General features: G+C 37.4%; 1 protein-coding gene across 1 annotated transcript; it reads left to right on the top strand.

The window, feature by feature from the left end:
• The first annotated feature begins 8,024 nt into the window (after positions 1-8,024).
• Positions 8,025-28,967, top strand: CUNH2orf73 (chromosome unknown C2orf73 homolog). The gene is made up of 5 exons (XM_011363979.1): positions 8,025-8,050; positions 11,651-11,861; positions 18,131-18,284; positions 27,699-27,814; positions 28,599-28,967. Exons 1-5 carry the CDS (start codon positions 8,025-8,027, stop codon positions 28,965-28,967), a joined length of 876 nt encoding a protein of 291 aa, XP_011362281.1.
• Positions 28,968-64,189: the final 35,222 nt, after the last annotated feature.

The raw sequence follows: 64,189 nt of genomic DNA, 5'->3' as shown, positions 1-64,189 counted from the left end.
ACAAGCCAATCACATCCTCCAGTGGAAACCAGGGGTGACCTCATCCTCTTGACACTATGGAGCCTGCTTCCCACAGTCTCTGGTTGTTTATTCTTTTCTTGAGTGCGACCCCCATGTGGCCCTGCATGGCATGTTGTCCTCCTCCCTTGGCTGTGAGTAAACATGGCAAATAAACTGCTGCCAGTCTCATCTGTCCAGTGTCAGGCGCCATGTGTTCATCCATTTCCATAACCCTAGGGCAGGAATCTCTCCCTCATCAAGGAGGTGATTAGAAGAGGCTATATCTCTTAACGCTATAAAAGGTCCAGTTCTAGAAAAATATCCTTACGGTGGCTGTCTAAAAAGGTTTTGTGAAGCAGGTTGGACTGGATGAAGAAAGGTGTTAGGGTTTCTGGGATTCTCTGCTGAAGTAGCATACAGACAAGAAATGATAGCCAAATAGCAAAGTACTGATTACATTAACCAGACAAGGACCCAGTTCAACAATAGAGAACTCAAGTAAAAGCTAGATTGCAAAAATTGGCTTAGGAGGTCAACTTCCTACGCCTTTTCCCTTAAATTGTAAACTCTCTTTCCAAATAACTGTATAATCATAGATGACTAATCCATCAGCTCCATCCAGCCGCAGGTAGAACTGAGAGGGTTGAGATGACCAGGTCAGCTCAGATAGACCCGATTGGGTTTGTCCACTCTTGCAGACCGGAAGTACAAGAGAAGGCAAGAGTGTGCACATCCTTGAGTCCTGGCCTTTAACACAATAAACCCACCCTCCACTATAATGGTCCCAATCAATGTCCAATTCTGACAGTCAGCTGAACAAGTTTGTTCTCCATTGCATTGAAACTGGGTGGACAGAGGGGTATCAGAAACGGAGCTGGTTTCCTTCTAACCCATGAACTAAGGCAAAAATAAGTTCTTTTCCCCAAACGGGAGAGAAATCAGTCTAGATAAGTATAACTAAATCCACAAACACAGTAAAGCAGAAATGAGAATGAAAAGACTGTTTGGACCAGAGGCCAATGGGCCAATGTTAAGACAGAGATTTATACTTTTTGAGAGTGTGACATCCAAACTAGAGAGGACAGAGAAACCACCTGAGAAAAAATATGCAGTCTGATGAAAAAGATGGAGTCTTTCTTGCCTAAACATTAAGGGCTCGAGAAACTCGTAAGTCCAATCTCTGGTATCCATAACTCTTAATGAAAAGTTCCAGAAGCAGGGAGAAACCAGTGGACTGTCAGAGAAAGAGCAGAGACTGTATAAAACTTACTGGATGTTTTTTGCAATTCATTCAGAAACATCTACTGAGAATCTGCCAGTTGCTAAGCACTGTACCTGGGGCATGGTGCACAGAGAGGAATGAATATAAGAGAATCTTAACTTTTAAGACACATTCTGATAGTAATGCTGATAGATAACAGGTGGCTAAGTACCTAGCACGTGCCATGGAGTATATTATGGACCATCTTATTTTAGCCTCACAAAAATACTCTGAGGAAGGCAGGCACGATCATTGCTACCACTTTATAGGTGAAAAAATTAGGGTTCAGAAAGATAAAATTTCCTCAAAGTCATGTTGCTTAGAAGCAGTTTCAACTCCAGGGCATAATTTGTGCCCTTATGCTATATTCTTTCAAATATAAATGAGAAGAAAAGAGAATATTAAAAATAGAAAGTAAAATTTCTTTTCTATCTATATAGTATTTAGTTCAGAAAGAAGACCATATTAGATCTAAGTAAAAATATGTAAAATTTTTTCTTAAGGTGAAAAAAAAGTTAAAGAGCAGTAATCACAAGGGAAAAAATCACGTCTGATATTACTAGATATGAATATAAAATTATGGAAAAAATAAGTTTAGGATATAACTCCATGAGGTATACCCAAGATAAAATTACATGCTTTCTATATATTTTATTTTAAGTAACTTCATTAGGGAAATAACATACTTAGAATCGCTATGTTTTCCCATTAGTGAGGTATTCTGTTCTCATCCAATCTAATCAAACTATATTCCAGTTAAAGGAAAAGCCTAAAGTTAATTATTTGGTGCTATTTTCTACACTATTCAGGCCTACTTTTAGAGAGGGAAATGAGTTTGGAGCAGATTATCTTGTGAATGAGCTTCTCAGCCTAATATTCTTATATGGATTAAAATAAGGATTAATAACAGGCTCAACAAACAAACAGAATGTAAATATATAAACAAAAAGCAAAAGCAATTAAAAGTTTTGCAGGAGAGGCTATTACCAAAGTAAATGCTGATGCAAACCATACTTTACACACAGAGAGTTGCCTTGCACTGTGAAACTACCCCAAGAGGGTGATGTTAGGACACTAGCATGGCCCAGCTGATGGATTTAATAAAGGGCAGTTTAAGAAAGCTCTTTCATGTGTAACTGCTCCTTTCACCTTGCTGAAGCAGGTAGGATCGATGTTAGTATCTCAATGTACAAAGACAGAGACTCAGAGAGGTCAGGCTTGCTCAATCTAGGTTTCCGACAGGGGAGCCTGGGCTCATGTTCATTGTGGTGACTCATTACCTGCAACAACCATGGCTCATAAGGCTTCCCCACAGTCCCCATGAGGTTGACTAGCCATGATCCAGATCAAGTAAGGACTGTGATATTTCCCATAATTATTCTCTACATGACAAAAAACAACAACGACAACAAACTGCAGAAGGGCCAGATTTCTTTCTAATGCTGCCCACCTTCTCTTCAAATATAGGAAAATCCTATAAGATTTCTTTCCTTGAATCTTGTAACCCACAGTTAAAGCCTCAAAAGTTGGCAGAGGAAGCAAGAAAAAAAAAAAGAAAACAAACCAAGTAAATAGTTTGCTCCCAGGCTTATGATAAGAGGATAAAAAACATGGCTAAGTTTCCAAACTCTTGATAAGCTTATAAATACCAACATAATTAACTATAACTTGAAGCAGATAATACCATTATAATTACATTAGGGAAAAAGGATAGGTTAGAATAATAGTTTAAAAGTGATGACTTGTTGAATGTTTATTTGTCATAACATTTTGAAAAGAATGACATACATCTAGGAGGTATTTGAGGTAAACTAAACGAACCCTTATTAATTAAAAGTGTTTCATTTTTCTCTCTAAAAGCATGACTGTGATTTCTTTTTAGGTATATCCTAACTTTTAGGCATATTTTAACTTTTAGGCCAAAACCTTCCCTTTTCTTTAAATGAAAGCCAAAATTATCTCCTAACTCTTTACTTTTGTTATAGAAAGAAGGCATTATTAAATTTATCATAAATTTACCCATTTATATCAAAAGAATTACCATTGATTACCAGTTCCTTGGTACAATGTCAAATTATGGCACCATGTAAGGTCATGAGTCTGAGCGGTGGTGATTTCTGAATGTATGCTTATTCTTGATTGCTATCATTTTTTACTGACCATGGAACCCAAACATCAGCTCTAATGGCTGCACATTTGTCAGAATACATCATGTATGGTGATATTTTATAAGCAGATGGTGGTGCAGACTTTCACTTTTCACACACTCCCCACCCCATCACTGAATGGTTATCATGTTCCCCACTACCACCACCATGCGTACCCCCCGCCCCCTCATAGCAATCTTCCTGTCTTGAAGACTTTTGTACCATGGACTCATAACTTGGGCCGATTTCCCTCTTTGTCATTTTCACCCACTCTCGTATCATAGTGTTCTTGATCTTTCCAGTCTAGTTGTCATTAGGAGGACCTTATTTAGAATTTTACATTCAATTTTTATTACGTGGTTTAAAGCAAGAGGTAGAGAAACTAGATGTAGAGTTAATGAGGTGTAAAAAAAAGAGAGACTGATCTAAAAACAAATCCTAGCTGTATCACATTCTAGCTGGGTGAACTTTGACAATGGGTAAGGGTGGGAGAGCATGATGGGAAATAATACTTACTGAGTGCCTACTTTGTCCAGGTACTTTATGCATATCTTCAAGATAAGATCTTTTATTTTTACAATTTGGGGTCTTATTTATCTTTTAATGATTAACAAGAGACATATTAAAAATTTAAAGCTCAAAGAATTTAAATAATTTGCCCAGAGTTTCAGGGTTTTAATAACAGAGCTAGGATTTAAACTCAGGTCTAACTTATAAATTCAATAACTATTAGTTCTCCTGCCTTAGGACAAGTACAGAAGTGGCAATTTGTACCACCAAAGGGATCAAAGGTAGATTTTATGGGCAGAAGATGAAAGACTTAATTGCTTAGCTTAAAAGAAAGTTTTAATTACCATTTTTAAAATGTGGAAATTCTCTAAAGAGTTTGTTGAACGATTATTATCTGTGTCCATAAAAAAAAAAAAAAGTTAAAATAGTAGTATGTATTTTGCAGGATATAGGAAGAATTTTTCTAGGTCAATCTCATTAATAGCACCTACTGTTTACAAGGTACTTTTCTAGGTGCTGAGGATCTCAAATGAATACACTAAAATCTCATGGTCCAGTGAGTGAGAATAGGCCAGCAAGGACAAGGTGCAATGTTTCTTCCTCAAGAAGCTATATGTCCATAGCTATTCATTGGACCAATCTTTACTACATGATTTTACTACTTTACTCTATTTAAGACTCCACTAGATTATCAAAATGTCCTTCACTGTTCTCACCACCTAAAACTTTTCATTCATCCTTTGGTTATACAGCTTCTATACAGATGATCATAACTGGATTATTTCAAAATGAACCTTGAATTATGAAATTACAGAAGTGGCTAGAGCCCCCCAAATTCATAAAGTATAGGCTTCTTCCATTATTCAGGTGAATTTCTAAACTAGAGATTTCTAACAATTTTGGAGTAACCCAGGCTGACTGTAATTGTATTAGTTATTTCAAGAGATTTCATAAAATATTAAAGATTTTTATTTATACATCTATGTGAATATATGTAAACATAGCCAGGCATATGTATCCAGAATCATTTCTATCAGAAGTGATCTATATGATTTGTGTCAGAGATTTTTACCTTTTAGGAAATGTAATACCTCATGCTTATTTGTTTTCTAATCTTTCTCTCTCTTAAAACTGTGATATAAATCAATCAGCTTTAAACCTATACCAGAAGAAAACTCAGGGTCACTTTCATACCTGTAATTCATTATAATCTATCCATCTTCAAAGATAGGTAAATCTAGCACTAACATGTCTCATTATCATTGCCCTCTAATATATATTTTAGTTTGATAAAACTTTTTGTAATCTAAGGTAATGAATCAAAGGCAATGTAATATATATACCTGATGAGCTTTCTACTATACTAACTATAATAGGAAGAATACAAACAACCAATTCTTAATGTTTACTATATGCCAGGGTAAATTTTCTGCTTATATTTTCTCATTTAATCCTTATAACACATGCATACCAGGCAAACAAACTATCTTTTTTTAAAATAGAAATTAGAGATAGCTTTGGTTTATGCCATATTCTTGAGATTGTCACCTATATCACAAGTACATCACTGAGAAGAACTAAAGAGAAGCTGGATCTTTCTGGGCCCCAGCTTTCCTGCCATACCACTCACTATTTTTGGCATTCTCCTGTGGTTCAAAAAAAAAGTATTCACAATTTTCTGTATCTATAACATTTTGAATGAGCAATTCCTATCCTGTTGTGTTTCCTCACATATGGTGTTCTAGCTCAAATAACACTCGTATTTTTAACTTGTACAATATTAGTAAAGTATTTTGAATTATTCTTTGCTGACAAGTATCCAAACTACCTAACACAAATGAAAAAAAATTACATGTATTATTTAGGCTAGTGTCTTTACTTTTCAGACATAAATTTTCCAATAGAATCACTGTATTTTACAGCTGGAAGAGATCATAAAGTTGATCTAATCTGGCTACATATTTCTACAAATGAGAATCTATAGCAGAAAGGTTTAAGTTGAGAGAAGTCCTCATTTCTTCTTATTAAGCAGTTGGGACTGTTCCTAATTGTTAGTGGTTTTAGGAGCTTGAAGAGATTGGTGAAGATTAGAATAGAAATTAGAGGGACTGATGACACTGTTGACTATGCCTCGAAATGCGGTAAAATGTGCTGATCAAATTGTTCAATAAAAATAGTAGCCAATAATGCCCAAGGAGTTACTACATGTCTGGCACTCCTCTCAACACTCTGCCTGTATTAAATCATCTACACAACCACCCTAGGTATTTTTCCCATTTTGTGGATGAAGAAATAGAGGCTCATAGCGGTGAGATTACTTGCCCAAGTAAACCAGAAACTAAGTGGTGGAGCCCGGATGCAAACACTGACTGCTCCTAAGGCATACGCCTCTGATCCTAGTATGATGGTTAGGATAAAACCAGGGAAGTAGAGTCAGCCTTTTGTATCCTTGGGTTTCTCATTTGAAATTCAACCAACTGCAGACCAAAAATATTTGAAAAAAAAATTACGTTTCTGCTGACATGTATTATGTAGTTAGGCCATGATGATTGCATCTGTACTAAACATGTTCAGACATTTTTTCCTTGATACAATTCCCTAAATAATATAGCATAACAACTATTTACATAGTATTTACATTTTATTAGGTATTATAAGTAATCTAGAGATGATTTAAAGTATCTGGGAGGATGTGTGAGGTTATGTGCAAATACTATGCCATTTTATATAAGAGACTGGAGCATCCTCAGATTATGGTATCTGCCAGCATCCTAGAACCAATCCCTCTGGGAAACTGAGAAGTGACTTATGTGGTATGTGGTGTTTAAGACAGTCCTCTTATGTATATACCCACCCACTCCCTACTCCCCAAACACATATACACTTGACCACATTCATACACGTTCCATTCTTTTTACTGACAAAGTCCACACTCGAGTGTCTAGGAAACTAGGTATCAAACTTCTATTCATACACTCTTCTTCCTCATAGGACTTAAACTCATATATGTACAATGAGTCCTAGGACCAACCTCAGGTCTCCCACATTTCTCCAAGGTAAACATAAACACAAACTAATAAGAACTCTGGGTTACAAAACACATGCACATACATAGCATGATACATAGCTGAATTCAACTCAATAAGGATTTTTCTTTTCCCATTATCCAGGAAAATGCACAAGTTACCATAACAGATGCCAAAGACATTTGGCTCTGGTAGTGGAAATTAAGAGGCAATGGTAAAATGAGGTAAGAAATTCCTGGGCCAGGTGGACGCAAGTCATCAACTGCTTTTCGCAGGAACTTGCTCTTTCGGATAAAGGCTACAGGTACAAGCTCCAATCCGCTGCCAGAGCCTACAGTCCCCTGGGCCAGATTCTGAAGCCCGCTCAGGCTGGAGCAGATGCACACACTGTGGGGAGCCTCATTTGCAGGGCTTGAGTGTTCCCTTGCTCTATTTCAACGCTTGCCTCACGGGTAAGGCGAAATTGTCAGAAATCATGAACAGCGAGAGCCAAGCTTTCTCATGCAAAGACTAGGCAGACCAGGAGCAGTGAATTATGACTTTGCAGTGTTTAATGGTTCACGGGAAAACAAGTTTCTCTCCTGCTGGCTCGCACTGTTAGAGCCAGCTCCAGCAGCTGCGGGCAGCGCCGGGGTGACATACTGCAGACTTTGGAGGGTGGGCGCTACTATGCGAAATAGGAGCAGCGCCGCCCCGGGCATAAGACCCGAGGGCCATGCGGGGAGGTTCTAGACCAACTCCTTCCTGATCTCCAAGGATGGGGTGGGCCCTGATCAATACTCCTCTCCGCCAGAGAGCGAAAATGCCAAGTTCAAACGCAGGGTGCTCGGGTTGAGGAAGGTCTAGAAAGGGCGCTGAGATCCCACCAGCTGCCTCCACCTACTACGCTGCACAGCACAGCGGTGCTTGCCACCCTTGGAGCCAAACCGGGTTACTGCGCATGCGCTTCCCGGAGGCCACCGTCGCTTAGCAACGTGCGAGTCACAGTCGTGGCTATCCACGCGCCCCTTTCTTGGCAGGGCTTAATCCCTGATCTTCCCGTGTGGCTCCTTGCTGCCTCCTGTCAAGCCTTAGGAATCCATGGAGGGAAAGGAGGATAAGCAGCAGTAAGTGGCGGGGTTTGGTTTTCTATTTCTCCTTCCAAAAAGTATTTTCCTCCTTGGGGGAAGGTTAAGTGATGCCCGAGGGGTCTTTTCCTCTTCCAATCCCCGTTCTCTCTCATTTCTAGTAGTTGAACGCTTACAGCGATACTTTTTTAAATGCATTGTTTACTAGGCACCTACTGTGTGTCCAGCATTTTACATGAATTGACTGGCTTAAAATTCTTGAAGCCATATGGAATCATCCACTCCTTCTAACATCCCTCATCTGATTTATTAGCAAATTCTGAAGGCTTAAATCCACCTCTACTATCATCCCCACCCTGGTCCAAATACCAGTGTATCTTGCCTAGGTTCTGTAATGGTCTTTGCTGCTCTTGTCCCTCTGCAGCCTCAATGCAACATTCGGAATGGTCTTTTTACAACTCAAGTTAGGTCACTATTCTACACTGGCCACTGCAGAGTAAAAAGCTAAGGCTCTAAGGATGGTGTATGAGGCCTGCAAAATGTGCTCTTTTCCCCTTACATGGCCTTATCTACTACTTGCCCTCTGACTCAACTCTGCTCCAGCACACAGGCATCTTTGCTGTCGTCTAGAGTGATTCTTCAAGTGTGGTCCTCAGACCAGCATTACCTGGGAACTTATTAGAAGTGCAATTGTCCAAGCTCCCCACCACAGACATACAGAATCAGAAACTTTGAGGCAAGGCAAAACTATTGAACCAAGGTGTTACAGCTTGTTATGACATGGAGCCATGAATATCTGCTTCTAAAGTCTGTATTTTGTCACTACAAAAGTGGTTCTCAAACTTCAACATATATAAGAATCATCTAGAGAGTTGGTTAAAACAGTTTCCTGGGAACCTGCCCCAGAGATTATGATTTAGTAGGGATGGGGTGTGTGATTTGTATTTCTAACAAGCTGACAATTGATGCCAGTGTTGCCACTCCAGGACCACACTTTGAGAAACACCATCCTAAGGACAGGTACACTTCTGCTGAAGCACTTTGGCAATTATGGTTCACTCTGCTACAATGCTCTTTCCCTCAGATATCCATTTAGCTCATTTACCTCCCTCTTCCATTTTTTTCAATTGCCATCTTCATGATGCAGCCTCTACCCTATCTAAAAATGGAACCTATCTCCCATAACATGCATTCCTTTTCCTCATTCCTGCTTTATTATTGTCCTCAGTACTTAATATCATCTAACAATACAGGCATGCCTCGTTTTATTGTACTTTGCTTTATTGCGCTCCTTAGATTACTGTATTTCTTACAAATTGAAGGTAAGACCTTCCACCAGCAAAAAGACTACACCGTTTTATTGTGATACTTGCTTTATTCTGGAACCGAACCCATAATATCTCTGAGGTATGCCTGTATATATTTAACTTATTATTTTATTTCTCATCTGCCTTACCTCTCTTGAATGTAAGCTCTGTGAGGACAAGAATTTTTGTTTTGTCTCTCCTGTATTTTCAGTGCCTCAAACAGCGCCAGGTACATAAAAATATTTGTTGAAGGAATGAACTATTCAGTGTTATTCTCATATCTCTGACAATAGGTATTATTGTCCTTATCCTGCAAATGAAGAAACCAAGGCTCAGAAGTAAATGGTAGAGCTGGGAATCCAACCCAAGTCTGATTTACTTGGAGCCCATTAGTGTTTTTTACCTGTGTTTTCCTTCTAGAAAGAGATTACTACTGAATCATGTTTCACATTCATGTATCAATCTATAGCCACTCATACCACAAGTACTTAATTGGATGAATGCTTAAGTATGCAAGCAAATAGCCAGAGTCCTTTCCTCAAAGGACCTGATTCCAGTATAAGCATATTGCTGGGTTACAACTATGAGAAACAGATGGAAAAAACTGATGTCGGAAGCCTGCAATGATAAACTAATCACAACCTTTAAATAAATATTTATATCTCTGGAAAGAATAGAAAAAGCCTTAGAAGGTATTTATACTTTACTAGTAATCAGTTTTTCCAAATCTTTTATAGAGATAAATTTTTGTTGGGATTCAGGGTACTAGAATCCATCCATGGGTACTGAATGTTGTTTGTGTATGTATTAGAGTAAGAGTTGGGAGCGTACAGCTAAAACAAAGCCAGAGTAAAACAATTCCAGCAGATTCACTGGAAGGAAATATGTAAATGTAATGGCTCTGGATATAAGTATATAATGGTCCAGATAGTGGGCACATAATGATGAATGCAACACAATCTTCACCTTCATGATTAATAATGGCTATTTACTTATTAATTAGTAAAGGGCATTTGTAGTGCTTAGCAAAAAACAAGTAAACAAAAAACTAGATACATAGGTTATAAATTGTGCTAAGTATTATGAAAGAAATGAACAAAGTACTAAAATAGAGACTACATGGGATAAGGAGGAGGAAATCTAGGAAAAGCTTCCAAGCTGACTTTTAAGCTCAGACGGAAATGATAATGAGCCGGCTCTGCAGGGAGTTAGTGAAGAGCCAATCCAGGCAGAGGGAAGACAGTGTGTGCAAATACCTGAGGGGAAAAGAGACTGCTCTGTTCCAGGAACTCAAAGAAGGCAGACTGGCTGGAGAAGTGAGGGGAGAGAGGCTTGAGTGCAACTGAAGAGGTTAGCTGGATCAGGGTCCCACAGGACCTCAGAGCTAGGATAAGGAGGCAGTACTTTATTGCAAATGCAACGGAAATTCATTTGAGGTTTTAATTGAAAAATGACATGATAAAGGAGATGCACCTGGCTTTGGTCTGAAGTAAGGTAAGGGTTATATTTTAAGGGCCATGTAAAAGGCTAAACAGAATTATTCACTTTCTCTATAAAATTGGACTCATTCACTCACCTTCCATGGGTCAGGGCTTTGATCTGTAAAAGCTATCTAAAAATATTCAAACTCATATATTTCGTTCTTACATTTATTTTTCAAGTCTATAACATTTAAAATAATACCTTTTATACTGTATTTTACTCCTTATTTAAAAGGAGAAAAATTCTATAAACTCTTTCTAAACATTCTTTTGTTTTAAAAAAAATTCAATAACTTATTTTTGTACCAGAGTAGTTACTAGAAACAGAAAATGATTTGAAACTGAATTATCTTTTCTGATGCCTGCACAGCGGTCTTTTCTTAAAGAGATAATTAGTAGTGGTCATTTGGTAGCTTTTGTAAGTTTGCTAGGTGAGCTTTTAAAATTAAATAGTTGTCCTTGTCCGGGTGGCTGAATTTACTAGGGAACTAACTTTTAAAAATGAATTAAAATTAGCATGTAATTTAGCCACACTAATAAAATACTGCAAACATAATTTCTAAGCATGATTAAATCACTACTTCTTTACTGCAAGCAAATGAGAGTCTGTACACTGCACTGTATATTATAATGAATAATTATTAACACAAATCCCTTTATCTCTTATATGATTTAGAGTGAGAAGATACCCTTCCAAAGATTAATAGCACAGGCCCCTTGTAACTATTAATAAAATATAAATTGTCTTGACTGATATTTGAAATATATTTAAATCTTATTTTATGTAATTATGATTCGGTACTAAAATACGCATTGGGCTAAATGATTCACTATTTAATTCTGTTTTTCAGACAGCATAAAATAGAAGATGCTGGTATAGTGTATGTAGCTGAAAAAAAAGAAGAACTGATACATGAAAAAGAACCTGGAAAAAGTATACAACATTCAAAACCATGTGTTGGGAGAGGACGTGTATATTATGCTAAATTCATTAACACAAATACAAGAACATGCAATGAACCAGTTCCCTACATAGATCCCAAAAAAGGGCCAGAGAAGCAGGTTGGACAGATGTTCATTATATGCAAATATAGATTTAGGTTCAGAAGCTGTTTTGCAGGAAAATTTGGTCACAGACTACTTAAAGGATGTGACATACTTCAGACTTATACTTTTTATAATCCAATAGTTAAAAGCAGTAACCTGGAACTATTCTTGGATACTGAAGATAACTTTTACATACAGACCACACACACACACACACACACACACACACACACACACACACACACACACACACACACACACTCTCTCTCTCTCTCTCTCTCTCTCTCTCTCTCTCTCTCTCTCTCTCTATATATATATATATATATATATATGGAAGGAATCCAAATAATCATTTTTCTAGATTGGATCAGATTATAGCCATTCAGTCATGCTTGAGGGTTACTAACGAAATCTCTTCTATTGTATTCGTGACATATTCTAACATAAAATTTCCCATGATACTCGGTAATTGAGATACTTTCTATAAAATAACAGCTACCATTTACTGAAAGTATATGAAGTGTTAGGAATGAGCTAAGTGTTTAATATAAGTTATGTCCTTCAATCTGCACAACAATTTCTAGGATGTATTATTGGAAATATTTTATAGATGATAACATACTCCAAAAAGTAAATTAACATATCTGAGATTTCATAGTAAGCAAATATTATAGTTATGTTCTGAACCAGGACTGTTGGTTTGGCCAAACCACCCTTTTATTCACTATCATACTAAATACATTCCATTATCTTTCTTTTTAAAGTCAGGTTTGTATAGGTATCATTTATTGTATTAGTTTCCTATTTATTATATTAGTTTCCTATTGCTGCTGTTACAAATTACCACAAACTCAAATGCTGGCTTAAAGCAACATAGATTTATTCTTTCAACAATTCTGGAACTTGGACGTCTAAAATCAGTCTCATTGGCTACTGGAAGGGCTGGTTCCTTCTGGAGGCTCTAAGGGAGAATCTGTTTCCAGCTTCTAGAGGCTGCCTGCATTCTTTGGCTCATGGCCTCTTTCTATTCAAAGCCAGCAGCATAGCATCTTCAAATCTCTAACTCTCCTGCCTCCCTCTTCTAAGGACCCTTGTGATATCTTGGGCCCATCCAGATAATCTGAGATCATCTCTCCTTCTCAAGAGCCTTAACTCAATCACAGACGCAAAGTCCCTTTTGCCATGTAAAGTTGGGTATAGTTGTGAGCTAGGCATAGTTGTGATTTAACATTTAAATGGAGATTACTTTTAGTGAGCTTTCTTTACCTAGATAACATCAAATATTCTTGTCAAAAAAACAAAAAACAAAAACAAAAAAAACCAGCACACAATGTGCTCTGTGTGGATGTGAGATCTTACTAGGGCAGGAATTCCTGTGTTCAAATTCAAATATGCTTTAACATCATGTAGTAAACTCCTACAAGGGCAGTTTTAAGGCTATTTTATTTCATAAACAAACAATTATTTTGGATTTAAAAGAAATTGATAGACCAGGCCTACAAGGGGGAAATACATCTGGTACAGAAATCCAGGTTAGTGAAGTTCTTAAGTCTTACAAAAGTTAAAAAATGATACTCCTGAGCTCTAGTTCAGGGATACATTTAAACCAGACTGTTAACCCATCCTTACCTTGAAGATGCTAAGGAAAAGAAGCTAGTTCGAGAATAAAAATATGAAATGTAAAAATTCTGAAATTTAATCCAACTACTTTTCTCTTACTCCTAATTTGTAGATGCCTTAAAAAAAATAAATGAACAAAAGTGTTAGGAGCTGCTATCAGTAAGACTCAGTGACAGAGTAGCAGTAGAATCTTTATTAGTTCTAAAAGCTAAATGAGTCAGAGACCTTTAAGAGATGGTGAAAGGAAGTTTGAAATGAAGAGGATAGGTAAGAGAAGTCAATAGTGGATATGAAGGAGGAGTTTTACAGAGACTGAAGATTCATTACAGAATGAAAAGCAAGTGTAATTTGGGTGTGAAGGGAATGTTCATATTTAAAAAACCAAACAACAAACCCTTAAATGTACTCATTTCCAAGTATCCGAGGAGTAATAAAGTACTCATTTCACATACTTGTAAACTTTGTTCTTTTATTTAAGATGACAGCTTTCTTTTTAAAAATTACCTTGCTTTAAAAAAATTAACTGGTTTACAAAAATGCTGGCTTTAAAATAAAAGTTAAAAAAGTAAAATTGCTTAAATATTTAAATTGAATATCTGTTATCTTATATATTTTCCTAAGGTAATATCTTTAGAACACCAAATTGATTTACAAGATTTTAAAGTGAAATAATCAGTTACTCAGTTCTACCTAGGGACATAAAATTGCGGGTGCTAGAAAAAGTTAAAAAGTGCTTTAGCTCAATCACTTCCAATCAAAACTAGTTTGGTTGTCTTGTATTTTTAAATATTGATATTTTAAAAGAGATTATACTATTTTCCAAAGTGTTTTCTTTTTCCAAAGTATATTTTTCAGAGAACAAGTCCTTGCCTTTGTGCTCAATAACAAAGTTCCAAAGTGAAGCTGTATTTCTATATACCCTTCTCAGCTTCACAGTTCACTTCAGTACATAAGGGTCCTTAGAAATCCTGTGATAAGCTTATTAAACTTCACTTATCTCAATATTTCCCAAATTTATTTAACTATGGCAACCTCTTTCATGTAACACCTATTAATATGCTGCAGAACTAGTGTTCCACAGAACACAATTTAGGAATAACTGTTAGTGGGGACATTATTAATTGCTTAAAAAGAGGTATTTTTCAGCACTCTTTCTGGCATCCACAGCAAAATAGAGATGAACTTTGATGCAATGTAACTCTAGTGTTTGTGATAGCACTTCAATTTGTAAAGCCACTGGGCTCTACTAGTAATATGTGATTGTCCATGTGTAAAGTATTGTCAAAGTCCGTATTTCCCTAAGAATCCCTGAAGTGATTTTATGCTCCACATGTCACCACTACCCCCACCAGGCATCTTGGCCAGGCCGCTGTGGCTGCTGCTGAAGAGATCAGCATAGCACTTCTTGTTTCTCTTAACCGGATTCTCCAAGATGCCCCACTTGCTTCTACTACTTCTCCCAGAAGGATTCTCCCTTAACTTCCTCCAAAATGAAAAATAATGTTTACTAATATATTTCTAAAGTCTTGGGGATAGATAATCCAAGCATAACATTGAGACTGCTTCACAATGGTTTCCAAGTGTGGCTAAGGGGTTATCAGTGCAATGGCCGTTAGTCCTCCCAGGGGCTAGGGTTAATGGGAGCCTCATCCTCAGGAATCTTGACCTCTCCCTACCATGGAGCCCCAAGGATGGTCATCCTGGGGCAGGAAAGGAGAAAGGCCTCGGGCTGGACAGGAGAACTTCCTCCTCTCTTTGGGTCCAAAGTTTTGAACTGGGAACAACTTATCTTTAGGTAAATCCCCCTCTACCATCTGCAAGATGTGGTCTAACCCCCAAAGCCTAGACAGAACAATCACATTGGATGACTTTTCCTAGTTGGATCTCTTTCATCATAAATAACTACACGTCGATCCCCTCACAATCCAATGTAAGTGATGGTAGACAGCAGTAAATTTAGTTTTTCCCTTTAGCGCAAGGAAAAAACAAGCCTCCACTATATCTTTAATCTTATAATCTCTTATGAGCAAATGCTTGGACCAAAAAGGCAAGCACGTGTGCATAGGTATATACACACTCTCACTCTTCCAGGAACAAACCAGACTTTTCAGGCAAAGGGCAGACTATACCGAAATAGAAAAGATAGAAACATTTTTTGAACTGTAGGATTTCATTCTGCTGAGGTAAAAATTCATCCAATTTACAACACTAATCAGAACACTTTCATCAACTATGGTGTTTTAAAGTCATCGATGACATTTTAGGAAAAATTGTTCATTATTCCCTTTATATTTGTGAAACTAAAGAGATCATTTTGGTAAAATTCTAAATTCAGAAGTCTTCTCGAAACATGATATCTCTGCTTTAAAGATTGTTTTTGCGTTATACTCTTGTTTAAGAAAAATATCGAAGTCTGCCAGTCACTTCCTAGTAGTTCATTTGTCCCAGAGTCACTCTTCCAGTAACTTGGGTTTTAGTAAAAGAAGTTTCTGATCAACAAAAGAAGATGATATAAAGTACATTACTTAAGATCTTATTATAGGAGATCTTTCTCAGGATACTTACTGAGTGCTCTTTTATTTTTACTTTTGAAGTAATTTGAATAACTTTGTCCTCATCTGGCTTTGCATTCCACAGCAGATTTGATACAGCAATATGATACAGAAATCAGAGGCGTGCACAGATGGGTGGGGGTTTGAATTGTGGCAGCTCTGCTGTCTGCTAGTGATCCACCTTGGGGAAGTTACTTAATCCCCCAGCAGTTTTCTGGGGTAAAGCGGGTGTACCTACGCTATAGAATTGTGGTGAGGGTGATAAGGCCTATACATATTAAACCTCGGGGCATAATAAACACTCTCATAATTGTGGAGTAGAGGAGAGCTGGAAGAACCAGGCATGCTAACAACAGTAAGATGTGACTATTTTCAGCCAGATAGTGAGAAGCCACCATCTGTTTAGTAATCTGTTCTAGAATTCCTAGGATCTACATCAAGTAGTTCTATTTTTTGTAATTCACCTTTTAGCCCATTCTGAAAAATAGGCAGCTGGTCTCTCCTATTCTCCAAAATTCCCTAATTCCTAAATTTCTTTGATCTCTGCAAACTTATTTATTACCCGATTACAATTTGTCATTGTCCTAAATAAAAGCTGGCACTCATTTAAATTTGCAAAGTGAATTCTAACTCTCTCTTCAACTATTCAGTTTCGTTTCCTCTTTAGTCCATGTTCATATCATTCATTTTTCAGTTTGAAGATAATTTCCTTTAACAAAGAACCTAAAATTGAGTAGCTCTGACTTTCAGCTCTGAACAGTGTACACTTCTCTAAATTCTTAGCCTTTCCTTGATTTCTTGCTACAACACAATTTTTTCCCCCAGAAAACCCTATTTTTGCTGTGTTTGGCATATTCATGAATTTCTTCTATCTAAGCTTCCTGACAATCTCCTGACAAGCTAACTGCATTAAATTATTTCTTTTGAATTTGATACATTGTGCTACTTTTATACATGCCTTTTTTTTTTTTTTAAGAAACTTATCTCATTTGAGAGCTGGCTCCCCATGCAGCCACATAGATTTCTTTAGATGCCTCTTACTTTTTATATCAATGTAGCTTCAATTGCACTGACATAATTTTACTTACTAGAATCTCATATTCATCCCCCTTGAAATATATTTTTAAAGTTTTTTTTTATTAGGGAACCATAGCTGATTTTTTAAAAGGCTGATCTCCTTCCTTAAAGCCCAAGGTAGGTGTTTGATTACACTCAGAGCTTCACTCTCTAATAATATCCAAGAACTCCTAGTGTCACAGTTGCCTTCTCCCAGGGTTCTCTTACTTCTACCTCATCAACCAGCTTCCAAAAATATTTTTAGTGAGAATTAAGTAATGATTCTCCTCACTGCTTTCTCAGCTTCTAAAAGATAAACTGTCATAAGTGCTAATGAAACTATCAGTTCTCCCCTTTCTGAATACTTAGGTCAGGTTTATTATCAAAAATTCTGTAACATCAGAGATCTTTCTGCTTAAAACGAAGTTTTTCAAACTGAGTCATTTTGCAATCAGCATTGTGAAATAAAGTAGAAAAGAAATAAAATATAAAAATAGCCAATTGCACTGCATATAGTAAGAATAAGTATTTTGTGAAACTATTTTAGTTTTATGTATATGTATGCAATGTGTGCTCTTGCATGACATAAAATGTATTCTATGGGGTGGGTAATGGACTAAAAAACTTTGAAAACCACCATCTCAGATGATAATGCATTATTTGTATTGCCATAATGAAAAATATAAAACATAATTTTTAGATTATATCATGTTTGATATATATGCATACATGTATAAATATATAATAAAATTATAGTATAAAGCATAGAAATATAAGTATTTCATTGATTTTTACTATTCCATCTGTTGATAGAAGGTAGTTTAAGAATTTGGCAGCTGTATTTTAACTAAAAATATATGATATTTAATTTTTAGGTGTCTTTTAAGAAATAGTCTTTGTGGAAATATATTTATTACTAGATTTCAGAACTGTTTTAGTACTAGACTATCCAGTAACTTGTTGAATCAAATTACTGAATAAAAACATCAAGCAGCACACAAAAATGTCCTACAATATCCAATTTTGTGTTTCCAATTTTTTTTTTTTTCCATAAAGGGTAGCTGGTGGTCACATGGTAAAGGACTGGAACATCCCATCCAACCACCTTATGATACTAAGAGCACCCAGAGGAGTGACTTCCAAAAACCAACTTGTCCACTGGTTTTGCCAGTCAAACACAGCAAGTTGCAAAAGGCTTCTTGTGGAATAGGTAAGGCTAGCAGTGGTAAAACCTCTTCTCCATTATCTCGGTTTACTCCAATTAAGATGTATTAGATGTGCTGGCACTTTCTGAGAAAATTTCTCCTCTACAGGAGTTGAAACTATACATATGGCCAGTGCAGCCCTTGACAAGTTTGTTCTTTATCCTTTTCTGGTGGACAGCTTATCTCTAAATACATTTAATACAACATAATAAAAACTGTACTGATCATTAATAACACCAGCCTCCAAGTAAGACACTTAGTAGCATTCTGCTCTTTATTGCCACCAAATTCTAAGAATTATAACTATTAAAATAGTAGACAACACTATATGGCAGTATTTCTCAAAGTACAATCTGAGGGACACTAGTTTTTTGGTGTTTATAGATGATAAAAAAAATGGGAAGTGGTCAAACAAGTTTTGCAAAAACTGAATTATAAAGTTAAATATGTATATGTGTGTGTATATACACACATACACACAAACTCTTAAAACCCTTATGCTAAGCATAAGCATAATGAATTTCCAAGAAGAGGAATAAAGAATGCTATATTTCCCCACTTACTGACAATTTTACCCCTTTTCAAGAAATCATCTCACATGCCTGGTATCCCACAAAATACAATTTAGGAAATACTGTTACATAGACTACTAAAATATTTTCAGATCTAAAATTTGTTTTACCTGACAATGCCATTATAATAAACTAAGTTTTTCACATTTCTTCAAGTTGTGTCTGTTTCTTAACCCATGTCCCAGCCATTTCTACTGATGAATTAGGATTTAGTAAATGTTAAAAAAGTACAGGAATAAGTCAAAACAAAAAGGTAGTTATTGAGTACCCACTCTGGTCCTCGCCCCATACAAAAGTACATAAATTAAACTTCAAATTTTCTGAATACAACAGAAGACGACTAAGGATTACTTTTAGAAGTCGACAGTTCCTCACTTAATTTTAGCTTTTGCACCTCTGTAATCTGGCCAGTGTAGTTAAGGATATAAAAGACACTTAGATTGAAAGTCAGGACATTTGAAAATGGTTGTATGCAGTATGAGTTCCACCTCAAGAGAAGTAGTTAATGAGGGCTGTTAGATAATCTGTCACAATGATCTCTCATCTAGAAAGGTAATAATGTTTCTACTTCTGATTCAAGATGGTAGACTGGACCATATTAATGTGGTCCAAAGACCATATTAAATGATAGCAAAGCAGCTGACCCATAAGAGTGAAGAGAATGGAAGGAAGAACTTTCTGGGATGTGAGAAGGATGAATAAGAGAAAGCGAAGAAGCAATATCCTAGAAGATATAGAAGGAAATTCAGTGAAGATGATCCAATCTGCCTAACAAAATCCAGAGTAGCTGTAGGCTCCATCAGCAGCAGAGCAGAAGGAAAACAGGGTGGGGAGAATCAGAGGGTTGCTTGAAAGTCCCTTAAATAACTGCCCCAGTCATGAGCGCTCTACCCTATCCCAACATTAAGACTACTAGAGCCCAGGGTCTTAGCTAGATGTCAACTACTACACCAGTTACTTTAGTAATTCAAGCTGGTCTCCTATCCTATGCTTAATTTATGAATGGATAACCACAGATTAGAATTAAGCCAAATTATACTTTTTGAAGGCTTGGAGAATAAAGTTAAGGAGATATTCCAGAGCTTAAAATAACAACAACAACAACAAAACCCTAGAAAACATGAGAGAATAAAAGCAAAATAGAGTCAGTCTGAGAAGTCTAACTTTTCTGAAGCTCCAGAAAAGAGTGAAATTGAAGGCAAGATAATTATCAAAACGTTATAGTCACTGAGAACACACTATTTGCCAGGACTTTATGGAACTTTCTGAATATTTACTCATTCGATTCTCACATCAACCCTATAGAAATTAATAGTATAGTAACACTATTAATATTCTCATTTTTCAGATAAGAAAGTGAGCACTCAGTTTAAATAGCTTGCCCAAAGCTACACAGCAAATAACTGGTATTTGAACTCAGTCTGACTCCAGTACCTATAAAAAAAACCAGTACTCTACACAGTACCTATAATAAAAACCAGTACTCTACACAGCCTCTAGAATAAGAAAGTTTCCCAATATAAAAGAGAGGCATTAGAAGGGTTTACTGAGTGCTTCAAAGTATGAAGGGGGGGAAAAAAATACACACCTATACATCATTATAAAGATTCTAAAAGTTTTCATAAATAGAAAAGTAAGTCACAATCTAATAAGAATCAGTATGGAATCGAGCAGCAATAATACAAAGAGCACAATGCAGTTGATGTCTTTGAAGTTCTCAAGGGATATAATTTTTTAACCTAGAAAGGAAGATTTATTTGACATGAACACTAGAATCTTTTTTTTTCCCCAAGTGGCACAGTAGTCCCAGCACAACATTTGGCCCTTAAGTGAACAAAATTCATGTAATTATATTGTAAACGCCAGTTAGCAGGTTTCAACTTTTAGCATGAATCTATAGACACAATACCAAAAATTTAAATATGGTTAGAGAACAGAATTATGTTATCAGCCTTAACAAGAAAAGTAAGTATACGGTTGACAGAAGATGGGAGGTAGAAGAGGGGAAGGGTGCTAATATCATTATTTGACTTTTGAATACTGAAGAGCTACTATTCAAAGTAGATGAAACAAGGAATAGAAGATTAAGGTTGAGGTTAAAGGAACTTATATAAGAACCAATTTATTTCTCCAGCCCTAGACTCTTCATTGAGTTACAAGACTACATATCTAACCACCTATAACTTCTCTTCTTGGATAGTTAATCTCTTTTTCAAACTTAACATGGCTAGAATAAAATATTTCAGTTCCCCCATCCAAACCTATCCCTTCACCAGCCTTTACCATCTCAATAAATGCCACTTTTATTCCCTCAGATGCTCAAGTTTGATAACCTAGAAGTCATTCTAAAACTCCCTTCCCTCTACATCCAGTCCATCAGCAAATCTTGACCCCTCTATCTTCAAAATATATCCAAAATCATCTTACCACTACTCTCATGCTTCTTTCTTTTTCTCCTCCATAATTTGTTTTCTGTATCATAAGGATCTTTTAAAAACCTAAATGGTCCTTCGGTTACTTCTCATTGTTCATTATGAGAAATAAAGTGCCTACCACCATACTTGGCACATAGTAGACAACAAATGTTAGCTATTTCTATTAATTATTGCATTGTACTAAGTCAAGTGTCAAGTTGAAATCTAGCTTTGGGAACCTGGCATGGAGTTCTCCCTTTCTCCCTCCACTTGCCTCCCCTTCCTCCTTCCCTTTCTCCTCCTCTCTTCCTCCTCCTTTCTCCCTCCCTTTCTCTCTCTCTGTTCTTTTATTGGTATCGCTCATTGCCAAGCTCATTATTGTATCCCAGGTCCTAACACAATGCCAGACTCAACAAATATTTACTGATTAGTTTAATGATAAATACATATTATCCAACAGATTAAAGTCATAATGTAATTTAAACTAACACATAACACAATATAGGCCTGTAATTTATTCACATTTTAGATGGTATTTGGATTCTAGATGAAAATGACTTTAAAAACAGTTTAATATAACATTCAAAAATACATATATGAACTAGTCTGTATACTCTAGATTATATACATATAAATACAGACGTAGAAAAATGTGTATATAAACATGCACTAATACCAATTAAAAGCCATCTATTAGTCATTCTGTTCCATCAGCCCACTTAATTACGCCTGGTCTTTGGCATTTCAGCAATGTCATGTGCTGAGAATGAAAGTGCCCTTTATGTCTTGTACCACCAAACAATTTCCTGGCTACCATCCACAGTCAGTTCAACAAATGGCTATGCTCCGTCATATCCGAGTCCCTGTAAGAATAAGTATTCGCTTTTGGTTTTATGTGATAACACTTTATAAATTGGAAAGGCTGATCTAATTTGTGAGGGAGGTATTTCATATTTAAATGAGATTTGGGTTAGCATCAACTTGAAATTTTAACATTTTTTTGAATTTCAAATTCAGATAGAATAGTAAAAATAATTTTCTAAATTAGGTTTTAGTTTGTGGTTTTTTTTTTTTTGCACCAAGGTATAACATTTCTTGTTACACTTATGTTCAAATTTGTTTTTTCACTGTATTTTGAAAATCTGTACTACTATTTTTACTTTAATAATCTTTTTATATAAGATCAAAATAAATACTATTTAGAAGAATGGGGTGTCTAATAGAAAAATATTACTCATGAATGTTTTTTTAAGTAGACACAAACAAAAAGGTAGGAAAATTTCTCAAAGTAAAAGCTGCTAAGTTCCCATCGGTATGAGAAATAAGTTGTATATCTGAATAAATCTTGGCTTTGTTGATAATTCCTATTTTAGAAAATTCCTATTTTAATTAGATCAAGTTTCCAAGAAACAGAGTGGATTTCAAACATTCTTCATAGACTCTGCCTTATTTTTTGTCAGCCTCATCTAACAAGGCTTCTTTTAAGTAATTAGTTTGGGTCTGATTTGAATTTTTAAGTAGAGTAACCACTAAGAACTTAAATATCTTCCTTGATGTTTTTCCACTTAGATGTTCTTCACTACTGTGGGCTTCTTTAAAAGTCTTATATATTTGCATAAATGAACATGGTAGTCATGTCTAATTTTAATAGGTATATTGTCTGGATAAGGAATTTCTATAATAGCTCAGATTACTTCTCCCTTTATTCGTCCCCATGAAGAAAATTGTTTTAGTTATTATTTTTGAGATTCTGAAAGGTTCTAGATCACTATATAAAAATGATTCACTTAAATTGATTTAATTGACTTCCTTCTGAAGTATTTCTGTTTGTTATCTGCATAGCAAGGCACTCCAAAATTTAGTTGCTTAAAAAAATCATTTTATCTGCTCAGGATTCTGCAATCTAAACTGGGCTTAACTGGATAGTTCTTCAGCTGGTCTTAATAGTGAGTGCTTGTGTAGCTATATTCAGTTGGCAGGTAGTCTGAGAATTGGACTCAGCTAGGATGCTGGAATGATTGGGCCTCTCCCATCTCCATGTGGTCTCTCCATCTGGTTTCTCCAGTAGGGTAGCTGGACTTCTTACATGGCAGCTCAGCACTTGCAAGCATACAAAAGCAGAATATGCAAGGCTTTCTTAAGGTTTATGCCTGGAATTGGCACAGTGTTACTTCTGCCTCATCCTATTGGTTAAAGCTAGTCACAAGAGCAGTTCACATTCACAAGGAGGGGACTGTTCAAAGAATACTGGGGCCACCAATGTAACAGACTACTATAATGTCCTCAAATAGCTCTTTCCGTGAGAGTTTAGGAATGGCCAACTCTTCACCTTTCTTTTCTGAAAATGTTTTTCAATTGCTCTCGTTCTTTAATGAATGAAATGATGTCCTATCCCTTTTAGTTTTCATGTTGCAAATATTTCTTCCCAATCTATTATCTTTCTATTCACTTTGCCCATGATGTTGTTCACTGAACAGGAATCCTAAATTTTGATGTAATCAAGTCTACCAAGTTTTCACCAATGAGTTGTGCACTAGGTGTTTATGGTAAGTTTTCTTACCCATTAGGTCACAAAAATATTCTTCTATATTTTCTTCTCTTGATTTTATAATTTTATCTTCCATAATTATGTCTTTAATCTTACAGCCCACCTTTATGTGCCATGTTAAATCGGAAACCTATTCCATTTTTATTCATGGAGTGAAGTTTTCTGGATACCATCTACTAAGCAATCTACACTTTTGTTGTTGACTTGCAAGACCTCCTTAATTGTATGTTAGGGTTTCCTATATGAATGAGTCTCTCTCTGAGCTTTCTGTTATGTTCCTTAGGTTAATTTTCAGTTCTTGGTCAGTACTAAAATGTTTTAATTATATGGCTTTTAGCTTGTCTTAATATCTGATAGGGTAAGTTCTCATTTTTTGCTCTTCCTTTTCAGAGTTGATCTCTCTATTGATGGACTTTTATTTTTCCATTTAAACTTTGGAATTTATGCCGTTCATCAAAATATCCAGCTAGAATTTGGACTGGGTTGTACTGACATCATAGACTAACTTAGGAAAAATTGTCACCATTATAGTAACATATTATCCCCTCCTAAGAGTATGGGAAGACTATTCAGTTCTTTAAGAGTTTAAATTTTTTCTCTATAGAGATCTTGTGAATTCTTTGTTAATTTCTGGATACTTTATACTACATAGTTTTTCTACAGAAAATATATCTTATTTTTCATTTTGTTTTCTATTGGGTGATCATTATAGCGAAATGCTTTTGATTTTTATACACTCGCTTGTTTACCTTGCCACATCTTTATTCTCATAATTTATTGATCCTAATTTTTTATATCACCTAAAATAATGACAATTTTTTTCTTTTCCTTTGTAATCATACCACTTTTTAAAAAAATAATAATAATAGTCACAAGAATCTCCATTAGTATGTTAAATGGTAGAATTTTAGTCCTGAGTTATGAGTGTAATACTTATATTTGTGTTCTATAGTCTTTGTCTTCTTAAAGAAACAAAAATTTCATTATTTTAGGCCCCCTCCTTATTTCTATTGAGTTTTTCCTCTAGGAATTCTTCAAAGTTGGTCTGTTTTGTGGGGAAATATTCTGAGGTCTTGTCTCCCAATATTTTTTTATTTTGACTTCAGAGTTAAATGACAGTTTAGCTGGATATAAAAATTCTAGGCCTAAAGTTCTTTCCCTTTTAATATTAAAAATATATATATTAAATCAATTATCACTGTGCCCAATGTTGTGAAATATGATATAAATCTGCTACTTACTCTTTTATAGATAATCTCCCTCTCCTCTTTGAAAGCATTTAGAATACTTACTTTGTCTCAGATGACCTTGAATTTCTCTACAAATGTCTTAGATGTGAGTTTTTCCTTATCTATTCTGAAAGATTAAGAGGAGAGTGAGACAAGTAAGAGGCCTAGGGTGCAAAATTTAAGGAGGCACTCACTCCCAGGATCATGCCAAGTGCCTCAAGTTTTGCATCTCTTGGGCTTCACTTGCCTCACTTACTCCTGGCCCTGCTACCTGTGTGGTAATCTGTGAGCCTTTCCAATCTGAAGTCTTTGAACTTTTTTAAATTCTTGGATATATATCATCACTATTTCTTGAAATATTTTCTTTAAGGAATTTAAGGGGGGAAAATGTGGGTCAGGCTGGAGAGCATCAGGCAGGCCCCACGAAACCAGTTTTGACCATCTCCAGTTGTTGTCATTGTTTTAGACTAGTCCTCTAGTCAAGATGCCACGCCTTTTCCGTTTAAACTTTGAAAAGAGGCATCACTAAGAGAAAGCAATCTCTTGATATTTTTAATCCTCTAGCACTGATGGTTGCTGGGGAAATGGTGGAGGAGGAAATGCCCAAGGGGGCAGCATACACCTGTTTTTATCATCTCCGTATTACCTTAGAGGGACTTCTGTGCTGTTCCATTGTTACTAAATTTACAACAGATGGCCAGACAGTTGCTGCCAGTTTCTGTGGCCTTGAGGCAAACAGTGATCTTCCCAAGGCAATGTGGGAGAAAGTCAAGAGAAGACTTCAAAAGCTCTCCCAACCTGTTCTTTATTGGCTACATCTGACCCTCCCTACCCTCCAGCCCAAGCTGGCACCAACCCTTGGCACCAGTGAAGCCTTTGGGTTTCTCACAGTTCTTTGATAGTTCATCAGATTCATGATTCTTCTCCCGTCCACGGCTTCCTCTTTTGTCTGGATACAAAAGAGTTGGCCCCTTGCCTAACTTTGAAGACCCTCTCTAATTTGACCCCAGCATCCTAGAGGCTTTGTCTTTACTTCTCACAATTCTGAAAGCAAATTATTATTATCCCCATTTTTAGAGAGGGAATTGAATCTCAGTGAAGTGATTTTTCCAAAGTCACAAAGCTAGGAAACGTGATAGAGCTGGAATTTGAAAACATGTCTATCTTAGCCCAAAGCCCATGCTTTGGATACTTCATTAATTCTTCCTGATTAACGTCTAAATTTGGAGCTGCTTCATTTTATTCAAAAAACTATCAAAATATATTTCTGAAAACATTAATGTTCTGTGAGATGGACCATGGCATTCCCCCCCAAAGTGGTAGTCTTTTCCCAATTGATGGAAAAATATATGTTATGGTTAGAATTTTCTGTGTCATAATTGTCCACAAATTTTTATTAAATCTTTGGCATGTGCTGTTCTTTTGTGTGCTAGCACATCTTAAAAGGTAATGATAAGTAGAAAATGAGTTTTGAATATCTGACCTCAATTAGAAATCAAGAAAATGTTATCAATTAGCATATTTCACCTGCTAGCTGGGAAAAGATTGCCATTTCATATCATGTAATATATATTTTAATTCCCATTATTATTGCTAGTAACATGAGTTTATATCAATGTCTGAATATTGAATTGAATTCATGAATGCTCAATAAATATGACTTTATCCCTTATTTTTCCTTCTTATATATCCTCCCTAATTTAAAGGCATGACTTAAAAAAATTAAATTTCATATTTTAATAGTTAATGCATGCATACAGTGCAAAATTCAAATGGTACAATAGGATATATGGTGAAAGTGAACCCACCTCTCTCTACCTCTGTCATCCATTCAGCTAATTCTCTCCCCCTACAACAACCACTGCTATTAGTTTCTCATTACCATTTCATAGATATGGTAGGTGTACATAATGTCTTGTGTACATATTGTTTATAAAAGGAAGAAATGTTTTATTTTTGGCTTGAAAGAATTTTATGACACTAAACTAACTGGAAATTACTCTGACTCCTTATATAACACTGTGTGCTGAAAGTAAAAATAGAGTTTTAAAAATTATTTAAAATATTAAACATAGAGCAGAGAGACCAATATAATAAACCCCTATTTACTCATCACCCAGATTGAAAGATTATTTAAAAGTGATTTTTAGAGGGTATAATACTCATAAATTTTCAGAGCATCTGTCAATGGAAAATGAAGAGAATCGTTTTCAAAAACAACTGCAGCAGCCCAGGAGTCTTCCAGTTCATTCTGTCAGTGCTAGCTGAGAGCGACTTATGCATAAATTTCTCATAGCCTTTCTAAATAGTAAAAATAAGTTGACAGATTGTACTCATGATTTTTCTAAAACTTTGGTTGATATCTGTGCAAGAAGTATATCTAACAGATTTTTAAAGCCATTACTGCATTGATATTACTTTTAAAAACTACTAATTCCACGTGTGGGGCTAATTTGGTTGTTTAGATTTGTTTCCTTTCATGGAGAGAGAATGACGAATTCATTATATTTATTATTTAGTTGTAAGTAACCTTGCATACTTAAAAAAATTTAGTTTTATTAGCATTTTTGATAAAGCATGAATATTATGAATAGTGCTTACATTTCCACATACAAATCTAATTTTCGTCCTAACTTCATAAATCTCTTTTTCTTAGTTCCACTTGCCTTTCCTGATGCACCAGCAGAACTTCAAAAGAATTTTATAGAACGCATCTCTTTTATACATCAATATGATGCCAGGAAAACTCCCAATGAGCCCATTAGGGGAAAGGTGAGACAGTATTTAAAATCAATTATTTAACACTTTAGGATGGGATTGATTTATGATAGAACTTTAAGCCTTTTCAAGTCATAATCATCTTTCTCAAAGTCTATTTAAATAAGCTAATATGATTATTAGGAGAATAAAATTTCAACCACATGTCATAGTTAAAACTAAGGAATGATGTCATAATTTTGGATGCTAGTCTCTGAAATTTGGTTTAAATTACTAAAATCATTTTCTTAAGTAATAGCAAAGCAGTTTGATACACTCTTTGCATATAAGGTTTCTAAAGCCAAACAGAAATGTAATAGTCAACTGCTGAATTTTTTTCCCATTACAAATGTTTATTTTTATATTTCACTATAACTAAGTCTTTTGTTGGAACTAATAGACATTTGGGATACAATCATAAATCCTCAGGTCTGTGAACTGTAGTTTCTTTTGTATCCATAACCACCTATAGAGCAAGAAATGAAATATGACTTGAGTAGGCTTACACAATCTAAATGACAGAAAGGATGAAAATGGGAGATGATGAGATGCTGCTTCTCTGACTTTCTACTTTTTTCTTCCTGCTCATTTTCTGGTGTGCCCTATTTTATTATTTGTTTCAAAGGTTCACCAGTAATTGTTATGCTGCTCTCTTCAATTTTGGACTAACGTGACAGCAAATGAAGAGGCAGAGAAATAAGTGCCTCAATCACCAGGACTTGATCTAACACATGAATTCAGTTCACAGTTCTGGCAACTTCTGTTACCTGGTTAATGTCAACTTTGTTTTCCTTTCCAGAGACACGGAGTTTTTGTGCAGACAGAGATAAAACCAGGGAGTAGGCCAATAGTTCCTAAGGGAACAAAGGTATTACTGAATGCTCCAGAGTTATGCTCATCAGAACAGTCTAAAAAAACTGAGAAAGGAAACTCAGCAGAAAGCAAAATGATCTCACCCGGTCTCTGCCAACAAAATTCCCAAGAGCTGTTAGAAACTAAAACTCACTTATCAGAAACAGACGTCAGAGAGGCAGCCAAGGCATGCCCCAGAAGTCCTGAGAGAAGAGAGAAGACTGCAGACGTCTTTCAAACAACTGCAGTAGATTCTCTGCTCACCAGGCACGATCCTTTAAATCCACCAATAAAAAGTCAGGATAAATCAGGATAAATTATCTTCTTCAGATAAGAACATAATCCTTGGAATGTAGAGAAATTTGAGTCACCATATTAGGCCTCACATATGCTTTCTCTTATTAGTAACCTCAGAACACACGATTTACATAAATGGGAAAAATTTTTTTAAAGACAATTAAAATATACCAAAGTTTTCAGAGTGGTCTCCAATGAGTGATGGATTATGAGACATATTTCTATATCATATGATTTATCAACAAAACAACTTTGTTTTGCACAAAAATGAATGTAATTAGCAAATATTATTAAACTTTTAGAGGAGAGGCCCTAGAAGATAGTCATTAGCTATAACTCTGGAATCAAACCTGGGTTGGAATTTTGGCTCTGCCATGTATCAGCTGTGTGACCTTGGGAAAATTACTCAATCTCTGTACACTTCAGTTTCTTCGTCTGTCAAATTAGGATAATAGTGACTTCATATGGTTATTGAGCATGAGATTATACACATTGATCAATCAATGATCAATGTAATAGCATCATCACTATTCCTATAATTAAAATTGCAAGTTAAGGATAATATTCTTCAGTGAACTTAAAATTTCCTCCTTATTCTAAAACTTTGAATCCATCTATACACAACTAAGAGTGTGAAAATCTAAAAACATTTCTCCCAGTACAAGATGTACACATATACACACACACAATTCAAAGACATATGGGTACTTATAATATCAAAATATTTTCTAAATTGTGTTCTGTTTTACTTAGATCATTTCTAGCACTAATTCAACCTTTGCTTTTTGGATAAGTTTGGTGTGGTTAATTCCACCAGCTGTTCTATTTGATTCATTTGGTGTGCTAGAAGCTATGTTATGTCCCACACAAGTGGAAGTAGATGGAGTATTCTTCTGCCGCCAAAAGTGTATGTACATGCCCAAGGAAATATACCAGTTGCACACTATTAATGGAGTATTGACAAGACTCAGGTGTATCTTTATCCCTTTCTACTCCACTAAAGAAACTTTAACAGACTGCAAACAAATGAATGCCATTATTACATATTTGTGTACTGGGGACTTCCAGTTCTTACAACATGGCAGATTAAGGCTTACAGTGAACCCTTTTCATTACAAATACCTTGAAAGGCTGAAGAAAATGGAACAACAAATATATAGCCAAACTCACAAAATAGAGAAACCTCACATTCTAAAATAGAGAATTTATTTGTTTATCAAATTATATCTTGAAGATCTGTCCTTGTCAACACAGGTAGACTACCACATTAGTCTTCCACAGTATAGATACACTACCACATTAGTCTTCCACAGTATAGATACACTACCACAGTAGTCTTCCACAGTATAGATACACTTTGTAATTGGAGCAATAAGAATGCAAGCTTTGGTATGTGTGTGGGAAGTGAGTAGCAGCTGTTAGCAGATTGAGAGAGTTCTTAAAGGCTAGGGGCTTGAATTTTATTCCACATTGGAACAGCAATGGAACCCAGGGCATCCAAGTAGAAAGCCGGAATGGAAACCTGTATAGAGCTAGAACCCTCAAATAGCTGGCCAATTGGCACAAACCGAACTGGAAGCATTCCACTCCCACAACCAGGCAGATGGCAAGACAGTCTTTCTCTACTTAGGACAATAGTAAGTGGATGAACCCTTTGTTAGAAAGTAAACCCTCAAGTCTGTGCCACAATCCAATTTGGAATATGAATTTATATGCAGGATATCTCACAGAACACCCAGTTAACGTAAGAATTAATCCTGCTGGTGATAACTCTGAAGTACCTGACAAAAGCAAATGCAAAATTCCCCTGGAGAGAGATTTCCACAATCCACAGAAAGGACAGTCCCTAATAAAGATACGGTCACGAACAAAAATTACAACGCAAACAGGGAAGAAAATCAAACTGAGCAAGAGTATGCAGTACAACAAAGAGAATTACTCAAACTTCAATAATAAAAACACTTGCAATGTGAAGAAACTTATTTTTTTTCCACAATGGAAAATTTTATTCATTGCCTGTTATTTCCATCCCCTCCATTCTCTCTCTTCTCTCCTTCTGGAACAGCTACTAGATGAATGATGGAACACTTGGATTTATCTTCTATGCCTCTCAACTTTTCTTTCATTATCCTTCTCATGATAACTTACCTCTAAGTAATGCAAGAGTCCCTTGACACTAACTTTCTACAAATTTTTTTTTTAGCTATGTTCATGGTTATCTCAGGCCATCTATTAAAATTTTTTTTTAATTTTAATATATTTTTAATATCCAATATCTATACATGTTTCTTGAATACACAAGACTCTTTCTAGAGTATAGATATGATAGCCTTTCTTATCTGTCTTAGAATATTATAATTATGCTTAAAGTCTTGTTTCCTCTCTTAATTCTGTTGATTTTTATTTAGCATGATGCCTCACTTGCGTGGTATTGTACATTTTTCTTAAATTTTTGGTGACTCTTGGTTGTATACTCTCTTCTTTGATTATGAGATTTTCAGATTTTCAGTATAAGTTGTTTCTATGTATTAGAGCCAGACTTTGGGACAGGGTTGGGATGTGTAGTCAGATAGGATCTAGGATGATTTGTCTGATAGGCTCCTTGATCCTCTGGATGGTCAGCAGCTGCTTAGGCACTGCCTTGTTCCTCTAGCCCCAGTGGAGGAATCATACCACAGTTGCCCATTGCTTAGCACAAGCAGAATGAGCAGGGATGTCTGATTTGCTGCTCTACATGCAGTTCCCTAATTCTTCAAATTAATAAATACCCCAGGGCCTATTCTACTTTTTAATATCCAATGACTCTAAGCTTGTAGTTTTCTCAGACCTATCTCCACAGCAGTCATCTCTACACCTATGTGGGCTTTTGTTTCATTTATTTTTATTCCTTCATACATTTATTCTCTGGTAATATCTTTCAGAATCGGTTTAAAATATATTTCCTTTGATAGTAAGTTTCCCTGTTTTCTAATGCTATTAAGTTATATTTCATTATCTTTATCTACATGTATTTCTATGAGATTTAGTGGACAATGAACAGATTTGTAAATCTGTCTGCCATTTTGAATCAATTACTAATTTTCTTTTAAGTCAATCATTTGCAAAGTTATTACTTTAACCATTAGTAAATAACACATTCTCTGCAATAGACCTTATAGTTGACTGATAAACATCACTGAGAACTGACACAGTCATTCTGTCTTAGAGTGAGAGATAGAGCCCAGTTAGTGGACTACTACCACAGGCTAGGTTGGTGGTTCTCAATGTTTTCAAAACTGAGGACATCTTTTCTGTATTAAAAAAAAAATTCATGGTCCCTCACAAAATAAAACAGAACTTCCAGTATCCATTGTTTGAGAAAACACATAGTAACAAAACACAATGATGACTTCCAAGTTCAAGCACTGTTTTTTAATTGCTAAGGGTGTGTCTCTCCACAATGAATTTCATAGTCTATTAAAGTTATAATGGCCTGCTAGTACAGATAGTGCTCTTAAATTTTACAAGAATATTTGAATGTTTCCAAGTAATTCCCTTATTGGGTGTTTTAATAGAATAATAGCCTTTACCAGGATACAGGATTTTTTTTCAGCCTACCAAACCAAAAAAAAAATGATCATTCATATAATTTAATATTTTGAGAACACCTTAATGAATGTGCTAATGGTTTTCAGCCCTTAATATTGCTACTAGTGATACAATAAATTTGTATAATGATTTAAGCTTTAAAGCATTTTCAAATCCATTATCTCATTTGATCCTTACAATAACCCTATGAAGCAGAGCAAATAATAATAATCCAATTTTTACAGCTAATAATAGGCTCAGAGAGCTTAAATGATTCCCCCAATTTTGTAGTTAGCAAGCAATAAAGCTAGGACCAGAACCTTAGTTTCTCAATGCCCAATCCATTCATTTCCAAATGTCAACCCACAGGGCAATGCTGGCCAATTATAAATGAAAAAATAAGGCTTTGTAAGAAACATGAGATGCAAAGCAAATAATTTCAACACTTTTATTGAGAGACTGCCATTTTACTGCCTTTTGGGATTTAATATGTTCTGTGTTAGACTTACCACTATGACGGACTAAGTTGTTGTGGAAAGCTCCCATCATTCCTAACACAGATAAATGTTTGATAAAATATAACAAAACATATGAAATACACAACTAAGCATAAGAACAAGAAATTGATATCCTCAGGTGCCAGAAATAAAGAGAACACCATAGTGGTAAGAGGTGAGGCTAAATAGCCAACTAGAGAAATGGAATCAGAAGTTGAACATAAGAGCAGAAATTTTAATACCTGAGCTGGAATGGGAGTTGAGGCCCCACGTGCAGTGGAGTTGGGGCTGAGCATTAAGCCAGGATCCTAGAAGAGCTTTGTTGCTGTAAAAATGACTCTATACTATCTCCTCCTATTAGCCTGAGAATTAGGGGAGAAAGCAGACTGACTACCACCAGATGATACACCTCCCAAACTGAGCTGCACAGGATTGAGAGTCAAATGTGCATGCATGAGCAGTGCTGGTTCCCAAGCCAAGAAAGTGACAGGAAAACTGGTTTAAACCAGGGAAACCTGAAGGACTCTGGTAAAGACAAATATGACACTGCCCTATTCTTTATGATCCTGGATACATGAGCCACCACCAAAAGAAATACCCATGATGAGATGCAAATACACACACACACACACACACACACACACACACACATACATACATGAAGGAAAACTTCCAGGGGAGGGAGTTAGCAGGATTCATCCCCAAAATATTACAAACAATAGAGCAAATAGACTATAAAGTAAGTATGCTTTAAATGATTCGAGAAAGAAAAAGAATAAAAACTATATAGAGAAGCCAGAATACCATAAAAATAGGCCTATGGGGAAGCTATTGAAATTCTAAAGATAAAAACTATACTTTTAAAAAACTTAACTCAGACTACAGCTTAAGAGAAAATCAGTAAATTGGAAGACAGAGTTGAAGAAATATCACAGAATACAACAGAAAAAGATGAAAAGGAAATATTAAAAAGGAGAGACACAGAGAATAGAATGTTACCAAGAGTTCCAGAAGGACATAATAGAGGGAATATGGGGGAGAGAAATTTAAAATAAAAATGTCTATGATAGGGACGACTACTTGTTATCAATAAAGAACCTCCCTCTCTGCCTGAACAGAATCACCCATTTTCTACTGAGAATTTGGCTGCCCAGAATAAAGCAATATTTCCTGCTTCCCCTGCAGCTGGGTATACCGTATAACTATGTTCTGAGATATAACCAGAACAGCATGTGCAACTTCCAGAAATGTCCTTAGAGGGGAGAAAAAGGCCCTTCTCTGTATTTTTTCCTTCCAGTAACTGGAATACAGATGTTATGGTTTAAATTTGAGTAGAGAACCTACTTGCTGAGAATGGTAGAGCAATAAAATAGAAGAGTCTTTGAGCCCCTTGATATCATTAAACACCACCTGGATGGCCTAATGTAGTTGAGAAAGAAATAAACATCTTGTATAAACCACTTTGATTTAGAGATTGTTTTTTGTTTTTGTGTGTATGTGTTTTACCACTTGCGGCAGAACCTAATCCTAAAGTACACAATGATTGAGAATTTTCTAGGATTAAAGATATACATCTTCAATTTGAAGGAGCAAACTGAATTTTGAGCTGGAAAAATGCAATTAAATTCACACATGGACACATAATAGTAAAACCACAGAATATCAAATGTAAAGACAAAAACCTTAAAAGCAAATCAGAGAGAAAAGAGATTCTTAGAAAGGAAAGACAATCATAATGGCAGCAGGCTTCTCATCCACAACAATAGATATGATAGTGGAGTAATATCTTAGAAACGCTGAAGGCAAAATGGTCGATATAGACTTTCATGCTTAACTGAACTATAATTCAAGGAGGAGGACAAAATATGGACATTTTTCAAATATACACAGATTAACAATAATAGCAAGTGCTTACATAATACTTTACAAAGCACTGTTCTAACTGCTTTATATATTTTAACTCAGTAACACCAACAACCCTCTGAGATAGGTATTATTAATATTACCATATTTAAGATGATGAAACTAAGATGTAAGGAGGTTAAGTAACTTGCCCAAGGTCACACAGTAAGTGACAAAATCAGGATTCAAGAACAGGCATTCTGCTCCAGATTTCACGGTTTTAATCACTGTGCTACATTGTCGCCATAACTAATAAAAGTTAGTTATTCACAGATCCTCATTAAAATAACTACTTAAAAATGTCATTTTAAAAATTGATAATGGACCTGGACAGAAATCGTAGGATATAAACAGAGAAAACAAGACAAATCAGGAAGTCATATTAAGTATTAAGCTACAAAAATATTCTTTCATGAAAAAATTCTGATTTTAGATTCTAGGGAATTTTTTTTCCTTGTAGTGAGTGTCCTTATTTGGCAAAAGAAAATATTTGACAACTCTATGTCAGTTCCCTCCAAAATTCTGGTAATTTTCCCGGTATATGAAGTCACAAAGTCTGGAAACTATTGGTTTGATCTATTGTGCAACAAAAGTTTTTGTTTTATGGGGTTTTTTTGAAAAACAAATTTGCAAGTTTAATTACTAATATGCCAAACAAAAAATATACTTATTGGTAATAGGATATTTTATGGGGTATTTGTAGTCATGATGTACAGGGCACATATAACCATTAGTGAGAATCACTTTTCCTCAGAAACATGGCCCCAGCAAAGGGCATGCTACGAATCAAAATGAAGTGGGGCGGGGAGAGAGGGAGAGAGGGAGAGAGGGAGAGAGGGAGAAAGAGGGAGAAAGAAAGAGGGAGAAAGAAAGAGGGAGAAAGAAAGAGAGAGAGAGAGAGAGAACCTGTCCACCACAGAAATTCACTGCTAACACATTAAGATTAATGGAGAGAATGCTTTTGGTTAATAAATTATATCAAGATGATCTGCAATATTTTAGCCAAGAAGACAGAGCCCAGTGCTGTTACATGCCCACCAAAGTTGAAGATGTATAACCACACTGAATATCTCTGAAAGAGTGAATTTCTTCATCATAAATTTTCTTCAAATGACTCTATAAACTATCCTTTTTAATTCTATAGATTGAGAATGCGTAATGTTTTACTCTTAAGCAACTTTAAAGTCACATGATTTCCTCATTCTCTAGTCAACTTTGCACTAGAAGGAGATATCCCAGATATGTTCCCCAGAGTTCTTAGCTCTGTTTCACAATCATAAATGAATTGTAGAAATGTATGATCTAACACAATTTTCATAGCCAGAATCTTAATTGTAGCTCTAAAAGAAATTAAACTTCCAGATTAAGTTCTATAAAAATGATTTCATTTTTTTAGAGTGCTTTTGTTTTTGTTTCTTTAAAGCTTCAGCACTTTTGTTTTTCATTGTGGCAGCAGATGGGGAAAGTGAGAGGGTATTTTTAAGAGTCAGCTTATAAAATCGGAATTCTCTAGAAAATCCCTTACATAGCCCATGATGTCCAGTATACAAAGTTTTGTATATAGTAATTCTTATACACTAAAAGATGTCACTGAGCTACAAGAACAAAAGGAAAATCCCTATCAGATGCTGCCTGCTTGCAGGATTTCCTTCATTCTGTTTTTGTATCAGGTTTCTACATCCCTAATATATGCTTGTGTAGTAAAGGATTAACCTAGCTCAAAGAGAGGTCCAGCCTTGGCTCTGGCTCCTGTGATGTAGCTTCTAAGACCTTGGAATATCCTGTCTGATAAGAGCGTCTTGTTTACCTGGGAGCCCTGGGCCAGGCCAGATGGTTTATGCTAAAATGTGATTTATTGTGGGGTTTCTTGGCCACACAATATTAGCTTGATTTCTGGAGAGGATAGAGACTAAGGTCAGCTATGTGGGCTACCAACCATGATTATATGACCAAGCTCAATAAAAACTCTGGACACCAAAAGCATCCTAGCTGGCGATATTCCATGTGTATCATCACGTATCAGTACTGAGGGAAGTTAGCACTGTCTGCAACTCCACTGGGAGAGGACAACTGGAAGCTCATGCTTGAAATTCTCCTGGACTCTGCCCTATATGCCTCTTTTCCGATTTTAATATGTATCCTTTTCACTGTAGTACACCATAACCATGAGTGTAAGAGCTTTCAGTGAGTTCTGTGAGTACTTCTATCAAATTATCAGACCTTAGAGTGCTCTTGGGGAACCTCAAACTTGCAGTGGCTGTTAGAAGTGATGGTGGTGTTGGAGAATTTCAATCTTTGCAATGTGAGAATTAAGGAAGATAATGAAGTCTATAGTGAAACTCCTTGGTAATATAGAATCTCTCACTATAATAGATGGAGTTGAAATATTTGATAGAAAAGGTTAATAATAAATTGTATTTAGCTCTAAAAATATTCCCATGTATTTTCAATCAAGAAATTCTGAAATTTTTAAGGACTGATTTTTAAATTGTTTGGTACTGATTCTACTGCAGTTAATCTCAGTTATGGTACTATAAAATACACACAAGAAGAACTCTTTGTCAATCATTAAAACTCTCACTTCTTTAATCAATTCTTTAGGCCTTAGAGTGGTAATCACTATTTCTTCGAAAGTACAGCACCATCTCTTACTGACTTCTTTTAACTTGACCCACATCTTCCAAAATAATCACTTTATTAAATTCTCCTCATTCATCCTATTTGAGTGGCCACTATTTTCTGGCTGGACCTACAGTAATTGGCACTAAAGCCACATTTGATCACAGAGTCTACTCAACACTGAGCTCCAGGTTATAACTATGAACTAATTAAAGTTGACACTTGTAATGCATTTGGCATTCCTAGATTTGAGGTTTAATGATATCTCTCTTGGTTTGAGCATCTACCAAGAAACATGAAAAATATGCCTTATTATTGGACATTTCATACTTTATCACTTCTAATCACTGAGGAACAACTTCTAACATCTCAGTTATACTACTCGTAGCCTCAGTAATGGGAATTTTGGCCCAACATATCTGTCTGTTAATGTAACCTTGACAGCCACCAAGAGGCTCTATGACCCAATGAGCTCCTGAGTCATACCTCTTTGTTTACCATACCTCTTTGTCACACCTGCCTCTCTCTACAACTTACCCTAAACTCAAATGTCCTCAGAGACGAGGGAGGTAACCTAAACATGTAAAGACCATCAGTATAAATAAGGCAGGAAGTATAAATAAGGCAGTGTTGTAAACAGGAAGTTCTGATTCTGGTATGTTGGAATAAACACTTCTGAATATCCACTCCATAAAAAAAAAAAAAGATGAGAACACTGGCAAAACTTGTCAAAGTCAACTGTTTCAGAACTCTGAAAATTAACCAATGGCTTATAACAATTGAAAGAACATTTATTCAAGAAAAATGGCTGAATCTCTGTGACAATAGCAAGCTTTGTAGTGTTTTAACTTGCTCTATTCCCATTCTACGCTCAAAAAGAATAAATTACTGAAGAATTTTTTTAAGTGTAAGGCTTTTACACGGAAAACTACAAAATACTGTTGAAAGAAATTAAAGAATATCTAAGTAAGTAGAAAGACATTGCATATTCATGGATTAGAACACTTAATATCATTAAAATGGCAATATCTCCTCAATTGATTTACAGAATCAACTCAACAGTATATCAATATCCCCAGGTGCCTTTTTCTTTTCTTTTTTTTCTTTCCTCCTTCTCCTTCTCCTATTCCTCTTCCTCCTCTTCCTCCTCTTCCTCCTCCTCCTCCTCCTCCTCCTCCTCTTCTTCTTATTTTTTGTAGTAATTGAAGCTAATCCTAAAATTCATATGGAAATGCAAGGGGCCCAGAATAGCCAAATAATCTTTAAAAAGAAGAACAAAGTGGGAGGACTCACATGTCCTAGTTTCAAAACATACTACAAAGCTATAGTAAAGCAAGACATTGTGGTACTGGCATAAAAACAGACACGTAGATCAATGGATTAAAATTGAGATTCTAGAAATAGACCCCTTCAACTATGGTCAGTTGGTCAAGAATGCCAAGGCAATCCAATGGGAAAAGAATAGTGTTCACAACAAATGATGCTAGACAACTGGATAACCATATGCAAAAGAATAAATTTGGACCCCTTCTTTATATCTTACAAAAATTAACTCAGAATTGATCGCTGACCTAAGCATAAGATTGAAAACTATAAAACTCTTAAAAATAAAACGTAGGTGTAAAGTTTTGTCCCTTTAGATTAGGCAATGGTTTCTTAGATATGACACCTAAAACACAAGAAACAAAAGAAAACATAGATTAATTGGACTTCATCAAGATTTAAAACTTATGTGTTTCAGAGAACACCATTAAGAAAGTGAAAAGTCAATCCACTGGAGAAAATATTTACAAATCATATGAGACAACTCATAAACTCATCAATTACAAAATGTCCAATCAAAACATGAGCAAAGAATATGAATAAACATTTCTCCAAGGAAGCTATACAAATGACCAATTAAACATGAAAGATTCTCAACATCATGGGTCATTAGGGAAATGCAAATCAAAATCTCAATGAAGTATCACTTCATACCCACTAGATGGCAAAATCAAAAATTGTTATCCAGGAAGTGGAGAAACTGGAACCCTCATTTATTGCTGGTAGGATTATAAAATGATGCAGCCACTTTATAAACAGTTTGGCAGTTCTTCAAAAAGTTAAATACAGAGTCATCATATGACCCAGCAATCCCCTTCATAGTTATATACCCCAGAAATGGAAAAGATATGTTCAAACACTTATACGCAAATGTCCTATTCGAATGGCCACTATTTTGTTTATTCATAAATTGATGGACATATTTATAATAGGCAGAAAGTAGAAACAACCCAAATGTCCATCAATTTATGAATAAACAAAATGCAGTATATCCATACAATGGAAGATTATTCAGCCATAAAAGGGAATGAAGTACAGACACATGCTACAACATTAACCAACAATGAAAATATTATGCTAAGTGAAAGAAGCCAGATGCAAAAGGCCAAAGCTAATATTCCATTTATAGGAAATGTCCAAAGTAGGCAAAGCCATAGAAACATAAAGTAGATTGGTGGTTGTGAGGGCCCGGAGGCAGGAAATGGGGACTGGGGAGTGACTACAAATGGGTACAAGGTTTCTGAAGTGATGAAAGTGTTTCTTAATTATGATCAGTGCACAACCTTGTAGTAAAAAACCACTGAATTCTACACATTAAAATAGTGAATTTTTATTATTTTTATTATTTTTTATGTGAATTATATCTCAATAAAGTTGTTATTAAGGAAAAGACAATAAATAATGCTCGAACCTAAAACAAACTATGGAGTCCAGGCCCCTTCTAAAGACGTGGTAGTTTAGAAACATTTTAAATATAGGGCTCACCAAATAAAATGCCACTGCTGCCAGACCTACATGTCAAGTGTGCACACTCTGAGAGTGTCTCTTCACGCCAGCCTCCCAACACACACTGGCCTCTTGACTGGAAGAGGACAAGAGGGAGGGGCCTTTCTACTTAAGTGGGGTATCACCTCTATTGGCTATCACTCCCTTTGTCTCCTACACGTAGGACCTGGTCAGGGGAGCACCAGGAGTGAGCCTGGGGGTTTCCTTAGTCATGTTACATACTTCTCTGGTGCACTCTTGCCTGATCTGGGAATACTGATTCCGACTCTACCCCAGTAGGATGGCTCAGTCAAGTCTAGCCCAACTATCCTTCCAACCTTCTTGGAAATCTTGAGTCCTCTGAAAACTTAGCCCCAGCTTCCTTAGGAGCTGTCCAGTCACTCCAATGTTCCTTATTCACCTGTGTGCCGCGTACTTTACACCCACAAAGCACACCTGGCCACAAGAAACTTCAACCATCACACCAGGTCACAGAATAATATTCCTTTCATAATAAGCACTTAAATTCTCAGCTTATCAAAAAATAAATAAAATAAAATCGACACAAAATTTTTAAGAATTCATAGGGGGATATGTGTATGTGTATGTGTGTGTGTGTCTGTCTGCCTGTCTGAAGTGAAATGATCCTAGACTTACAGACAATTTGAATCACATCGTCTAACAGTAATCCCCCCGCTCAGGAGGCTAAAAAAAATCCTGACAACCTCTGGAAAGGCAGCTTGGACCAAACACTGAACGAAATACTAAAAAATCTGGTTTCTAACCCCAAAGCAGGTCTTGGAGCAGGTCATCTCATCTATATAGACATCAGTTTTCTAATCCATGAAGCAAGAACAGTTATATTTAGTTCTGCCTAAGACACAGGTGATCTTAAGGATCAAATTGGAGAAGAAAATTGATTAGACAGTGCTTTGAAATTTATAAAACAACAGGTAGATGTGGGGTTTCATTACCTTGTTTTTGAAGCCATGACGAAAATTTTAATAGGCAAATAAAAGTGGTTGGCTAAACAACTAGGACAGTTTCTTGGTTACAAGGAGGCACTGTTTTGAAGAAAAGGAAAAGAATATTAACTGAATTCATTATTTTGTATTATGTATTTATTTATATTGTAAATATAGTATATTTTACATTTATGTATATTTATATTTCATATACATGAATATAAAATATGTATTTTATAATATATTTATAAATATATTGAAAATTTCCTTTCTAGGCCACAGAGTAGTTTATAAATCAATGCCATGCTGACATTTCTTATTGCACCAATCATACCAAAGTTGTTAGACTTGTTACAAGAATTCAGTGACAGCAACAAAGGGCGGCCCACCGCAACACGGTCACGTGGGGTGTTCCTTCATCTTTCTTTGAACATTATTGCCAGTGAACCAACCCAGTAGAAAAACAATTCTACCCTACTTCAGTTCTATATTATATTTAAGTTCTGCCAGCTATGACCGCCCCCCCCCAATAAAAAAGTCAAAATTACATTTTCAGAGGAAGAGGGAAAGGAGGTAAAATTCCCTACCACCTCCATAAGAATGTACAAATCATGAGATGTTAATTATAAAAAGTAACTTGCATATTTTGTTAAAAGTATATTACAAGTATTAGTAGTTGTTTTAGAGCTTTAAAAAATGTGTAAAGAAGACTAGTTTTGTTAATTCAGGCCTGTTGCTACATAACTGGTGTGATGTTGTTTGGTTTTGCCATCCAGGATTCCACCCCTCAGAATCTGAATTGGGCAGGAACCTAAAAAACTCCTTGTAAACACACAAATCTGTAAGCAGTTATGCCTGGTGACTCTTCCTAAACTGAGGGTCAGCTTAAACTGTGGGGAAAGGCGAAGAAGGCCCACTGGTCTTCAGAAGACAGTTCTGTTTCAGAGGGCCCTTCCCTTTTGATGTAGGTGGAGGGAAAGCCTGCACAAGGGTGTGGGCTGGGCCACCAAGGCCAGACAGGGTTCCTGACATTCTTGGGAACTTCCTGAAAGCCGTGAGAGGGGAGACACAATCCCTGGAGGGGAGAATCTACCAGTCAGCCATACCCGGGGCCACCCGCCAAGTGAACTGTTTTTATTGTTACCAAATGTCACTCCACCCAAGGCAGGATTTTCAAAGAGTCCTTAGATGAATGGGAACTTCTGGTTACTCCTTGTTTTCTGAAGTGTGTTATGACAGGCATTTGAGCTGTCCCTCCTTTGTAATTCAGGAAAAATTCCTCAGAGCCTAGAGGGTGACCTTTAACAGAAAGCAGGGGACATTGTTATTTCTTTCCAGGCAGTTTCAGGGGCTCTGACAGTTTGAGAGATTCATTTTCTCTCAGATGTGTCGATGTTTTAGGCTATTCAAATAGGAAAACGCATCATTGTTCTGAATATTTCCCTGTTTGATGTCAAACACTTAGAATAGGAGGATGGGGTGGGTTAGGATGGGAAAAAAGTAATGAGCTTGGCCAGAGAGCCCAGGGAGTGAGACCCAGCCCTGCTGGTACCACCACTAAAGCTGACAGCCTTCACCAGGGTGCTGGCTTGTGTTGTATTTTGGGGGTGAAAGGCAGGCCTGTCTTTATTCGGCACTCCCCCCACAGCCATCTGGGCCTCTCCCTCCAGCCAGGAAAGAGTGCAGGAACATCTGGGCCTAGCATCTGTTTTGTGCTAGATCTCAAAAGAGCGCATGGTGTATTACTGTGTCCAGTCCTGGGTTCTAATTGGGTTTGGGGGAAGGGCTATGCCTCACCCCACCCCCATTCCAGAGCAAACACAATAGTCTGGAGATTTCAAGCAGGGAGGCTTGGTCCCTGCAGGAGTCACACCTGCTGTCACAGTTGTCTGCTTCTTGCTTCTAGTAAATTTCAGACATGCCAGTGGTGGGCGAGAGCAGAGGCAGCCATAGTGGCGTCTCCCAGGAGGACAGCATCAGTGCCAGAAACACAGTGGCTTTGCCAGGAAGCTAATCCCACAGTGTGGGTGGGCACGGGAGTGGGCCTGAGCATGCTCTTGCCTGGGGAGCAGCTGCAATGCTGTGGGAAGAGCCGAATCTAGGGAAGCAGGAAAGCAGGCCTCTGAGTTCCAGCTTTGTCACTTCCCAGCTGTGTGACCTTGAGAATGTTACCTAACCTCTCAGGGTCATGTTCCTTCATCCGTTAAATGATGGTAATGAGAACAGCTACATCAAATGGCAAAACAGCATTAGAGAGGAATAAATGAGATAATACATGTGGAATGCTTTGTAAATCATAGTTGCTAACAAGTATTGAGGGTGCTTTGTGTCTAGTACTGTTTCATGAACTTCACATATCTTAACTAGAATCCTCACCAACACTTTGTAGTAGGTAACTATCATTAAACCCATTGAAATGGGGCAGAGATATTAAGTAATGTGCCTATGGTCAAATTGTCAATACGCAAGGAAGCTGATATTGAAACCCAGGTTGTCTTATTCTAAGTCTGCTTCTTTTCCTCACAAAAATATTAAAATGTGGGAAATGTTAATGTGCATATCCATCTTTGAGGCTTCTTTCCTCCTTAACCTAATATTCAATCAATTGCTGAGATCTGCAGTCTATTAGCGTCTCAAATTTGTCCTCTTGTTTTTATTTCCTCGAACTTATTGTGGTGGTTTTGAAACATGGTCTGAAACTTTTTGACACTCCTCCTATTAAGAGGAGATTCTGTGTCCCCCACCCCTCGAATCTGGGTGAGCCTGTGACTGCTTAGACCAATAGACCAAGGCAGAAGTCAGACTTCCAAGGTGAAGTCATAAAAAGCCACTGTTCACAGGTACACTAAGCCACCATGTGAGACGTTTGACTTCTGAGGCTGCCATACAGGGAAAGCCATATGTAGGCATTTCAAACCACAGTTCTGGCTATGTCCAGCCTTCCAGTCCTTTCTACCAAGGTGCCAATACATGAGTGAAAACAAGTGGCTTCTGTAGCTCCAGCTTTTCCAGTCCCTGCCCTCTGAGTCATCCCCAGTCTTTCAGAGGAAGCTCCTGATTGGGGAGCAGAGATGAGCCACCCCTACTGCATAATAAAATGGTTATCTTGTTTGCCACTAAGTTTGGGGTCATTTATCATACTGCAATAGATAACTGGAGCATTCACTATGTCCCAAACCAGACTCATCCTTGCCTCCTACATTCTCCCTGCTATATTTCTGCCTTTCAGTTAATGACATCATAGATCACCCAATGGGTCAGAAACTTTTACGGTCCATCTCTAATTAGTCACCAAGTTTTATTTCTTCCATCTGTTTCCTGTTTCCTATTTGCACTGCTTCTGCCTTACTAGAGCAGGAACTTACCATTCCACTCATCTAAAGGCAATGGTCTCCTAACTGACCTGTCTGCCTTTAGCTTCTCACACCCTATCAATTCTCTGCACTGCTGCTCATTGTCACAGATTCGCCTAAGTCTGATAGGTCTCAGCCTTGCTGAAAACTCTCTAAAGGATCCCCAGTGCCACCAGAAGGACTTACAAGACCTTCACAGTCAGGTAGGCTCTCTCCAGCCAGCCATGCCTCCAGCCCAATGCCCTGTGTTCACACCTGCAGTGACTCATTCTTTCCAGACTATGTCAGGCACATTTATGCTTCTATGCATTTATCCATGCTTTCCCTCTGCCTGACTGCCCTTGCTTTTGTACCTCCCCCATGCCTGTAACATTTTTTTATTCCTCCAAGGACAAGCTCAGATATCACCTCTCTGAAGCTCCCCTTCCACCAACCCCAAGCAGAACAAACTGTTCCTTCCTGTACATTCCATTGTTTCCCAGTTTGGGTGTCACTTTCGCAGCATTTACTTGTCGTGTCTCTACACTCTGCATCTCTAGGGCCTACTGTTAGCCTGCCTGGCATGCAGTATGTACTCTATCGATGCTTTTCAGATTTCCACTGCTGCTAACCTAATTCTTCACCCTAATCTATCTTCTTAAAATAGTCCCCAATAGATCATTTCTCCAATAGATCAGAAATTCAGGTGGCTCTCCACTGAATAGAGACAGAACTCCACAGCATGACACCTGTGACTTACACCTATGTGTTTGAATTGACAGAGACTTGGAGTAATGGTCAAACGTTCAAGTTGCCCAGTAAGCTGGTAGGTTAGTATGTTGCCCACCTCTGTGCTGCTTCTGACCTTTGTCTGCACCTAGCTATCTCCAGCATATGAGCTTTTGAATTATACTCATACTTATCTTCCTAAGTCTCTTTTTCTTAGACAAAATCTATTCCTTCCTTCTGGTATTGTATTAAGTCTCCACATCAAGTCTCAGGAATGCCCATGAGGTCATATTTACTTCTAGGTGTTAGATAGCAAGTTCACTTTCTTTATTGCCCACTGCTTAGGAAATGGCATATAGACATCTGAATCAGAAGTATTGTTTCTTGCCTCCTTTCCAATGATCTTAACCTGTATTTTACCATGCAGCATGGCTCCCACAATGCTCCTTTCTCTCTTATGCATAATGCTCTCCATAATAACTGCTTTTAGGGTTTTCTCTGAGGATTTTTTGCTCTACACTGTAATTCTTACAGATAGAGTCCTAAAATGCTGCAAATGGAAGTCTCTTTTTTTCTCTCTCATTCTGTTATGAGATATTTTAAGCAATTATATACCCATGAACTGGGCATCCTAATTAAAAGAAGGTATTTTGAGTAATTAAATTTGAGTTCTCTGGTTGAGGAATGATATTTAATCATCGTTTAGACATTCACATTTCCTTTTATCATTGCTAACATTAAAGTAAAAAAACTATCTTAGGGAAAAAGAAGCATAAAGATTTTAACATTTTAAGTAAAGGCAAAATAATTTTTTGAGAACCAATGAATATACCCCAAGTTTCTCAGAGAATAACCAATTCCTTCCAAAATAACAGCATAATTTGTTACCATTTAAAGGACTTAAACACCAACCAGATCACACTTTGGTCCCTTTAGAGAAATGTTACACACATTATCTAAAACATGTAAAGAGAAAGCTGGAATAAGCCTAATCTGGAAAGCAGTGGTCACTGTTATTTGTACATGGCAAATAAAGACAGATCAAGGCAGTGCAAATTTTTGGCTCCATAGCAAATGAAAATATACATGTTAAGACACCCTTTCGGTTTCCTATTTGGCTCCCTCGCTCCGCTCCCCTGCATGTCTACAGCACACGGAAGGCTAAATACAGCTTTATACTCTGCATTTTCTTCCATGATCTGTAAAAAGCATTCATTAATCTTATTGGAAAAGTATTTTTTGTTTCGCTTCCATACATAATAGAATATCTAGTGAAATATTAAGTAAATGCTGACTGTCTCTTTATGACATTGATCAGTCAAATTTTCAAGGCTTTTTTTCCCCTCAAGGCTTGCCAATTACTTTATCGACATTTAAAAATATCCAAACAAGACCCCAAACCCAGAAGCCATGAAAGAATGGATCAGATTTTTCTATAAAAGAATGTAAAATATTAATATGGCCAAAAATATAACTTTAACAAAATTAAAAGATAAACAGAAGAGTGAGAAAAAATATTTGTGGCATTGGAGTAGAGATATATGATTTCAAGTTTCCTTTCTGACCCTTTGACCAATTATTCTGTCTTATTCGTTTTCAGACACCATATTCGTAAGGAGGTAAATCTGACCTTTGGTGACAGTCATGTAAACAAACCAGTGCATACTCACTGGGGCAATGGCCTGGCAGTGTCCAAATCAGGAGTCATACAGAGTAAGTTAAAGAAAGCCAGCCAGATCCCATGCCATGACCTGCTATCAGTGTGTGTTCACACACCTCACCAACCAGGGCTACTGTTGTGTGGCCATCAGCACTGGGGCTCAGGAAGCACAAGTATTCTGGAAAAAACATTAGCCATTCTTCAGGGCTTCTGTCATCTGGGCACTGTAAGCATAAGATATTAGGCTTGTTTTTCCTTGAGGGCAAAGATGCTACCTTCCAGAATGACTGGGAAGCTCACACAAGAGTCTGTGTGCCACAGTCTTATGAATGACAGAGTTCTTCTAATGAAAGGAGTCTTTCCTACTCACCTTACCCATGTCCCAGCAGACTTTGTTTTCCTGATTTCTACTCTCCCCCGCAAAGTCTCTGTTGAGTGGACAGCACTCCTGGTCTTACAGAAGATATTCTTTGGTCCTTGTGGTTTGTGTATTTCCTAATTTAGGGAATTCATGACAACACCTGTATGGATACCACCCAGTGGTATGTTGGTAAATGTTTACAAACCAGATCTCCTGGTTATAGATAATACAAGTGTCTGTTTGTATGTAGACAGGAGGTGTCCATACACTGACACGTATGTTTGTATTCCTGTCACCTTGGGCTCAGTGTGAGTGCCAGACAGTTTGATAGATGAGTAAAGGCACGGACACCGAAGTCAAATAGATCAACAACTGTTCTGTGTCAATGTGTTATTTAATTAACCTTTGGCACTTAATTTAATATGTTTTTATGTTTCATATTACATGTATTACATAATAATATTGCCTATGGAATTATAGCAAAAAGATAAAAAAAACAGGTAGATAATATACTTAAACACAGAGCAGGTGTGAGGTTTAAGGACTGACATATGTAAAACACTTGGCACATAACAGGAGCTTAATACATGTTAGCACCTTTTCTCTTTAACAAGCATCTCCACAGAACCCCACATAATCCACTGGAGCTATTTGGAGAGACCTGCAGAGCTGGGCAGTGTCTGAACTCCGCAGGCGAAACCCGTCTCTCCTTCTCCTTTTACTTGATTCGGGAATCATGCTGGGAGAAGCACTGATTTTATCATTGTGGTGCCTGGCAACGGCCTGGAGTTTAATCCTGCCCGCTAGAGTAGCCATTGTGGTGTAGAAGTTTCTAGACATAGAACTGTCCTGGTTTTGTGGTGACAATACTCCTCTGAGTCACCAAGGTTGGATGACTACACAAGCTTGTCCAGGGTGCCAGGCCTGCACCTAAGCGAGCCTAAAAGGAGTTCTTGAGGTTTTAAATAGGAAAAGCATGTACGACAGCAACTTGAATTCCTCCCTAGTTCCTTAATCAAATCACATGCTTTATACATGTTAATGGATTTTTTTTAGATCAGAAGTTCATTTTGAAATGTATTTGAGAAAATACACAGGTGAAATTACACACACACACACACACACACACACACACACACACAAAACAATCCAGAAGAGAAAAAAACAGGAGTACCCAGTTTTCCCAGGAAATAGAACATGTTATAATTAACAATAAAGTGCAAGGTACTGGTTTGAACAATAAAATTTAGTAACATGTCTAAAAACAGACTAAAGGCTATATAACGCTTCACAAAACAATAAAAGAGAAGTATTCAATAAATGGGGAAAGCTAGGATATCCTCCCCTCACTCTATCTGTTCAAACCCCCTTTTCAAGTCTCAGCCCAGTTTCCCGAAGGTTCCAGAAACCTTTATGGACCCAAATCTCCCAAATCCCTGCAGCTACAGAACTTAGCTCTACTGCGCAATCTGTCCTTTCTTCTCATTCTGTACTTTTGTCCTTTGTAGAGATTCAAATAGTCACATTTAACATCTGTTTTTGAGGGCAGAGAACATGTACTGTACTTTTATGTATTATGTAACTTAACAGGCAATTCAATTCATGAAGGAATAAATGAACTAAAGAAGCAACAAATGAATGAGCAACTATGGATTTGGGGAAAGCACAGCTTCTGTATCCCCTAGTTTCCTCATCTGCTCTTACACAAGGAGATTACATTGATTCAACCTAAAAACAAGGCTTTTGCTATAAATGTGGTTTATTGGCCTCCTTATGTTTTGGACAACACAGATGCCTGTTTGTATGTAAACAGGAGGTGTTTGTACACTGGTGTGTGCATCTGTATTCACTGGGGCTGACATCTCTGAAAATGATCTGGCTGCTCCTACAATCCCTCCTCATCTACTTGGAAAATCAAATTGTCAGGAAGGGACCCCTAGTATTCATTTGAGATCTTACCCTTTGATTTCTATTTTTTTTTCTCTAGCTCCTAATTCCTCTGGGACAGTGCTATCCAATGTGTGGTTGTGTGTGATCACTTCATCAGATCACCTGTGGCCCTACTTAAACATGCAGATTCCTGGGCCCCATCTGCAGGCTATTGGAGAAGATTGTTGGGGGGCCTGCATGTCCCAGGTGACTCTTATGTACTCTAAGCTTTGAGAATCCCTTATTTAGAAGAGAGGGAAGGGAAGTGTGTTTTGTGCCTCCTGTATGCCAGGTACTTATGTTTAAGATACCTTCTTTGATTCTCACGCCACCACTAAAGGTAGATTTTATTATTTTCTTTCAGTGATGAGTCTCAGGCATTAATATACTGATGACACAAATTGCCAAAGGCTCCTACAGGGAGTTAGTGCTAAGGCTGGCTTCCAAAGCAAGTCCATCTGACCCCATGTCCTCAGTTCTTTCTATGCCTACCCCACTCCTACCCAGAATACTTTCCATTTGCACGCATTCGAGATCCCAGGTTCCAGCTGATACTTTCTATATTGACCCAAAATGACCTCTGAGATGCTACTCCACAGCCCATTCGCCACAGTAGCTGAAATCTAAAAAAGCAACTCAGTTTAGTCCCAACCATCAGCACTGTTTCTACAATCTGGCCATGGCTTAGTAATATACAATTCAATTCGGTTCGGCATGTCATTGCTAGGCCCTAAGCCAAGCACTGGAGTCCAAAAGAAACACTGAAAACTGCTTCCACTAGGCTATGTGGCAAAGTAAGGAGAGATGCTCTTGGCGAGCCTTGGAGCACTGCAGCAGGATCAGCGTGATCCCATGTAGCTCGCCCTAACGCTGGTGGGATGTTGTGCCCCACCTCTAAAATGGTTCCCAAACACAGAATCCCCTTTCTTTGAGTGTGGTCTGGATTTAATGACTTACTTCTAGTGAACATGCAGAAGTGATGGTATGTCACTTCTGATATTAGGTTATAAAAAGACTGCTGCTTCTATCTGGTGTATTAAAACAACAGGACTTGGTGAGGCAGGAGGAGAAAAAAACAAGGTTTAGATTTTTGGATTGAATACCTGGATGGATGTGGTGTCATTTACTAAGATGAAGATTAGATTTTTAAAAACAGCTAAGAAGGAAAGTGTTCTTAATTACGATTTTAGATTTGGATGTGAAGTTTGAGATGTCTATGTGACATCCAAATAAAAATGTCTGCTAAGCAGGTCAGAGTTAAGTCTGGAGCTCAAAAAAGAAGTCTGGGCTTGAGTATAAATTTGGGAGATTTCAGGGAAAAAAAGCTCCTGGGAATTTTTCATCCACCTGTAGGATACTTCAGGGGATCATGTGCTTATACCTTTTCTCCCAATTGCAATACCATGTGAACCGGGTATGGGGATTGCACATCTGCCCACACACACACACACACACACACACACACACTCACACTCACACACAGACACACACAGACATGATCACACCCATGCTGTATGGGCATAATCATCCATAGAGACACGTGCTGCCATGGGAACATGGGCACAGAATACGTAGCTGGTTCCCCTCTTTTCTTTTATAGATAATGTCAAAACAGCATTTCTTTGGTGATATCTTTTTCAGTCTCCTAGTTTCCTTGACTACAGGTTGAAAATGATGAAAATCGTCTGGGTACTTTTTAGTAGCTCTTTCTCCACTGAGCTTGGTCGTTGAATGACTATTCCTAGTCTTGATTCAAAGTCTATTATCTTTATTATATCATTCATCTGTTTGCAACTGAATCTCAGAATGCGTTTGCATGAAACATCACCCTGTCCTAGAATTTAGGATCCTAGCCTCCTCTTCACCGCGTCAAGCTCAAGCTCCTCCCCCGCTTTCCAGCGCTGGTGTTGCCCCACCCTTCTCTGCCCAAACCTTTCTCTGCCACCTCTGTTCCAGATCCAGGTGATATTTCTGACCCCTATGCCTTGTTCATGCTGGTTCTAATCCAATTTCTAACTTCCTATGTAATTTTGAGTGAATTGTTTCTTCATTCACCATAAAGAGGCTCCACTGAACACCGGAGCTACCATTTACGTCCTAAGTATTTTATGCATGTTTTCTCAAATCCTCCTAAAACCCATTAAAAGGGATATTATTGTTCCCATTGTACAGATAAGGACACTGAGACAGAGAGGCTAAGTAAACTGCCCAAAAGTACACAGATAGTGAGGAGCAATGAAGAAATTAGAATCTGTAAAAGGAAAACCCCTTGTTTTCCTCTACTTGTCTGCTCACTTCTGTGACCCCGCACCATCCAGTTCTCCAACACGAGTTGAGCCTCTTGCAATTGGATCCAGTTCTGACACTATCTACCTGGAGTCAGCATTCAGATCCCACAAGGTAAGGGCTCTATTCCATAAGACTGCTCTCTCACTGCAAATGCCAATTGCCCATCCCAGGTTGTCACCCGCTCTTCTGATTGACTGGTTATAAACTGGGGTTCTCATAAACCCCTCCTTGGGTTCGATAAGTTGCTAGAATGGCTCACAGAACTTAGGGAAACACTTACTTACATTTACCAGTTTATTATATTGTAAAGTATATACTAAAGGATATAGATAAACAGCTAGATGAAGAGATACATAGGACGAGGTCCAGAAAGGTTCTTGGCACAGGAGCTTTTGCTCCTGTGATATTTGGGTGCACCCCCCTCCTTCTGGTGGATGTGTTCACCAACCAGGAAGCTCTCTAAACCCCATACCTTAGGGATTTTTATGGAGGCTTCATCATGTAGGCATGATTGGTAATTACCTCAACCTCTAACCCCTCTTCCCTCACTAGAGATTACAAGGAGTGAGGTGAAAGTTCCAACCCTTTAATTACATGGTCGCTTCCACTGGCAACCAGCCCCACAACTTTTGGTGCTTTCCAAAAGTCATCTCACTAAAACAAACTCAAGTGTGGTTGAAAGGGGCTCCTTATAAATAACCAGACATTCCTTCTACCTTTATCTGCTCTTATTTCTTAGGAAATCCCAAAGGTTTCGGGAGCTCTGTGGTCAATATCTAGTTGGTCCTCAAATTCTTCTTTACTCCTCCTTTCGAGAACTTATTCCTCTCCCCTTGAGTGTGGGTTAGACATTGTGATTCTCTTCTAATGAACGAATACAGTGAAAGTGGAAACATGTGACTTCTGAGACTAGATCATAAGTAATGAATAGTCCTTGCTCTTCCTCTTAGATCACTGCCTCTGGGGAAGCCAGCTGTCATATTGGAAGGACACTTAAACAGCCCAATGGAGAGGTCCACATGGCAAGGAACTGAGGCCTCCTGCCAATGGTGAGCAAAGATCTGAGACCTGCCAAAAGCCATGTGGTAAGCTGTCTTGGAAGAGGATCTCCAGCCTCATTCAAGTTTTCAGATAACTGCAGTCCAGCCATATCTTGATTGAAGCCTCACAAGAGACCCAACAGCTAGAACTATCTACATAGGCTGCTCTAGAATTTCTGACCCACAGAAATTGAGTTGTTTTAAGCTGCTAAATTTGGGCAATTTATTACAGAACAATAGATAACTAATATGCAGACCCAGCTATGAAATATCCCAAGCACTATTTCACACATACTCTTTTTTCCCACTCATATAACTTGAAGTGAATGATTCTGAAGCTCTCAAAGGTGACAAGATGGAAGGAGCCAGGATCCCTCAGTTACTTGGTGTCCAACTGCACCCTAGGAAGCCACCTCTATTGTGTTTAACCACAGGCTGTGGCTTGTTACAGTAGCTAGTGCTATATATGCTCCTTTCTATGCCTCAAAGCATTTATTGTTCTTTACTACATATGATATAATTATTTGCGTAAATGTCTTTTTTTCATTCTAGTTAGCAAGTTGCTTTTTTTTTTTTTTAAGTAAACATCAAATGAGCGATAAGAAGATGCTTGGCATTCTCACCATACCCTATAAAGTTGATTCCATTATTTTTCTGATTTTCCATATGTGGAATCTGAGGTTGAGAGAGGTTAAGTGACTTCCTTAAGAATACATAGCCCAAGAGAGGCAAAGCTGCCAAGTGTTCTGATCCCCAAATTCGATCTCTTAACCGCTCTGATCTGCTCCCTCCCCATGATCCCTGTAGCCTGCACAGCACCCAACAAAGTCTCCTGCATACAGTTGTTGTTTAATTAATGTCTGTGATTACACAAATAAGTGAATGAACAAATGGTAATATGTTAAGAGGGGAAATGTCATGAAAGTTCACGGATAATCAAAACACTCTGTTGTCCTGAAATCTTTTTTCCTCTTACAAATGCCCCTTTTTACTTGTATGCATCTGAACTTTAGGGCTTTAGTGGCTAAGACACATAAAGAGATTCATTCACTGGATAAAAAGCATGCTTAGAGAATTCTTCACAATGTCTACATTTTCAGAGAAAGAGCTGCAAGTGCTTCAGGACATCAAACAAACTCAGGACTTTTCTGAGGAACTAACTCATTGAGAGAAGCTGCTGAAATCCACAGGCACCTTTTAAGAAGAGGACAGTAACTACTGCACTGAAGTTTGCCCGTTTAGCTATAAACCTGCGTCCATTCACAGGGCCCGGCTGGAACCTCAGCAGCATGACAAAGGCCGCATTGTTCATTCCAGAACAACATGATAATGCAGTGGAAGAGTGGGTGCCCTGTGTACTGAGGGAAAAAGGCAGTAAATGAGTCCCTGGCACCACCACAACAGGTCAGCCTTCGCAAAGATGGGGACACAACTCTCTGCCAAAAAACTGGTCTCAGCAAGCTTGCTCTGTGAGTGAAACTCTATCAGATTTAAACTAAAAACAGCTACATTTCCAAAATATGCAGCCAGGGCACCATGGGAAAAAGAAGACTATCCCTTCTTAGGGAGGGTAGATAAGTAATGAATAGTCCCAAACTTGTTTAACAAAAGCAATGCCCAAGTCTTCCTTTCTGATTTGTGCAGAATTGGCCTTAGCTGCAAGTCACTGCCTGTGTCCACCTAAAGTTCACACCTATGTCTAGTCCAATTCAATCAAAGGAAAGCTTAAACTTTCCTTACTGCAAACCTGTTTTTCTCTGACATGAAAAATGCTGAAAGTAGTTAGCTTTGGGGAGAGAAATGGGGACAGGAGCAGAAGAAAGGAGAGGTTTATTGTCTATTTTTACCTTCTTGTATTAATTTTTTACCATGTGTACTTATTAATTTTACTTTTACAATGTTAGAGTTCATTAGAGTGAGGATTATGACCATTTTGGTCTTCATTATTCTATTATTCTGTTTTGAAAGAAGTCAATTATTATTTTTATAAGTTTTATAATTTTATAACTATGAATCTCTGCCCTAAAACAACACATTGTTCCCATAAACAAAAGCCTTGCTTATCAGGAAAAAAGTGCATTTAGTGTATGTTCCTTGAAACAATATTACAGGATGCCTTCCCTAAAGAGGAAAAAAAGGAGGTGGGTTTTGTTTTGTTTTTTGGGTTTTTTTTTTGTAATTTTAGCATTGCTTAACATAGTATAACCATGTATTTAGATTCATGGTTTCCAACTCAGGGTAAATTTCCCCCCCCCTAGAGGAGATTTATCAATGTCTAGAAATATTTTTGATTGTCACAACTTGGGCAGGGGGTTCCTACTGGCAACTAGTGGACAGATACTAAGGAGGCTGCTAAATATCCCATAGTGCACAGGACAGTCCCCACAACAAAGAATTATCTGATCAAAATGCCAACAGTGCCCAGGTTGAGGAACCCTGATATAGATATGAAGACTCCATTGTGTAATATGTAGAAATTCACTCTAAAGTTGTTCTTACGGAAAAACTGATTAGATGAGGGGTTGTTTAGTGGAGGGTCATATCGTGTCTGGATGACACACCAAGTGTGAGGATGAGACTGGCCAGATTTGGGAGCAGCTGTTTGTGTCCATTCTTCCTGGACAAAGCACTTAATAAACATTTTGAAATAGAATTGAATCTATCCTTTATTCTTTACTCATTTATTTAACAGATATATGCTGAATCTCTGCTATGCTATCTAGAAGACACAGCTTGTAAGAGAAATCACTTCAATTATGAGCATGTTCTTAAAAAGAGAAATACTTAAGACATGTCTTACTATTAGAATCAATATTGGCCAAGATGTGTCTCTGGAGAACTGAAATAAAATGAGAATGAAACTGAAATGTTTAAATATCTTAGATATTAAACATGCATACAATTAATTTCCAGTGTGGCTGATTTTGTTGTGCAGTTGCTATAACAAACTCCTGTCCCTTTGGGAAAGCCAGGTCCTCACAGGGCAGAAATTCAGGGGGCTAAACAAACTGAGTTAAGAATTTACACATGAAACATGGACAGCAAGAGCTTCTGGTACTTTCACTTTATATTTCTAACTGGTCCCGCTCCAAACAGTTATCTCAGGACAGGAGGTGCTCCTGGACTTCCGCCCTCAGCTAGAATAGCCGGAAGGACATGAGTGTGTAGTCCCAGGGGCTGGGCTTGGCTCCTCATTCTGAATGGGGTCACTGGGAAAGTTCCTGAACCATCCCTCCCTAAGCAATCATGAATCCACACTTAATTCTTTCCCCTTAAAGTAAATAAAAATATTCTCCCTTAAACTGAAATAAACCCCAACAGGATGACTACTCTCAGAAGTTATAATAGTTGTAGCATTATTGATTCATGAACAATTGAATTCTTTAAATTAGTGCCTAGAACACAAAAGAAACCCTTGTACTTTTTCACAAGCCCCTGTGGAATTTCCCATTCCAATGAAAGCAAGTTACACTTTTTTTTCTAATTTAGCAAAAGCACTATTTCCAACCACCAATGTAACCACTTGATAAGCTTTTTGCTGTTGTTGATTTATGATTCAGATTTTTTTTTTATATAAAAAAGAAAAGAAATGCAGCTACCAAGAATTACAATCGCAAAGACATATTTCCGAAGATTATATTGCACATTATTCTCTCCAATTTCTGCTTGCCTTCAAAGAAAACTAAAGTGGAAGAATGGCACTGACACCAACTCAACTGGGCGAAATCCAAAGCTGACCCAGAGTGGGCAGAACCCACTGAGCTGAGGTCAGAGCAGGTCCAGACTTGCCTCCCTGCAGGGCAGGATTCTGTCTCGGGCCATCCCAGCTGTGACTGCTCCTGGTTGATTGAACCTGCCTCCCACTCTCAGTGGTATTTAGCTTAGGGTGCAACTCTAGTTCACAGGTGACCAAAGTGCTGGTCAGGGCCTAGTGCTTACTGTCAGTCTCAAGGTTCAGGGTGCCCTGATCTCGCTTAGAAATAGCCAGACCATCAGGGTCCATAGCAGTGGAGGCTGGGTCCAGGACCAGCCAAAGAGTTCCAGATCCATCCCACAGCTACTCAACTCCAAGGGCTTTGACTGGAACCAGAAAATTTATGGGAATGCAGCAAATCATCTGCCCAGCTGCATTCAGCCCTGGGTCAGTCACAGTAGGTGTTCAGAACCCCTGGTCCTACGTAATCTATCAAAGACAGACAACTTCCCCTAAGAACTAAAAACCTGGACAAACTGTCTCGCTTTAAATCAGGCTTTGTGTCACTTTGGAACTATGAAAGGAGGTAAAGTCAAAGCATGCTCTTTGACTTTAACTCATTCCAGTTTCTCAAATGAGAATAACAAAAAATAAAAACAGAAGTTATCCATCAGCAGTGCAATATGTTTCATACTAGGCTAAGCCCTGTATTTTCACCCCTAACTTGGAATTTTCTTTCACTTGAAGATTTAACACAAATCCTATTTTTGTTAATGATGGCACACATATTTCTTTTTATTTATTACTTGCGGGGCTTCCTATGTGCTGGGCATAGTCCTAAGTGCTTTAAAAACACTGTTGTATTCACGTATGTACATATATGTGTACACTTACCATGAAATGTACACATTACAGGGTTGCATAAATTCCAATAAAGAGTGTACTTTTAAAAGTTTTGTGACTGTATTTTTTAATATTTTTAATTGCTAAAAGTAATATGTGCCTATTCTAAGAAAGTAAAGAAGGTTTTATAAAGAAAAGTGAATAATCTTGTTCACTTGCAGATCCCTTCTCCTGAGGTAACACTAAAAAATGGTTTTTAAAGAAACCGAAGTCTCAAAGCAAACAAGTAGCATGAGATAAAGAACCACATTTTTTTAAGAAAAGAAAAAAATTAAGAGACGAAGTAGAAAACAAGATAAAGGAAAAGACTGATGGCCTCAGCATGGAAAGAGGCTAAACAAAGTAGCTGTAGTTGAACTTAAAATTAATGTTGTTGAGGTGGGAATGGTAAAGAATGAACCATACATCATTGTAGACTTTGGAGGGGGAATAGAAGGAACAATGTGAAATGTCAGGCCTTCCATAATTGATCGGTGAGTTTCTAATCATTAAATAGAGGTAGAGAGCACCTAGTAATTACTTTCAACAGATATTTCAAGTTTAGTCACACGTCTTTTTTAAAATTGTCCAGTTACCTTCTGTTCATATATCCCAAGGATCCCTGGGATTACATTTGAACAGTCTGCCAATGCAGAAGGGAAATTTTGTCCCTCTTCCCTGGAGAGAGGAATCAAGTGGCCTGACCGGGAAATCTGGAAACAGTTTGTCCACTGAGACCCAGCATCTTCCAAGAACCTCCATTCTCCCCTTAGATGTGTGCAGGAGACATATGGCCCAGTCTCCAAGAAGGCTTGGAAGCCGAGGGAAGCTCACAGGTGCCCTGGAGGACAGGATCTAGGATGGTCAGTACCAAGGGGGTCCTTTGTGGAATTAAAATGCAGCACAACATAGCAGAAAAGATTCTGAGTAGAGGAATTAACTAAAAAATAGAGAAGGGAGTAGTAATCAGGACAAAAATACCATAAATCTTCCAGGGTCACCATTGCAATTCTCAGAAAAAGGAAGGCTTCAGGCTCCAGGGACCACCCTTCCAGCTGCAAAAATGTCACAGACTAAGAATCTTTGTCTTTCATGGAGACCAAAACAAAGATCAAATAATGGAGGGGATGAGAGTGGGAATACAGAATTTCCTAGCTCGCTGACCTTAACACGGCATGTGATTTGAAAGCTTTGTTGTACCACATAATGATCAGTTTCTTGGCCTTTTAAAAATTCATGTGTTAACTGTTATTTCATATCTTCGTAAAGAACTGTTAACCTCTACCCATAGCTAATTAATAATTCTTAATCTTCAGGTGTCCTGACTTAAAGTTCAAAGCGTTGGAAATAATCACGGGACGTGATTTAGAGGATATTTGTCTAAAGCCATGGTTTGGCACCCTGGCTGCATGTTAGAATCACCTGGAGAGTCTTAAAATATTGATACCTGGAATCCATGCTCAGAAATTCAGATTTAATTGTTCTGGGGTAAGCCCAGGTTATCCATATTATTTTTAGAAGTTCCCCAGGTGATTTGAATGTGCAGGTAGCAGTGAGAAACACAGGTCTCTGATCCTTGGGATCCTAATCCCTTCCTTAATAACTATCCATTTCTATGAAGAGTGCACAGAGAAGAAAACAAAATGAGGAACTCTTTATCAGGAGCTGTGGCCCCCAATCTCACTGCAGCAGTGTAGTAAGCTAGGCTGGACCTAAGAATGTTTTTGCATGAACCCAAATAGCCAAAACCAAAGCCAAATAAAAAGCTTACTCGTCTTCTCCATCCCCAACTCCAAAACTCAAACCTCAGTGTTATCACTCCAACAAGAGGAACAGCCACATCGACATACTTGCAACTCATTTTCAACCAAGAAAAGATAAGTATCCCAAAATAGAAAGAAATGCAAATCAATAAGAAAAAGGCAACAACCCAATGGAAAAATGAGCAAAGGATATAAACAGTTAATAAAAGAGAAGCCTCTAAAGACCAATAACCATAGATTCCCAACTACTCCAGCAAGCAGAGAAACACCAATTATAACCACAAATATGACAGATGCCATTTCACAGTTATCAGAATGATTAAAATCCAAAAGTTTGGTAACACCAAAGTGTTAGCAAGGATGGTGAGCAAGAATTCTGATATATCACAGATGGGGTATAAATTTGCACAACCACTTAGAAGAGTAATTTTGCCAATGTGGAAGGTGTGCATACCCTTCCAGGAATCAATTTCCCCTTCAGGGTTTTGCCACTCAGACGGAGTATAGAAGGAGACAAAAACAAAGGTATCCACTGCAGCACTGTTTGTAATGTGAGTAGGTTGGAAGGGTTAATACCCTTCAACAGTGGAACAGATAATTGTGGATTCATCATCATACAATGAAATAGTATATTCAGTTAAAATGAATTAAAAACACCTACATATTTCAAAACACTTTAATCTAAAACAATGTTAAATGAAAAGTGCAAGTTAAAAAAAGTCATTTTCAGTATACCTTTATGTAAAATATTAAAACTCACATGAACAAATATGTAGAAAAAGTATAAAAACCTGGACAGGAAAAAAAGAACATGAACAATAAGGAAAGTTATTACCTTTGGGAAGAGGTAGTATCTCCTCAGCTGAGACTGGGGAGGCATTTCAACTGCAACTAAAATGTTTTCCTTCTCCCCTCCTTCTTGTCACTTTTTAATCTGAAGACATTTGGCCAAATGTTAACAATTTTAAAAATCGGGTGTAGGTAAATGTGTGCTGTTATATTTTTATCTGTATCTTATTGTATACTTCAAACAGTAATTAACTTTTTTAAAAAATTTTAAGAGGAAAAAAGAAAGCATGAGCGTCTCCTTCAGTAGCTGCTTTGGTGTATTTCCTCTCTCTTGCTTTAACATTGAGGCGGCAAACAGCGGTGGTGGAGAAGCCTGCTGCAGGCTGTCAGGATCCACTTGCTGATAGGGCAGAGACTTCAGGGGTGCCAGGTGACCCGTCCTACAGGCATCAATCACATCAGTCTCATGTTGCATCATTAATGTGCGTTCAGTAACTCCACTTTGGAACACGGGAGAGATTTGACTTCCAGAGTAACGCACAAACCCTGGAGTGACGGAATCTCTTTACTTATATAATTGGTGTTTTATGTGGGATAACTATTAGAGTTATATTTAACCTGTGTTCAAATGTTCTGGCCCTATAAAGGATCAGGTTATGAGTAATTCGCGAGTAAGTCAAGGGGAAACTGGAAGCAGCTGGGGAATCAGTGCTTCGGGAGGCATTTGATGGATGAGAAAACAGAGAGTATAGAAGTAGTGGGACTTGTCAGAGCCTGCAGCTTTGTCATTGCTGGAACCAGAGCCCTCCCTTGACTCCCTGCCCAGTGCCCGGTGACCCCAGGCTGTCAAGGTGTTCTTTTTATGAACAGGTAAAATGTCCTCAGGGGAGAAAACTAAAAAAAGTTGAAGCTTTTTTGCCCATCTTTTCTTCTATGGTGTTGTTTCATCTCTATATTTAAAATTTATAGAAATTAAGCTATTATACACTTAGATAACTAGTTTATTTGAGGAGACTTAACTTGAAGAAGGAAATATAAGAAAATGGCTATATATATATGTGCGTATATACATATGTATATATAAATATATATATTATATTTTTAATCACTGCTTTCAACCATGTCTTGTCAATTCATCCGTTCCATCCCTTAGCATTATTTTTATTAAGTTTATTGGGGTAACATTGGTTAATACAATTACATAATTTTCAGGCGTACATTATAAGTTCACATCTGTATATTCTATTGTGTGTTTACCACCCAAGTCCAGTTTCCTTCAGCTACTACATATTTGATCCCTTTTACCCACTTCACCTTCTCCCTACCCCCCCTATATTTGACCCCTTTTAACTGTCTACCTCCCGCTCCTTCCCCACCCTCTACTCTCTGGTAACCACTACTCTATAGTCCATGTCCATGAGTCTCTGTTGGTTTGTCCTGTTCATTTGGTGCTTTTAGGTTTATATCCCACATATAAGTGATATCATGTGATTTTCAACCTTTTCTGCCTGGCTTATTTTGTTCAGCATGATTATCTCAAGGTCCATCCATGTTGTTGCAAATGGCAATATTTCATCTCTTCTTATGGCTGAGTAATATTCCATTGTATGTATGTACCACAGCATCTTTAGCCAATCACCTATTGTTGCTTCCATGTCCTGGCCACTGTGAATAATGCTGCTATGAACATCAGTGTACAAATATCTTTATGGATATGAGTTTTCAAGTCTTTGGGGTAAATACCTAGTAGAGGGATTGCTGGATCATGTGGTAGATCAATTCTTAGTTTTTTGAGGAAACTCCATACTGTTTTCCATAGAGGCTGTAGCAATTTGCAGTCCCACCAGCAATGTATGAAGGTTCCTTTTTCTCCACATCCTCTCCAACAATTGTTATTACTTGTCCTTTTGATTATAGCTATTCTAACAGGTGTGAGATGGTATCTCATTGTGGTTTTGATTTGCATTTCCCTAATAGCTAGCAATGTTGAGCACCTTTTCAAATATTTGTTGGCCATTTGTATGTCCTCTAGGGAGAAGTGTTTGTTCGGGTCCTCTGCCCATTTTTTGATTGGATCATTTGCTTTTTTGTTGTTTTTGAGTTGTATGAGTTCTTTGTATTTTGGATACTAGGCCCTTATTGGAGGTGTTGCTTGAAAATATATTTTCTCATTCAGATGGTTGTCTCTCTACCTTGTTGACGATTTCTTTTGTTGAGCAGAAGCTCTTTAGTTTGATGTAGTCTCATTCATTTATTTTAGCTTTTATTCCCCTTCCTTTAGAGGTCAAATTGCTTAGCATCATTTTAGGCAGATATCTCTTAGGTCACTTTTAGTTAATAAAATTTGTCCAAACTAATTCATAAGGGATTTAAAACTCTCTTCTTCTCCAAGGTAGGCTTGGCGTGTGTGTGCATGTATGCGTGTATCTGGTAAGGGGTATGGGACCTGGCTCTGACACTGCCAGCCTCTTGATTCTCAGGAATTTGTTAGAGGCTTCGAGAGGGACATAAGAGGATTAAGAAATCTGCTTCTGGTGGCTAGTGATCCTCTGTTAGTGATTGGGGGAGGGTCACCAGTATCACACTAGTTTGTTGTGATTCTCTCTGAAAATGGAGGTGTCTCTTAATTTCAGAGCTACCAGCGCCCATATGATGCCTGGGCCAATTACAAACAGGTGCCCCCAAGGAACCTTCTTGGGTGGTGGAATGTCTTATACCTTCTGCTCTCCCCTAAGTCTTCCACAGGAATATTCCAAGCTCTCCAGTCAAGCCCTTCAAGGCCAAGGGTATGTCAGAGAGCAGCCTGTTAGAGGACACGGGCTACACGAGCGTGGATTTTCTAGGCTCCGTTGCCATCAAGCATACACCTTCCCTGATTCAATGTAGCTGCCAGAAAGAGGTTGAGTCACTCACAAACTCGATTAAGGTCTTGCTTTTATCCTGAGAGGAATCTGTTCTATTTCATTAAACTAAGACTGGCCGTTGAATCCCAATGAATAATTTATCAATAACTGCATCAGTGTCCTTTCAATGGGGAGCTAGAGAAAGAAGAAAAAGGAACAATGGGCCTCACCCATCCAAGTGAGAGAGGAAGCATTCAAAGCATTCCTTCAAATGACTACTTTGGTTATAAGGAGGACTGAAAAGAGTGGAGAGGGAAGAAGACATGCCTTGTTCTAATTTAAAAAAAAAAAAAAAAAAACTAAAACAAAAAAACTTTTTTTTAAAGAAAGAAGGCCACCAGAAAGTTCTCTCTGGAGACAGAACAGTCCCGTCATCTGACTGTGTCCACTTCCTACAGTCTTTACCTGTCCCTCTGACTCGCTTTCTTGAAAGCTTTGGATAGTGATTCTAAGTCTGGACTGTGTTTCAGGCTTCTCCATTACAAGGGAGCATTCTTCCCTGAAAGGAGAGTTGTCCTTAAAGAATGTCATTCATACCAAATGGCAGGTGTGTTTAGCAATTTGGACCTTGTCAGAAACCTTCTATTTCAGATGAAACTTGATATATTTTAATCCCTTTAAATTTTGAGACCTTAAGCAGTTAAGGCTCCATTTTTTATGAGCTCTTATTTTAAAATTCTGTTTTCAGTATCAAAAGTTTTAAACCTTAGGAAGAGTTGCCATATATATATTTCTAGATAGAAATCAATTTGAACTATATAGATATTGAAATAATCTATGGAATACTTTGGTTAAACACAACAATCCTTGTGTTAATGTTTTTCAATATTTTTTATGTTGCTGAGATGTCCAATAATCAATACATATTCTGTTCTCTGAAGATGTTTCTAGTTTGCATTGGTCAGAAGTTACAGTACTGATATACCGTCGATATAAATTGCACTTATACTTTGTAAAGGTAGAGTGCTAATTTCTGTCAAATACTGAAAATAACATTCTGAGGGTAATGAAGAATATCCATGAAGAGATTTTGTTTATAGGGTCAACAGATGTTTCTTTTTACCAATTAAATCATATATATATTTTTTTCTCTTAGTTAAAATGTTCATAGCATTCATTTCTCTTTCAAATGTGCAGTCATTATGTATACATTTTATGTATACATGTTAATTAAAATTACTCTCCCATTAAAATATTATAAAAACAAAAATATAATGATTCCCAGCTTCTATTCAAGTTGTTAGAGCAATCTGGTTTGCAATTCAGAAAGGAAAGGATGAATCAGTCATCTTCTCAAACAAGAAGCACATGGGTCTGAAATATTTATAACAAGGGCAGGTCAAGGATAAGTGCACTTGAGGGTGATTGTATGCAATTAGCAGGATGCACAGCCTAATGATATATAGAAAAAGTGACAGTTGCAAATAACATAAGCCTCTCTAGCTAAATATACATCTTCCAAATGTCTCTGAAACATTTCAGAATGTCTGTCATTAGTAGTTATCACAGCAA

This window comes from Pteropus vampyrus, unplaced genomic scaffold (assembly GCF_000151845.1).
Source record: "Pteropus vampyrus isolate Shadow unplaced genomic scaffold, Pvam_2.0 Scaffold91, whole genome shotgun sequence".
Classification (NCBI taxonomy): domain Eukaryota; kingdom Metazoa; phylum Chordata; class Mammalia; order Chiroptera; family Pteropodidae; genus Pteropus; species Pteropus vampyrus.
Note: the sequence above shows the minus strand (reverse complement) of the source record. Positions and strands in the feature narration are given on the sequence as shown.

Excerpts from the sequence above, each read along its gene's own strand:
- CUNH2orf73 (XM_011363979.1), top strand. The coding sequence starts at position 8,025 with ATGGAGGGAAAGGAGGATAAGCAGCA. Across the intron at positions 8,051-11,650 it reads GGAAAGGAGGATAAGCAGCA|ACAGCATAAAATAGAAGATG; the intron begins GTAAGTGGCGGG and ends TCTGTTTTTCAG. Across the intron at positions 18,285-27,698 it reads AAAGGCTTCTTGTGGAATAG|TTCCACTTGCCTTTCCTGAT; the intron begins GTAAGGCTAGCA and ends TCTTTTTCTTAG.